This window comes from Oncorhynchus kisutch, linkage group LG4, assembly GCF_002021735.2.
Source record: "Oncorhynchus kisutch isolate 150728-3 linkage group LG4, Okis_V2, whole genome shotgun sequence".
Lineage (NCBI taxonomy): Eukaryota > Metazoa > Chordata > Actinopteri > Salmoniformes > Salmonidae > Oncorhynchus > Oncorhynchus kisutch.
Window position 1 is genome coordinate 66,816,069 of NC_034177.2, and position 72,089 is coordinate 66,888,157.

General features: G+C 42.9%; 2 protein-coding genes across 2 annotated transcripts in view; both read left to right on the top strand.

Moving 5' to 3' along the window:
- Positions 1-9,064: 9,064 nt before the first annotated feature.
- On the top strand, positions 9,065-17,441 carry LOC109888777 (uncharacterized). The gene is made up of 5 exons (XM_020479951.2): positions 9,065-9,285; positions 13,762-14,040; positions 14,172-14,266; positions 14,861-15,068; positions 15,161-17,441. The coding sequence occupies exons 2-5, from the start codon at positions 13,763-13,765 to the stop codon at positions 15,309-15,311; spliced, it is 732 nt and encodes a 243-aa protein (XP_020335540.1). The 5' UTR covers positions 9,065-9,285; position 13,762; the 3' UTR covers positions 15,312-17,441.
- Positions 17,442-43,435: 25,994 nt separating this feature from the next.
- The window catches only part of LOC109889886 (uncharacterized), a 30,213-nt gene continuing 1,559 nt past the window's right edge, over positions 43,436-72,089 (top strand). The window contains exons 1-8 of the mRNA XM_020481668.2: positions 43,436-43,818; positions 52,963-53,798; positions 62,061-62,222; positions 66,363-66,528; positions 67,400-67,533; positions 67,722-67,843; positions 71,445-71,549; positions 71,741-72,089. The exon at positions 71,741-72,089 is cut by the window's right edge and continues 1,559 nt beyond it. Coding sequence (XP_020337257.1) covers positions 43,743-43,818; positions 52,963-53,798; positions 62,061-62,222; positions 66,363-66,528; positions 67,400-67,533; positions 67,722-67,843; positions 71,445-71,511 — 1,563 coding nt within the window. The 5' untranslated portion in view covers positions 43,436-43,742 and the 3' untranslated portion in view covers positions 71,512-71,549; positions 71,741-72,089. The remainder of the gene's footprint in view (positions 43,819-52,962; positions 53,799-62,060; positions 62,223-66,362; positions 66,529-67,399; positions 67,534-67,721; positions 67,844-71,444; positions 71,550-71,740) is intronic.

A 72,089-nucleotide genomic window follows, 5' to 3' on the forward strand; every position in this document is an offset into this window, starting at 1 on the left:
ATGACATAAGTATTTGATACATCAGAAAAGCAGAACCTAATATTTGGTACAGAAACCTTTGTTTGCAACTACAGAGATCATACGTTTCCTGTAGTTCTTGACCAAGTTTGCACACACTGCAGCAGGGATTTTGGCCCACTCCGCCATACAGACCTTCTCCAGATCCTTCAGGTTTCGGGGCTGTCGCTGGGCAATACGGACTTTCAGCTCCCTCCAAAGATTTTCTATTGGGTTCAGGTCTGGAGACTGGCTAGGCCACTCCAGGACCTTGAGATGCTTCTTACGGAGCCACTCCTTAGTTGCCCTGGCTGTGCGTTTCAGGTCGTTGTCATGCTGGCAGACCCAGCCACGATCCATCGTCATTGCTCTTACTGAGGGAAGGAGGTTGTTGGCCAAGATCTCGCAATACATGGCCACATCCATCCTCCCCTCAATATGGTGCAGTCGTCCTGTCCCCTTTGCAGAAAAGCATCCCCAAAGAATTATGTTTCCACCTCCATGCTTCATGGTTGGGATGGTGTTTTGGGGGTTGTACTCATCCTTCTTCTTCCAAGAAGCTATATTTTTGTCTCATCAGACCACATGACCTTCTCCCATTCCTCCTCTGGATCATCCAGATGGTCATCGGCAAACTTCCGACGGGCCTGGACATGCGCTGGCTGGAGCAGGGGGATCTTGCGTGCGCTGCAGGATTTTAATCCATGATGGCGTAGAGTGTTACTAATGGTTTTCTGTGGGACTGTGGTCCCAGCTCTCTTCAGGTCATTGACCAGGTCCTGCCGTGTAGTTCTGGGCTGATCCCTCACCTTTCTCATGATCATTGATGCCCCACGAGGTGAGATCTTGCATGGAGCCCCAGACCGAGGGTGATTGACCATCATCTTGAACTTCTTCCATTTTCTAATAATTGCGCCAACAGTGGTGGCCTTCTCACCAAGCTGCTTGCCTATTGTCCTGTAGCCCATCCGAGCCTTGTGCAGGTCAACAATTTATCCCTGATGTCCTTACACAGCTCTCTGGTCTTGGCCATTGTGGAGAGGTTGGAGTCTGTTTGATTGAGTGTGTGGACAGGTGTCTTTTATACAGGTAACGATTTCAAACAGGTGCATTTAATACAGGTAATGAGTGGAGAACAGGAGGGCTTCTTAAAGAAAAACTAACAGGTCTGTGAGAGCCGGAATTCTTACTGGTTGGTAGGTGATCAAATACTTATATCATGCAATAAAATGCAAATTAATTACTTAAAAATCATACAATGTGATTTTCTGGATTTTTGTTTTAGATTCCATCTCTCACAGTTGAAGTGTACCTATGATAAAAATTACAGACCTCTACATGCTTTGTAAGTAGGAAAACCTGGAAAATCGGCAGTGTATCAAATACTTGTTCTCCCCACTGGATATACTGTATTCTATAATATTCTACTGTATCTTAGTCTATGCCGCTCTGACATTGCTCATCCATATATTTATATATTCTTAATTCCATTCCTTACTTAGATTTGTGTGTATTGGGTATATGTTGTGAAATTGTTAGATATTACATGTGCTCCTTGACTATGGGCCACACTGCTGACAGGCGGTCTCTCATCAGGGTAACGTGTTCTATTGTGGATCGAAAGGGGCATGGTTGGGTCTCCCAGGTCTCCTTGGCTAAGTCGAAGATTCCTCGCCAGGGTCTGCCATAGAGCAATTCAAACGGAGAGAATCCAGTGGATGCCTGGGGTACTTCTCGCAGGGCAAACATTAAGTGTGGGAGAAGCATGTCCCAGTTTTTCCCGTCTCGGGACACCACTCTTCTCAACATGCTTTTAATCGTTTTGTTCAAGCGTTAACACAACCCGTCTGTTTGAGGGTGGAATATGCTTGTACGTATCTGTTGAACCTGATATAACCGACACAAGTCCTTCATCAACAGGGACATGAACGGGGTTCCTTGATCGGTTAAGATAGTCTTGGGGAGGCCCACACGAGAGAACATCAGGAATAACTCCTTGGCAATTCCCTTTGACGACATGTTACGCAGGGGTATGGCCTCCGGGAACTTGGTAGCGTAATCTATAACCACTAGGATGTACTCGTGTCCTCTGGCGGATTTTGGGAGGGGTCCTACGAGGTCCATAGCTATGCGTTCAAAGGGAGTCTCTATGATGGGGAGAGGAATCAAAGGGTTACGTAGGTGTGGCCGTGGGGCTGTACGTTGACATTGATCACATGTCCTACAATACCTGGCCACATCCCGGGTGACCCGGGGCCAATAGAATCTCTGCATGATTCTGTCAATAGTCTTGTCTCGTGCCAGGTGTCCTCCTAGGATGTGGGAATGGGCAAACTGTAGAACTGTATCCCTGTATGACCTAGGCACCATTAGTAATTCCTGGTTTTCCACCCTTCGTCATACGACCCAGTATAAGAGACCCCGCCTGATTGCATAGTAAGGAAGAGGGGGCTCACCTGATCCATCGACGTTCCTCCCGTCGATCACCTTCACCTTCCTCATGGCCTCCCTTAGGTCTGGGTCTCTATGCTGCGAGGTGCCGAACTGTCCCTTTAATTCCTGGGGCAGGTCGACCTCGGTAGAGGGATGTGGAGGTTGTTCCACAACCCCATCAGGGGTGACCGAGGAGAATCCCTTCCAGGTTCCCTCCTCGGATGGAGCTTCAAATATATCCCTTAGCGCCTGGTTGCTCCTTCCTTCCTGCGTTGTGTATAACCCTTCACATGTGTCTTCATCGGTGGTTTCCTGGAATATCTGTCGTAAACGTTGGTACGCTATTTCTTCCTCTGCTGCAGAGGACGAGGACGCGGCTACGTCTCCTTGTAGGACTACTACCTCGGGCTTGGACTTTCTCTTCTTTCCTGTCCCCCTTCTTCCCATGCATAACGTCATCTGCCGAAGCTCCTTATATAGGGGACAGTCTCTCCCGATCAATAATGGCACCTTCAGCTGGGGCACTTTCCCTGCCCTAACTGTACACCTTCCTTTTGGAGTGAGAATAGGCAGATTCACAGTGGGGTAATAGTGGGTGTCTCTATGGATACAGGATACGGCTACTTTGTCTGGTAGCAGTGTTACGGAGGTCACCATCCGCTCTTCTACTAACGTAACCATACTTCCCGAGTCGAGAATAGCTACCACATCTTGTCCTTCGACTCGCACCGGAATCTCTGAGGCTGGGGCTATCTCTGCTAACCAACAGTGTTGATCCTGCCCCCTCAAAACGGGATGTGTGGGGGTAGGCAGTGATGACTCTGTGACCATGGGCTCATCCTTGCTAGGACATTGTGGGGCATAATGGTCGGGAGACTGACATTTATAACACCGACCCTGCTGTGTGGTGGCTGACTTCTCCCACCTCCAGGGGGGGGCTTGGACGTTTCGGTGGCGGGCGCGCCGGGGTGAGTCGTGGTACGGGATTGGAAGACTCCTTCCATTCCTCCTTGTCACTTTTTAACAACTCCCCTGTAGACCGATATGTTTCCACCGCCTGGGCTATGTCGTCGGCTGACAACGGGTTGGCTTGCCCCACAACCCTTTTAAGTCATTGGGTAATTCTCTCAATATCTTGTCCACTACGAGAGTCTCTATCACATGTCCTACTCCCTTTCCAGGTTCTAGTTTCGTCAGTCGTATTAATGCGAAGATCTGGGCACGGATGGGTTGATCAGCTGTATAGGTCCATTGATGGAACTTTACAGCCCTATCTCTGGCAGTCAGCTGGTACCGGGACAGGATCTCGGTTTTTAGTCGCCCATAGAATCCAGGTCAAAATAGGCTTCCTGAGCCACCCTGGTCAAAAGAGGGGCTAATGCGCTCGCCCATTCTGTGGGCGGCCACTCTTCCAAGGTGGCTGTCCTTTCGAAGGTCATGAGGAAGGCCTCAATATCATCCTCCTTGGAGAGACGAGGTAAGATGGCGTGAGCAGCCGCTCTTGGCTTAACTCTAGGTTCTTCTTGTCGGCTCAGCTGTTGTTGCAGGAGTTCTATGGTTGTCTGCTGTGCCGTGATCAATTGTTGTAGTAGGGTGTTATCCATCGTTCTTGAATGGTTCCTCCGGGTCTACTGGAAGAAACTTGATTTACTCACTTATCCTTGTGTCACTCGTCCACCTAATGGCCGCATTCTCCACCAATGTGAGCGGACCAAGTAATTGGGCGTCACTCTAAAGCGGGAAGGTGGAATAAACGAGTCAGGAGTAGGTTTTCTTGATTGAACACAGTTCTCTATTGAGGGCATTTGGTCAACACAAACACTCCAACATAATCAATGAAAATCTTCCAAGGAAAAAAACATAAATCTTCTTCTCCAGATGAAACAGGAACACAATAGGATTATCTTTAAACTACAACAAGTCACGGGATTGTCACCGTCTCAGTGGTTCTTCCTGGATAGCTCTCTCTCGGTGGCCCTCTTCCAGAGATAGTTCCCCCCCCCCCCCCCCTCTGCTGGTTCCATTCTCTCTCTTATAGGGGAAGGAGAGTATGTCATTAGTACCGTCAGCTGTGCTTAAATGCCTCTGGTTACCTTGTCTCCCATGCCTTGTTGGGCTACTATCCATGAGCCCAGCCTGCCCTCTGGTGGTCCTTCCACATACATGTTAGATATTGCTTCACTGTCAGTACTAGAAGCACAAGCATTTCGCTACACCCGAAATAACATCTGCTAAACACATGTATGTGACCAATAAAATTGTATTTGATTTGACAGAGCCACCTAACCCTCTTCCTGGAGATCTACCATCCTGTGGGTATTCAGTCCAACCCTAACCTAACATACCTGATTCAGCTAGTTGAGGGTCATGTTCCAGGCCCTGACCAAATTGCAGATCATGCATTGCATCAACCAATAGTTGCATAGTACGTAATTTGCATGCCACATCATTGACTGCGCTGTCAGGCATTAGACTGCTATACTGCTATATCATATGAGTGGCATTCCTGCCTGACTACATTGCAGGTGCCTGCCAGATTTCGCAACACTTGGATAGGTGTTTAACATATCAGCTTACCACATCATATGATATAGCAATGTAATGTCCGAGAGCCAGTGACGTGGCGCACAACCATTGGTTGATGCAATGCAACTTCTTCAACATAATCAGGCAGGAACACCACCAATATGTGGTTAGCTGATATGTTCAACACTAGCCTTGTGTGGCCATCCTTCCAAATCTTGTCTCATTGTGTCACGCCCTGACCTTAGATATCTCTGTTTTCTATATATTTTGGTTAGGTCATGGTGTGACTAGGGTGGGTATTCTAGTGTTGTATGTCTAGGGTTTTGTATGTCTAGGGTTGTTGTAGGTCTAGGGGGTTTTGTATTTCTATGTTGACCTGATCTGCTTCCCAATTAGAGACAGCTGTTTATCGTTGTCTCTGATTTGGGATCATATTTAGGCAGCCCTGTTTCCCACTTTCTGGTGTGGGATCTTGTCTATTGGTAGTTGCCTGTCACTATTTTGTATAGCTTCACATTTTGTTTTATTGTTGGTTTATTCTGTGTTCATTCAGTTAATAAAAAGAATGTACGTATACCACGCTGCGCCTTGGTTTGATCCTTATAACGAACAGAAGATCAGACCACAAAAAGACCAAGCAGCGTGGTCAGGAGGAATGGACCTGGGAGGAGATTCTGGATGGAGCAGGACCCTGGACGCAGGCTGGGGAGTATCGCCGTCCTAAGGAAGAGATAGAGGCATCGAAAGCGGAACGGCGATATTACGAGGAGTTGTACCAACGAGAGGCAGCCCCCAAAAAGTTTTGGGGGGGGCACACGGAGTGGTCGGCGGAGCCGGGGGCTGAACCATAGCCAGTCAGTGAGTCAAGTGAGGAGCTCGACGCAAGATTCAGTGATGCGCACGGTGTCTCCAGTTCGCATTCATAGCCCGGTGCGCTCTATTCCAGCTCCCCGCATTGGCCGGGCTAGAATGGGCATCCAGCCAGGAAGGATGGGGCCGGCTCAGCGCTCCTGGTCTACAGTACACCTTCTTGGACCAGCATATCCTGTGCCGGTTCTGTGCACTGTGTCTCCGGTGCGTCTACACAGTCCAGGGCGTCCTGTGTAAACATCCAGCCAGGACGGGTTGTGCCAGCTCTACGCTCCAGACCTCCAGTGCGCCTCCACGGTCCAGTACGTCCTGTGCCCCCTCCCCGCACTAGCCCTGAGGTGCGTGTCATCAGCCCGGTGCCACCTGTACCAGTCCCACGCATTAGACCTCCAGTATGTCTCCACAGTCCAGTAAGTCCTGTGCCTTCTCCTCGCACTCGCTCTGAGGTGCGTGTAATCAGCCCGTACCACCAGTGCCGGCACCACGCATCAGACCTCCAGGGCACCTCCACAATCCAGTACGTCCTGTTCCTGCTCCTCTCACTCGCCCTGGGGTGCGTGTCCCCAGCCCGGTACCAACAGTGCCGGCACAACGCATCCGATCTCCAGTGCGTCTCCACAGTCCAGTACGTCCTGTGCCTCTTCCCTGCAATCGTCCTGAGGTGTGTGTCATCAGTCCGGTGCCACCTGTACCGGTCCCACGCACCAGGCCTCCAGTGCTCCTCCCTTAGTCCAGTACGTCCTGTGCCTGCTCCCCGCACTCGCCCTGAGGTGCATGTCACCAGCCCGGTACCACCAGTGCTGGCACCACGCATCAGGCCTCCAGTCCGCCTCCTCAGTCCAGAGCTTCCGGCGACAGTTTTCTATATACTTTGGTTAGGTCATGGTGTGACTAGGGTGAGTAATCTAGTGTTGTATGTCTACGGTTTTGTATGTCTACGGTTGTTGTAGGTCTAGGGGTTTTTGTATTTCTATGTTGGCCTGATATATTTCCCAATCAGAGACAGTTGTTTATCGTTGTCTCTGATTGGGGATCATATTTAGACAGCCCTGTTTCCCACTTTCTGGTGTGGGATCTTGTCTATGTGTAGTTGCCTGTCAGCACTATTTTGTATAGCTTCACGTTTTGTTATTTTGTTGGTTTATTCGGTGTTCATTCAGTTAATAAAAAGAATGTACGCATACCACGCTGCGCCTTGGTCCGATCCTTATAATGAACGTGACACATTGAATCGTGTTGGAAATCTGGAGAAATCCAGAATAGGATTCTGGGTTTGAATGGGAGTGTAGGTTTATCTTCAAACCCTTATCTAGCACACCTAACTAACTGGTTGATCAGATGAATCACGTTAGCCTCCTGAGTGGTGCAGTGGTCTAAGGCACTGCATCGCAGTGCTAGCTGTGCCACTAGAGATTCTGGCTTTGAGTCCAGGCTCTGTCGCGGCTGACCAGGAGACCCATGGGGCGGTGCACAATTGGCCCAGCGCTGTCCGGGTTAGGGGAGAGTTTGGCTGGCAGGGATGACCTTGTCCCATCCCGCACTAGTGACTCCTGTGGTGGGCAGGGCACAATGCACGTTGACATGGTGCCAGGTGTATGGAGTTTCCTCTGATGCATTGGTGGGCTGGCTTCCGGGTTAAGTGGGCCACGACCGGGAAACCCATGGAGCTGCACACAAATGGCCCAGCGTTGTCCAGGTTAAGAGAGTTTGAGAGGATTTGGCCGGCAGGGATGTTCTTGCACCTGGCTTCCGGGTTAAGCGGGCATTGTGTCAAGAAGCAGTGCGGCTCGGCTGAGTATTTACGGGAATTGCAGCGATGAGACAAGACTGTATCTACCAATTGGATACCACAAAATTGGGGAGAGAAACAGGGTACGCATTTTTTTAAATAAAGATGAATCACGTTACTTACTACTGGCTTTGGAGTGGAAAAACCTACAGGATGGTAGCACTCCAGGAACAGAGGTGGTCAGCCCTCCAATAATGATTTGGGATTTGTAAAAATAAAAATTAATAAAAGTAGAGGCCAATAAATCATCAAATAATCTGAACCAATTATCCTAATCGGTTATGTTAATTATCCAAACATTGTAAGAAACCCATAAATTAAGAAGCAAAAAAGTTCACCTGGAACTAGGGCTAGCAATGTAAATCAAGCTAGCCATCAGCCAGCTGGGCCACGAGTTGCTGGAGGTCGCAGTCAAGCTAGCAAGCAGCCAGCTGGGCCAGGAGTTGCTGGAGCTCGTTCAGAGTTTACTCTTAAAACTGTTTGAAATGTTTTTATTAATTACGGAGCTTTAAATGCAATGCTCACTTATTATTTATTAATGCACGTTACCATTTTGCTTCCTGTGGCGGGCACGAGAGGTCTGGTTGTCGCCCATGCTGTAAATGTGATCTCGTTATGTCATTGTCAATACAGTACATCAACACTGTTAGAATTTCGTAAATTCGAATCTGGTATCAGGATAAATATAACAATGAGTTACCGATTGTATACTATGTATTTTTTATTAGCTAAGTAATAAATGGCAAATGCAACTTTCGTATATACGGGCTCACTGTAATACCACGCAGGGCAGAACAGAGAACTGACAAGATGTATGTAAACAGTGTTCTTATACTGTGATAGACATTGTCCCAACCCGTCTGTTGGCCTATCACAGTAGAGGCTGGGCGTGGTTTAAACTTGCCCAGCCTATCGCAGGCGCTCAGGCGGGTCCCCGCCTCTTGGCGCTTCTTGGAGTCCTCCCTCCGTCGATGTATAGATTCCTACTGTTCTGGTATCACCCCCTAGTTATAACAGTTGCTCAGTTCCTGCTATTGTGTGGTTCAGTATTTTTCCATCTCAGTTAAACCTCGTGATGACCACACCTCCCTATCACAACTTTGTAAGATACAGGAAGTCACATCATGTGCTCAATATTGTTACATACAAACACAAGGACAAAGCATCTCCTGGGCTGATATCTACAGTTTTGCAACATGCAGGTCACACCATGTTACTCAGTTCTTGTCACACACAAACAGGCAAGTAGCAAGCAGTTGTTTAATCTCATAATGATGCTCCAGTGCACAAATGCAGACACCTCACACAACCAACATCAGATAATATTTAATCATATATATATGGTAAGGACTATAATGTAAAATACAGAATCCCAAAACACCACGATATGAAACACTGATTTGAACCTTCTGATCAACTAGTGGAACAGGCGGCGCCCCACTGTCTGATTCATATCGCTTGATTTCGCTTGATATCGCTTGATTTCTTGATTGCTGTTATTGTACAGGGTACACCATTCTACTCATGAGCACGGAAAAAAAACGAGCAGGCTATTTCTGGTTAGGCTACGTTTCAAAGATAATGAAAGTGAAAGGGTGTTGTCTAACATAGGCTAGATAGGTTAACCTACACGACATATTGTTCTGCAGACCCTATACGTTTTCTTCAAGGTAAGACCCCCTAACATTTCTCCAATAGGCCAACATCTAATCCAATATAGCATAATACATTTCTCGGCAGTGTTGTAGTACTCCTTGAGTCCGGTCTTACATTTTTACTTGGCTTTAGTGAGGATTTGTAATTTCTCCCAGAGACCAGCAGAGTAAAAAAGGCTATAGGCTATACTCCGTTCTTGAAACATTTAGGGATTATCCTCTATTGAGACATGGGATTCCAACTTTAGTCATAACATTATTGTCCTTTATTTTCATTGAAAAATATCCTTAAACTTTCTCCCAGTTTCATTGACTTGCTGGCAGGGAAGAGTGGGGGAAATTGTTGGAAAGTTGCATGCTCACTATTAGTAAAGGGGAGACAGGGAAATTGTAACAGTCTTTATATCTGTTGTAGACATGTTTGCGCAGTGGCGAACCTATTGTACCTAGGCCTTCAGTATGTGACAGGCTCGTGATGCTCAAAGGACAGCGACTGTAATAACAGTGCACTCATTCATGTAGGAGAGTTTTGTGAAACACAAAGGGCCGGTGGTGTAGTGGAAGCTATATGCCCTATGCCCACTTTTTCTTCAGTGGGCATTCCCTATACTCACTTCTTAATAATCCCTTCTGTTGTGTATCAAGTGCAGTGGAGGTATACGACATGTTAATTGTGTAGTACAACAGAGAAATCATGCACAAAGTAGCCTACACAATTGCAAAGCATGTGAAATGTATTCACATGCAAGCAGGATACAGCCTAGTTTCAGTGGAATATCATCTGCAGGCAGCAAGAGCGCACAGCTCTCAACTGGTTGTTTTTTTACCCCTATCTACATGCAGGGTTGGGAAGGTTACTTTCTAGATGTAATCCGTTAAAGTTAATAGTTACCTGTCCAAAATTGTAATTAGTAACGTAAATTTTGGATTACCCAAATTCAGTAATCTGATTACATTAATTTACTTTCCTCTTAAGAGGCATTGGAAGAAGACAAACATGTATGTTACCAATTGAACGACATCTATTGCAGGATAAATCAATGTTAAAGTTTACATTGCTGGTCATATATGGATGTTACTTTATGGGTTGGCTTCTTCTAATCCTTCACTTTCTACTACCTATAATAATACGATTAAATTGTATCTTTACATTAAAAACCAAAGTCTATCAGAATTCCAGTCATTCCAGATCTTCAAGAATAGGACTTGGAAATATGGAAGTATAGATTAGCTAAATTGTTGACCCCAAAACAAGGATTTATTAGCCATGTTGGATAATCTCTGTTGTTTATGATTTTTTTTACATTCTTACCCATTTTTCAATTTCATGGTATCCAATTTTTTTTTTAGTAGCTACATCGCTGCAACTCCCATACGGAGAGACAAAGGTTGAAAGTCATGCGTCCTCCAATACACAACCCAAACAAGCCGCACTGTCCTAACCTGGACGACGCTGGGCCATTTGTGTGCCGCTCCATGGGTTTCCCGGTCTCGTCCGTCTGCGACAGAGCCGAGACTCGAACCAGGATCTCTAATGGCGCAGCTAGCACTGCGATGCAGTGCCTTAGACCACCGCACCACTCTAGGCCTGTGAAATGCTTACTTACAAGCCCTTAACCAACAGTGCAGTTCAAGAAAGAGTTAAGAAAATATTTACCAAATAAACGAAAGTAAAAAATTATAAAAAGTAACAAAATAAAATAACAATAATGAGGCTATATACAAGGGGTACCAGTACCGAGTCAATGTGTGGGGGTACAGGTTTGTTGAGGTAAATTGTACATTAGGTAGGGGTGAAGTGACTATGCATAGATAATAAACAGCGAGTAGCAGCAGTCTACAAAACAAATGGATGAGGGGTGTCTCCTTTGGCGTTTTTCCTATTTTGTTGCATTACAATCTTTAATTTAAATAGATTTTTATTTGGATTTCATGTAATGGACAGACTCCAAATTGGTGAAGTGAAATGAAAAAAACAATTGGCGCAAACAATTACCTTCAGAAGTCACATAATTAGTTAAATAAAGTCCACCTGTGTGCAATCTAAGTGTCACATGATCTGTCACATGATCTCAGTATGCATACACCTGTTCTGAAAGCTGTCCACCAAAACTCACGGACCAGGCAAGGAGGGCATTAATCAGAGATACAACAAAAAGACCAAAGATAACCCTGAAGGAGCTGCAAAGCTCCACAGCAGAGATTGGAGTATCTGTCCATAGGACACTCCACAGAGCTGGGCTTAACGGGAAGAGTGGCCAGAAAAAATCCATTGCTTTCAGAGAAAAATAAGAAAACACGTTTGGTGTTCGCCAAAGGGCATGTGGGAGACTCCCCAAACATATGGAAGAAGGTACTCTGGTTAGATGAGACAAAAATGTAGCTTTTTGGCCATCAAGGAAAACGCTATGTCTGGCGCAAACCCAACACCTTTCATCACCCCGAGAACACTACACCGACAGTGAAGCATGGTGGTGACAGCATTAGGCTAAGCGTTTCCCAATCAAAATGTACAACTACATTTCACATTTAGCACACAAAGTAACCGGTGATTTAAAGTTTAAATGCAACTTTGTTTCACACACAAGTTATTTTCGAAGAGATGGCTAACAACTGCGCGTGAGTTGTAATAAAAAATCAAATACAATCACATTTTATTTGTCACATGCGCCGAATACAACAGGTCCACCTTACAGTAGAATGCTTACTTACAAGCCCTTAGCCAACAATGCTTTAAGAAGTTACGGAAAAAAAAGTTTTAAAAGTGTTAAGTAAAAAATAGATAAGTAGAAAGTAAAAGTAACAAATAATTCAACAGTAGCAGTAAAATAACAAGCAAAGCTATATACAGGGGGTACCGGTACAGAGACTGTGCAGGGGCACAGGTAGAGTTAAAGTGACTATGCATAGATTATAAACAGAGAGAAGCAGCAGCGTAAAAAAGGGGTCTGATTAGCCCTTTGATTAGCTGTTCAGGAGTCTTATGGCTTGGGGGGTAGAAGCTGTTAAGAAGCCTTTTGGACCTCGACTTGGCGCTCCGGTACTGCTTGCCGTGCGGTAGCAGAGAGAACAGTCTATGATTTGGGTGGCTGTAGTCTTCAACAATTTGTAGGGCATTCCTCTGCCCCCGCCTGATATAGAGGTCCTGGATGGCAGGAAGCTTGGCCCCAGTGATGTACTGGGCCAGACGCACTACCCTCTGTAGTGCCATGCGGTTGGAGGCCGAGCAGTTGCCATACCAGGCAGTGATGCAACCAGTCAAGATGCTCTCGATGGTGCAGCTGTAGAACCTTTTAAGTATCTGAGGACCCATGCCAAATCTTTTCAGTCTCCTGAGGGGGAATAGGCTTTGTTGTGCCCTCTTCATGACTGTCTTGTCTTAGTGTGCTTGGACCATGATAGTTTGTTGATGATGTTGACACCAAGGAACTTGAGCCCTGTCGATGAGAATGGGGACATGCTCGGTCCTCCTTTTTCTGTTGTCCACAATCATCTCCTTTGTCTTGATCACGTTGATGGAGTGGTTGTTGTCCTGGCACCACGACCTGGTCTCTGACCTCCTCCCTATAGGCTGTCTCATTTTTGTTGGTGATCAGACCTACCACTGCTGTCATTGGCAAACTTGATGATGGTGTTGGAGTCGTGGCTGGCCATTTATTTTATTTTGTTTATTTATTTAACCTTTATTTAACTATGCAAGTCAGTTAAGAACAAATTCTTATTTACAATGACGGCTTAGGAACAGTGGGTTAACTGCCCTGTTACCTTGTCAGCTTGGGATTCAATCTAGCAACCTTTCGGTTACTGGCCTAACGCTCTAACAACTAGGCTACCTGCCGGCCATGCTTGGGGTACAGGAGGGGACTGACCACGCACACTTGAGGGGCCCCCTTGTTGAGGATTAGCGTGGCGGATATGTTGTTCCCTACCCTTACCACCTGGTGACAGCCCGTCAGGAAGTCCAGGATCCAGTTGCAGAGGGAGGTGTTTAGTCCCAGGGTCCTTAGCTTAGTGATGAGCTTTGAGAGCACTATGGTGTTGAACACTGAGCTGTAGTCAAAGAATAGCATTCTCACATAGGTGTTCCTTTTGTCCAGGTGGGAAAGGGAAGTGTGGAGTGCAATAGAGATTGCATAATCTGTGGATCTGTTTGGGCGGTATGCAAATTGGGTTTCTTGGATAATGGTGTTGTGAACCATGACCATCATTTCAAAACACTTCATGGCTACAGACGTGAGTGCTACGGGTCAGTAGTCATTTAGGCAGGTTACCTTAGGGTTCTTGGGCACAGGGACTATGGTGGTCTGCTTGAAACATGTTGGTATTGCAGACTCAGTCAGGGACAGATTCCAATCATATAGCAAATGTTGGTTTTATTAAGTAACATTTTTCAATTTAGTTTCTTCCCATTTCATTGACTAAACAGGAGATTCTAAAACAAACTCTCTCTCTCTCTCTCTCTCTCTCTCTCTCTCTCTCTCTCTCGTCCAGCATGGATAAATTGAGAAAAATAAGGATAGTTCTGACAGAAATCTTGTCAGCGGAAGCCAGTTACATCCTTCAGCATGTACACCAGGAGGACCTGGTGACTCCTCGCGAATACAGGAGCCTGCGCAATGTCAGTAAATTAGATCCAGAAGATTCTATTGTCGGTCTGCTGGATTCACTCCTAATGAAAGGAGGAGATGAGAAATGCACTAGATTCCTGACCCTGTTGCAGGAGCCAGTCATCAGATCAACCTACCCCAAACTGGAAGAAATCAAACACATGTATTATGCACAATATTATGCACTATTAAGCACATTTTTATATAATGTAGCCCTGTTTTTGGTATGTACGATGATTGGGATCTCCTAATTAAAGCATAATAACGTTTGCTAATCTAATCTAATGACAACAGCGACATAGCTCCGGCACCCAGTAGCCCAGCACCCCCAAACGCTGTCCGAACCTCTGCCTCCTCCACAGTCCACACCCGTCGCCCAACCACATCAGGTAGAACCATTTTAAAGCATACATTTCCATTATTTTTGCACAGATCGATTGAATCATGGTGTATGTATTCTCTGAATAAATCCTATCTAATGATCTATCTATTCGCTCGTATTCCTGGTCCAACCCCACCACCATTAGTGGAATTGTAGTTCAAATGTCTGACACCAATATTCTGCGCTTGGAAGCCCCAAGATGGATACACACACCTCTGGCTTCTCATTTTAATTTGTAAAGGGTTACAGATCACGTCATTTCAGACAACCAAAACTATAAATATCATGTAAATGCATCAGATGCTTGATTAAGTTCTATTCAGTACCAGAACAAAGATGCTTGTTAGTTGTCGCATCCCAGTCTGTCAACCTTTTATGTTATGGGCATCTGTCCACCAGAAGAGAATACACAACAAGTAAAGAATAGCCTAATGTAAACTAGAGGACTCAATGTCCCATTTAAAGTGAACCTAATATGCAGAACAGCAACAAAACCTTTGAAGAAAAACCTGCATTTTAAAACTGCTATGAGTGGAATGGAGCTAAATCATAAACCGATATGGCATCTGGGAAAAATGACATGTGTTGTTGTTTTTATTAGGTTCAAAGATTCCAACTACTCCTGTGAAAAAGAATAACCGGAGAAGTACCACTGCGTGTGGAACCATCACAGACGTTTCTGAAGTGAAGATGGGGAAGGCGGGGGGGAAATACTACCAAGCTGTTCTAAACCAAGAGGATGGGCCCATGGTCATTCTCATTTTGGATCTAGAGAAACGAAATATCTTTCTAGGAGCAGAGAAGAGAAGGTAAGTCAAACAAAGTATGCTAAGCTTGATAAGATCTGGTTTATAGTGCAGGTGTAATATTGAGTATCTCTTTGTGTGTTTTTTTTTTCCAGGTCTTCTGTAAAGTTGAAGAGAATCTCATTCGAGAAACTTGGAATTAACAAGTACCAAGAGGGGATAAAGTTCACAAACAAATCCGAATTGACTTACACAAGAGTCAAAAACACTATAAAGATGGAACCCACTGCTGATGAAAAAGAATAAACACTTTTTTTTTAAACTAGAATGAAATTTTAAGGGTGACCTACTGACCAGACCAGAGGCAATTCATTAACTACCTAGCCTACATTATGTAAATACAGTGCCTTCAGAAAGTATTCACATCGCTTAACTTTTTCCACATTTAGTTGTATTACAAGGTAGGATTCAAATTGATTTGTCATTTTTTGTCAGTGACCTACACACAATCCTCTGTAGTGTCAAAGTAGAAGAAAATTTTCGAACTTTTATAAAAAAAAAACATGAAAAATACAACATTAATATATCTTGATTGCATAAATATTCAACCCCCTGAATCAATACATGTTAATAACTTCTGGCAACAATTACAGCTGTGAGTTTCTGGGTAAATCTCTTAAGAGCTTTGCACACCTGGATTATACAATATTTGCACGTTATTCTTATTTGAATTCTTTAAGCTCTGTCAAGTTGGTTGTTGATCGTTGCTAGACAGCCATTTTCATGTCTGCCATAGGTTTTAAGCCAATTTAAGTCAAAACTATAACTAGGCCACTCAGAAACATTCAAGGTCATCTTGGTAAACAACTCCAGTGTATATTTTGCATTGTGTTTTAGGTTAATGTCCTGCTGAAAGGTGAATTTGTCTCTGAGTCTTATGGAAAGCAGATTGAACGAGCTTTTCCTCTAGGATTTTGCCTGTGCTTAGCTCTATTCCGTTTCTTTTTATCCCAAAAAAACCTCCTTAGTCCTTGCCCAATGACAAGCATACCCACAACATGATGCAGCCACCACCATGCTTGAAAATATTAAGACTGGTACTCAATGATGTGTTGTGTTAGATTTGCTGCGAACATAACACTTTATATTTAGGACATAAAGTTAATTTATTTTCCACATTTTTTGCAGTTTTACTTTAGTGCTTTATTGCAAACAGGATGCATGTTTTAGCTTGTACAAAATAAAATATTCTTTCTTCTTTTCACTCTGTAATTTAGGTTATTATTGTGGAGTAACTACAATGTTGTTGATCCATCCTCAGTTTTCGCCTATCACGGTCATTAAACTCTGTAACTGTTTCAAAGTCACCATTGGCCTCATGGTAAAATCCCTGAGTGGTTTCCTTCCTCTCTGGCAACTGAGTTAGGAAGGATGCCTGTATCTTTGTAGTGACTGGGTGTATTGATTCACCATCCAAACTGTAATGAATAACTTTACCATACTCAAAGGTATATTCAATATCTGTCTTTAGGGATATTCAATATCTGTCTTTCACATTTTTACCAATCTACCAATAGGTGCCTTTCTTTGCGAGGCATTGGAAAACCTCCAACTTATTATGTGACTTGTTTACTTCTGAACTTATTTAGGCTTGCCATAACAAATACTTATTGACTCAAGACATTTCAGCTTTTCATTTTTTATTAATTTGCAAAAATGTTGAACATTTTGAGAAAAAAATTATTCCACTTTGACATTATGGGGCATTACGTGTCGACCAATGATACAACATCTCAATTTAATCAATTTTGAAGGCTGTAGCACAACAAAATATAGAAAAAGTCAAGGGGTGTGAATACTTTTTGAAGGCACTGTATATATTTGTGTATTTCAAGTAGCCATTAGAGTTCCACACTTCCCTTAGGGCTTAGAACTCTACAATGATGATACCAATCACCATATCAAACCACTTGCCTAATAATGTGTAGCCCACTGCAGCTCAAAGAAAATTGAGTAGTTACAGGTCAACTGTGTATTAGCATATTGTTTGTGAAATAATTGTAACAACACAGAATAACTATTCCAACACAGTAGTAGCCTACTGTTTTGACAAAATCACTATTGGACTAGTGCTGAATGCTCATAGGCAGTTTTTGAAAATGTAATTTCTTCTCTTTACCACAAGATGGTACCACAAGATGCGTGTTGAAAGTTACATTTAATGGCTGAACCACTTCACCTGCTGTGGACACTGTTCAATATTTGTTTTACTGTAACACCAGTTGGTTCAGCATTCATCTAATTTACCATTCTGAGGTACTATGAGAAGTTCTAAGTTTCTCTTTTTGTTATGGATCCTTTTTTTACGCATTGTATTTTCTCTACGTAATGCACATTTCTGTGAACAACAGACCATAAAGTAATATCTCATCTAAAGAGCTTTGTGGAGTGCATTCTGTATAAAAATTCCTGATCTCCGGAGGTGCAGTATATACAAGCAAAATATATTAGGTTGTTGGTTATTATTGTAAATATTCCATAGTAAATGTTCATCATAGGCTATGTTCATGATACTATAACCTATTAGTAACTGAAGACATCTGAATGTAATTAATGTGTACTTTGCTTGGACAAGACATATGACTCCTTATCATAACACCATCCAAATGATAATAGTGTGGTTGTGGCGATCCTGTTGCCTCGCAGGATGTTGTCATCGTTGGTTGACACAGTGAGCTCACTACTGACTTGTTTGTATTGTGTCAGGTTTTTTCTGGACAGGACAGAGCAGGGCCTAATTAGACTGGCCCAACAAGCACATCCTAGAGATGTCCCTTACTGGGACAGTGGTTAGGACATTTGTCATTGGTGCTGGTGGCCTGGTTTTGAGACCCACTAGCGCAGTCACCATTCTACCACAGTCTTAGCAAAATATGTTAATTTAATTATTTGGCAACAGTTACAACACACCTATCAGATATAATTCAAATCAGTTTCTCATTGAAAGATGGGAATATGAAGGATTTTCCCCTGAGCACGAATTATGACCACATATCCAATACCTACTTAATTATTAATATTATTATTAGTTATTAGTTCTATATAGCTGAGCATCTCAAAGAGAAGTCTATTGTCTTTTTAAAATCTATACCACAGTAGGCCGTCATTGTAAGTGTCACGGCCGTCATGGGAAGAAGTGGACCAAAGCGTACATTTTTCTTTCATTCAAAATGTCGCCAAAAAAACAAACAAGAAACAACAAAAACAACCGTGAAGCTTACAAGGGCTATAGTGCCCCTAACAAAGACATCTACCCACACTGAAAGGAGGGAAAAAGGGCTACCTACAGTGGGGCAAAAAAGTCTTTAGTCAGCCACCAATTGTGCAAGTTCTCCCACTTAAAAAGATGAGAGAGGTCTGTAATTTTCATCATAGGTACACTTCAACTATGACAGACAATGAGAAAAAAAATCCAGAAAATCACATTGTAGGATTTTTAATGAATTTATTAGAAAATTATGGTGGAAAATAAGTATTTGGTCACCTACAAACAAGCAAGATTTCTGGCTCTCACAGACCTGTAACTTCTTCTTTAAGAGGCTCCTCTGTCCTCCACTCGTTACCTGTATTAATGGCACCTGTTTGAACTTGTTATCAGTATAAAAGACACCTGTCCACAACCTCAAACAATCACACTACAAACTCCACTATGGCCAAGACCAAAAAGTTGTCAAAGGACACCAGAAACAAAATTGTAGACCTGCACCAGGCTGGGAAGACTGAATCTGCAATAGGTAAGCAGCTTGGTTTGAAGAAATCATCTGTGGGAGCAATTATTAGGAAATGGAAGACATACAAGGCCATTGATAATCTCCCTCGATCTGGGGCTCCACGCAAGATCTCACCCCGTAGGGTCAAAATGATCACAAGAACGATGAGCAAAAATCCCAGAACCACACGGGGGGACCTAGTGAATGACCTGCAGAGAGCCTACCATCAGTAACACACTACGCCGCCAGGGACTCAAATCCTGCAGTGCCAGACGTGTCCCCCTGCTTAAGCCAGGCCCGTCTGAAGTTTGCTAGAGAGCATTTGGATGATCCAGAAGAAGATTGGGAGAATGTCATATGGTCAGATGAAACCAAAATATAACTTTTTGGTAAAAACTCAACTCGTCGTGTTTGGAGGACAAAGAATGCTGAGTTGCATCCAAAGAACACCATACCTACTGTGAAGCATGGGGGTGGAAACATCATGCTTCGGGGCTGTTTTTCTGCAAAGGGACTAGGACGACTGATCCGTGTAAAGGAAAGAATGAATGGGGCCATGTATCGTGAGATTTTGAGTGAAAACCTCCTTCCATCAGCAAGGGCATTGAAGATTAAACGTGGCTGGGTCTTTCAGCATGACAATGATCCCAAACACACCGCCCGGGCAACGAAGGAGTGGCTTCGTAAGATACATTTCAAGGTCCTGGAGTGGCCTAGCCAGTCACCAGATCTCAACCCCATAGGAAATCTTTGGAGGGAGTTGAATGTCCGTGTTGCCCAGCAACAGCCCCAAAACATCACTGCTCTAGAGGAGATCTGCATGGAGGAATGGGCCAAAATACCAGCAACAGTGTGTGAAAACCTTGTGAAGACTTACAGAAAACGTTTGACCTCTGTCATTGCCAACAAAGGGTATATAACAAAGTATAGAGATAAACTTTTGTTATTGACCAAATACTTATTTTCCACCAATTTTGCTAATAAATTCATAAAAAATCCTACAATGTGATTTTCTGGATTTCTTTTGTCTCATTTTGTCTGTCATAGTTGAAGTGTACCTATGATGGAAATTACAGACCTCTCTCATCTTTTTAAGTGGGAGAACTTACACAATTGGTGGCTGACTAAATACTTTTTGCCCCACTGTAAGTATGATTCCCAATCAGAGACAACGATAGACAGCTGTCCCTGATTGAGAACCATACCCGGCCAAAACATAGAAATAAAGAAACATAGAAAACAATACATAGAATGCCCACCCCACATCACACCGTGACCTAACCAAATAGAAATAAAACGTCTCTCTAAGGTCAGGGCGTGACAGTAAATAAGAATTTGTTCTTAACTGACTTGCCTAGTTAAATTAAGGTTAAATAAACATTTAAAATAAGAACAATACAGCACATACACCATTTACAACAAATGTGTCATTGAGAAATTAATTTAAGTTAGATCAAATTCAATTTCTTTTGTCACATACATGTGTTTAGCAGATGTTATTGCGGGTGTAGCGAATTGCTTGTGTTTCTAGCTCCAACAGTGCAGTGTCTAACAAGTAATATCTAGCAATACACACAATCTAAAGTAAAGGAATGGAATTAAAAATATCTGAATATTTGGACGCGCAATGTCAGAGCGGCATAGACTAAGATACAGTAGAATAGGATAGAATGTAAGATGGCGGCAGAGAAGATGGCAGATATTTTACGGGCACCCAGCCGATAGTTTGTTTGTTTATTTGCATTGTTTGTAACTTATTTTTTAAACTTATTTTGTACATAATGTTGCCGCTATCATCTCTTATGACCGAAAATAACTTCTAGATATCAGCACTGCGATTACCACGGACTAGCAGAATTTTATTTTTCCTTTCATGACTCTGACGAGCCCGACACGAAGGATACGCTGTTTCCTCGAGGACAGGCCCCGACCTCCGTGATTTGCGTGAAGAGTTTTGCGTGAAGAGGGCTGAAGGTCCAGCTGCCTTCTGAGAATTCGTAGGCGATCAAATAAACCCCCACTTCCCTCCATTCTGCTAGCAAACGTGCAATCTTTGGACAATAAAATTGACGAGTTACGCAGAAGATTAAACTACCAACGGGAAATTAAAAACGGTTACATATTATGCTTCACGGAGTCGTGGCTGAACTACGACCACATCAACATACAGCTGGCTGGTTATACGATGTACCGCCAGGATAGAACAGCGGCATCTGATAAGACAAGGGGCGGCGGTCTATGTATTTTTGTAAACAACAGCTGGTGCATGATATCTAAGGAAGTCTCGAGCTATTGCTCGCCTGAGGTAGAGTATCTCATGATAAGCTGTAGACCACACTACCTATCGAGAGAGTTTTCATCTGTATTCTTTGTAGCTGTTACATACCCCCACAGTCAGAGGCTGGCATTAAGACAGCATTGAATGAGCTTTATTCCACCATAAGCAAACAAGAAAACGCTCACCCAGAGGCGGCACTCCTAGTAGCCGGGGACTTGAATGTAGGGAAACTTAAATCCGTTTTACCAATGTTAAATGTGCAACCAGAGGAAATAGAACTCTGAACAACCTATATGCCACACAAAGAGATGCACACAAAGCTCTCCCTCACCCTCCATTTGGCAAATCTGACCATAATTGTATCCTCCTGATTCCTGCTTACAAGCAAAAATTAAAGCAGGAAGCACCAGTGCCTAGATCAGTAAAAAAGTGGTCAGATGAGGCAGATGCTAAGCTACAGCACTATTTTGCTAGCACATACTGGAATATGTTCTGGGATTCCCCCAATGTCATTGAGGAGTTCACCAAATCAGTCATTGGCTTTATCAATAAGTGCATCGACGACGTCGTCTCCACAGTGACCGTACATACAAACCCCAACCAGAAGCCATGGATTACAGGCAGCATCTGGACTGAGCTAAAGGCTAGAGCTGCCGCTTTAAAGGAGTGGGACTCTAACCCAGAAGCGTATAAGAAATCCCGCTATGCCCTCTGATGAACCATCAAACAGGCAAAGCGTCAACACAGGACTAAGATCGAATCGTACTACACCGGCTCTGACGCTCTTTGGATGTGGCTGGGCTTGCAAACCATTACAGACTACAAGGTGAAACACAGACAAGAGCTGCCCGGTGACACGAGCCTACCAGACGAGCTAAGCTACTTCTATGCTCGCTTATGTATTTATTTGTTTTATTTATTTATTTTATTTCACCTTTATTTAACCAGGTAGGCAAGTTCTCATTTACAATTGCGACCTGGCCAAGATAAAGCAAAGCAGTTCAACACATACAACGACACAGAGTTACACATGGAGTAAAACAAACATACAGTCAATAATACAGTATAAACAAGTCTATATACGATGTGAGCAAATGAGGTGAGATAATGGAGGTAAAGGCAAAAAAAACTGGAAGCTTTGAGGCAAATAACACTGAAACATGCATGAAAGCACCAGCTGTTCCGGAAGACTGTGTGATCACGCTCTCCGCAGCCGATGTGAGTAGGAACTTTAAACAGGTCAACATTCACAAGGCCGCAGGGCCAGACAGATTACCAGGACGTGTACTGCGAGCATGCGCTGACCAACTGGCAAGTGTCTTCACTGACATTTTCAAACTGTCCCTGTCCGAGTCTGTAATACTAACATGTATTAAGCAGACCACCATAGTCCCTGTGCCCAAGAACACTAAGGTAACTTGCCTAAACGACTACCGACCCATAGCACTCCCGTCTGTAGCCATGAAGTGCTTTGAAAGGCTAGTCATGGCTCACATCAACACCATCATCCCAGAAATCCTAGACTCACTTCAATTTGCATACCGCCGCAACAGATCCACAGATGACCCAATCTCCATTGCACTCCACATGGCCCTATCCCACCTGGACAAAAGAAACACCTATGTGAGAATGCTATTCATTGACTACAGCTCAGCGTTCAACACCATAGAGCCCTCAAATCACTAAGCTAAGGACCCGGGGACTAAACACCTCCCTCTGCAACTGGATCCTGGACTTCCTGATGGGCCGCCCCTAGGTGGTAAGGATAGGTAAAAACACATCCGCCACGTTGATCCTCAACACAGGGGCCCCTCGGGGGTGCGCACTCAGTCCCCTCCTGTACTCCCTGTTCCCTCATGACTGCACAGCCAGGCATGACTCCAACATCATTATTAAATTTGCTGATGACATAACAGTGGTAGGCCTGATCACCGACAACGACAAGACAGCCTATAGGGAGGAGGTCAGAGACCTGGCCGTGTGGTGCCAGGACAACAACCTCTCCCTCAATGTGATCAAGACAAAGGAGATGATTGTGGACTACAGGAAAAAGGAGGACGAGCACGCCCCCATTCTCATCGACCGGGCTGCAGTAGAGCAGGTTGAGAGTTTCAAGTTCCTTGGTGTCCACATCACCAACAAACTAACATAGTCCAATCACACCAAGACAGTCGTGAAGAGGGCATGACAAACATATTCCCCTCAGGAGACTGAAAAGATTTGGCATGGGTCCTGAGATCCTCAAAAGGTTCTACAGCTGCACCACTGGTTGCATCACTGCCTGGTATGGCAACTGTTCGTCGTCCAATGTCAAGGCACTACACAGGGTAGTGCAAACGGCCCAGTACATCACTGGGGCCAAGTTCCTGCCATCCAGGAACTCAAAACCAGGCAGTGTCAGAGGATGGCCCTAAAAATGGTCAATCTCCAGACACCCTAGTCATAGACTGTTCTCTCTACTATCACACGGTAATCGGTACCGGAGCACCAAGTCGAGGTCCAAGAGGCTTCTAAACAGCTTCTACCCCCAAGCCAAAAGACACCTGAACATCTAGTCAAATGGCTACCCAGACTATTTGCAGTCCCCCCCTTCACCCCCTCTTTACACCACTGCCTCTCTCTGTTGTCATCTATGCATAGTCACTTTAATAACTCTACCTACATGTACATACTACCTCAAATAACCGGTGCCCCTGCACATTGACTCTCTATGTTGTGCCTTCTTCACCACACTGTGGTGTGGGTGGACCATTTCAGTTTGTCAGTGATGTGTACGCCGAGGAACTTGAAACTTTCCACCTTCTCCACTGCGGTTCCGTCGACGTGGATGGGGTGCTCCCTCTGCTGTTTCCTGAAGTCCACAATCAGCTCCTTTGTTTTGTTGACGTTGGGTGAGAGGTTATTTTCCTGGCACAACACTCACAGGGCCCTCACCTCCTCCCTGTAGGCTGTCTTGTCTTTGTTGATAATCTGGCCTAATACTGTTGTGCCATCTGCGAACTTGATGATCGAGTTGGAGGCATGCGTGGCCACGCAGTCAAGGGGGAACAGGGAGTACAGGCGGGGACTGCACACACACTTGTGGGTCCCCAATGTTGAGGATTAGCGAAGTGGAGGTGTTTCCTACCTTCATCACCTGGGGGCGACCCGTCAGGAAGTCCAGGACCCAGTTGCACAGGGTGGGGTTCAGACCCAGGGCCTCAATCTTAATGTTGAGCTTGGAGGGTACTATGGTGTTGAATGCTGAGCTATAGTGAATGAACAGCATTTTGACATACATATTCCTCTAGTCCAGATGGGATTGGGCAGTGTGCGGTGCGATGGCGATTGCATTGTCTGTGGATCTATTTGGGCGGTAAGCAAATTGAAGTGGATCTAGGTGATGATCCTTGACTAGTATGTCAAAGCACTTCATGATGACAGAAGCGAGTGCTACGGGGCAATAGTTATTTAGTTCAGTTACCTTTGCTTTCTTGGGTACAGGAACAATGGTGGACATCTTGAAGCATGTGGGGACAACAGACTGGGATAGGAAGAGATTGAATGCTCTGTGGACGCAGCTAGGGATGCCGTCTGGGCCGGCAGCCTTGTGAGGGTTAACATGCTTAAATGTCTACTCACGTGGCCACGGAGAAGGAGAGCCCACAGTTTTTGGTAGAGGGTCGCATTCGTGGCACTGTGTTATCCTCAAATTGGGCGAAGAAGGTGTTTAGCTGGTCCGGAAGCAAGACGTCGGTGTACGCGATGTGGCTAGTTTTTCCTTTGTAGTCCGTGATTGTCTGTAGACCCTGCCACATATGTCTCATGTCTGAGCCGTTGATGTGCAACTCCAGTTTGTCTCTATACTGATGTTTGCCTGTTTAATTGCCTTACGGAGGGAATAACTACACTGTTTGTATTCAGTAATATTCCCAGTCACATTGCCATGGTTTAATGCGATGGATCATGCTTTCAGTTTTGTGCGAATGCTGCCATCTATCAATGGTTTCTGGTTAGGGTAGGTTTTAATAGTCACAGTGGGTACAACATCTCCTATACACTTCCTTATAAACTCAATCACCGTATCAGTTTATTCGTCTTTGTTGTTCTCGGAGGCTACCTGGAACATATCCCAGTCCGCGTGACCAAAAATATCTTGAAGCGTGGATTCCGATTGATCAGACCAGCGTTGAATAGTCCTTAGCATGGGTACTTCCTGTTTGAGTTTCTGCCTATAGAAAGGGAGGCTAAAAATGGAGTCGTGATCAGATTTACCAAAGGGAGGACCTTGTAGGCATCCCGGAATTTGGAGTAGGAGTGGTCGAGTGTTTTAGCAGTGCGAGTACTACAGTCAATGTGTTGATAGAACTTCGGTAACATTTTCCTCAAATTTGCTTTTGATAGAATCCCCAGCTACAATAAATGCAGCCTCGGGATATGTGGTTTCCAGTTTGCATAAAGTTCTTTGAGGGCCGTCATGGTATCAGTTTGAGGGGGAATATACATGGAAGGGAATTCTCTTGGGAGGTAATACGGTCAGCATTTGTGAGGTATTCTAGTTTGGGTGATCAAAAGGACTTGATATATTATCACAATCACACCATGAGTAGTTAATCATGAAACATACAACACCGCCCTGCTTCTTCACAGAGAGAGATTTGTATTTTTTTTACCCCCTTTTCTCCCCAATTTCGTGGTATCCAAATGTTAGTAGTTACTATCTTGTCCATCGCTACAACTCCCGTACGGGCTTGGGAGAGATGAAGGTCGAAAGCCATGCGTCCTCCGAAACACAACCCAACCAAGCCACACTGCTTCTTAACACAGCGCGCATCCAACCCGGAAGCCAACCGCACCAATGTGTCGGAGGAAACACCGTGCACCTGTTGACCTGGTTAGCGTGCACTGCTAATTCGCAATGAGACAAGGATATCCCAACCTGCAAAAACCTCCCTAACGACACTAGGCCAATTATGCGTCGCCCCATGGACCTCCCGGTCACGGCCGGCTGCAACAGAGCCTGGGCTAGAACCCAGAGTCTCTGGTGGCACAGCTAGCACTGCGATGCAGTGCCCTAGACCACTGCGCCACCCGGGAGCCGGAGGGAGATTTATTCCTGTCTGTGCGATGAACTGAGAACCCAACTGGCTGAACGGACTCAGTAGTATTTCCCGAGAGCCATGTTTTCGTGAAACAGAGTATGTTACAATCCGAGCTCGTCAACTTTATTATCCAGAGCAATAGCAAGTAATATACTCGGAAGCGATGGGTGGTGTGCGCGCCTCCTGAGTCGGACTAGAAGTCCACTCCGAGTACCTCTTTCCGCCGATGTGTTTTGGAACAGCCTTTGGAATCAGTTCAATTGGCCTGGAGGTGTACGAATAAAGTATTAGATTTGGTAAAGTTGTATTCCTGGTCGTAATGCTGGTAATGCTGGTGAGTTACCGCTGCTCTGATATCCAGAATTTCTTCTCGGCTGTATTTCCTGGGCTAATAATGTAAGAAATAACACATAAAAAAATACTGCAAAGTTTCCTAAGAGCTAGAAGCATGGCAGCCCTGTCCGTCTGCGATATTTTCTTCTGTGGTACCATTTTCTTCTGGTGTGTTGTCAGATAGGTATGTTGTAACTGTTGCCAAATAAAGAAATAAACATATATTGCTAAGAATGCAAGTGTATTCTTATTCCACTAGTAGGTCTTGAACCCAGGATACCAACAACAATGACAAACACTCTAACCACTCTCCCAATAAGGGATACCTCTAGGGAGTGTGCTTTTTGGGCCATAAGAAACCCTAACCCCTCCTCCTTAGGCATGTAGATGAAACAACTTGATAGATGTAAGTAAAAGGGTAAATGCACTTTGAAGTAAATCTCACCAATCTTAAAAGTACACTCAAGAAAAACGAATGTATTAACTGACACCTGAGACAGAGATGGTGGCATGGCGGGAAGATTGGAGTACCGTGAACCACGAGGTTGTACAAATCCCAGGTGAGAACATGTGGAACAATGAACATGCTCAATGTAATCATGTGTGTCAAATATGTAATTTTCTTCATTTTTGGAGAACGTTAGACAACGTTGAGTTCCTCTGTCCAGGGTCTGTGTACTTTTGCCCATCTTAATCTTTTCTTTGCATTGGCCAGTCTGAGATATGGATTTTTCTTTGCAACTCTGCCGAGAAGGACAGCATCCCGGAGTCACCTCTTCACTGTTGACGTTGAGACTGGTGTTTTGCAGGTACTATTTAATGAAGCTGTCAGTTGAGGACTTGTGAGGCATCTGTTTCTCAAACTATACACTCTAATGTACTTGTCCTCTTGCTCAGTTGTGCACCGGGGCCTCCCACTCCTCTTTCTATTCTGATTTTAGACAGTTTGTGCTGTTCTGTGAAGGGAGTAGTACACAGCGTTGTAAGAGATCTTCAGTTTCTTGGCAATTTCTCGCATGGAACAGCCTTCATTTCTCAGAACAAGAATAGACTGACGAGTTTCAGAAGAAAGTTCTTTGTTTCTAGCCATTTTGAGCCTGTAATCGATCCCACAAATGTTGATGCTCCAGATACTCAACTAGTCTAAAGAAGGCCAGTTTTATTGCTTATTTAATCAGAACAACAGTTTTCAGCTGTGCTAATATAATTGCAAAAGGCTTTTCTAATGATCAATTAGCCTTTTAAAATGATAAACTCGGATTAGCTAACACAACGTGCCATTGGAACACAGGAGTGATGGTTGCTGATAATGGGCCTCTGTACGCCTATGTAGATACTCCATTAAAAATCAGCCTTTTCCCGCTACAATAGTCATTTACAACATTAACAATGTCTACACTGTATTTCTGATCAATTTTATGTTATTATAATGGACAAAAAATTTGCTTTTCTTTCAAAAACAAGGACATTTCTAAGTGACCCCAAACTTTTGAACGGTAGTGTACATTTGCTCTTTTGCAGGTTTTACTCATTTATTCTATCCTAGCCAAATTTCCCCATCTGCCTGCATGCGCCTCCCATATATCAAGGTGTTTTGGTACATCCCTTGTGAACTACGCTTTTCCACATGCTAACTTTTACTATACCAGAGGTCAGTATAGTCTACCAGTCTAATGGACTATTCTGCCCTGCATCCACCATTCATAGTGACAATAGTGGTAGGTTGATTATTTTTCCAGTTCTGCAATAGGCTAACTAGCAATCATACCAAACATAAAAACATTCAAAGCTGCATCATTTTTTAAAATATGAATCAACAAGAACAAATTGGAATAGCTGATAGGCAGCAGAGAGGCCAGGTGCATCATTGTGCATAAAATAACAGTGAAGACATGAGACATACAACTCAAAAATCTCCCCTATTGATCATGTTATCGTACAATACAATGATCCTACCGAGAATAACCTACAACACCACAATGCAATGAATAATTGCATTATTGTTTTCAAGTGAGTACAACATTCTAGCCTACTAGGCTGCGGTGAAAATGTCATTTGAATAATGACGCAAAAGCCCTGAGATTTGAATGTTTCATTCAATTTTGATCAGTTGTGGGTTTACTCCCAACAGTTTAGAAGGCCTAAAAAGGCTGTATTTTACTTCTGATACTGAATGCACTGTCTGTTGCAGATCAACATTCTCCCAAGTCGTCCTATAATAATGTAGCCACATGTGCTCCAAGCAGGCCCAGTTATTCAGGAAAGCTTAACAGATGCCGAGTTTTCCTTAGATAGTAATTGCCCACATTTGGATGAAAAAAATAAATGAAAAGCCAATAACTAAAATTGCAGCAGGCCAAATTGTCCAAGGAGAGGCTGTCTATCATAACCTACAACCTGAATTCTTGCATCAGCACCATTCTCTCATGCCTTGCGCTCACGTGCGCCTGCTGCTGACAACAGAGAGAGCAACAGAGGAGCCTTGGCCTCGGCTACTGCCGATTGAGAAGATGGAGGCCTTTTTCATTGAAGTAAAACAAAAGTTAGAGGAAAACGAGTATGCCTAAAGTGAACAGCCTACAAGGGGAATTTAATATAAGTTGTAATATTGTAGTGGACTAAGATGAGAAGAATGCAGGCTACTGTGCTACTCCATATTCAGGTAGGATGCAATTTTGGATCTTACATTTATAGTAATTTGTTTTATCATTATTATTATTATTATTTTATATCTTTGTTATTATTGTAAGCCTACTTATTAGTCAAAACCAGTTCTTTAAATATGCAAAACCTGTTTTGTTTAATTCTGTTATTTCCATTGGCAAAATGTATTTGTGTGCTACTTATTTATATACATATATAAGTAGGTCTGTTATAAAATAAAGAACATTATCCTACTTCTGTCATTTGTTTGGAATGGTAGGCAATTTCTGCAATATAGGCTGTTCAAAACCTTTGTGAAGGTTTGAACCAGTTTGCTAGTTGTTTTGTTTAATTCTGTTGAGCCATTTTTCTTTGGCCATGTTAAGTTCCAAATGTAATGTTGCGTTTGCCACAATATAATAGTCTGCTCCTATTTTCACTATAAACAACTTACTTCTGATATTACCCTAATAGAAATTACCCTTTAGAAATCTTTGTGAAGGTTTGGTGTGGCTATTATTAAGCTTTAGCCTATGATATGAAGGCAGTGTGCCCCAGCGCTCCAACTGACTCAGACAGTATAAAAAAACATATTCATGTCTGGATTTGATTAGAGCTTTGAACGGCATGAACATTCAAGTCTGATGCTACCTGAGCCTGATGAGCCATGCATTAAATACTTTTTATGAGCCCTACATCAAAGACATTTTATAAGCCCAAGCCCAAAAAAGCCCAAATGATTGTGAAGTTATTCAATGCCTAGCCTATGATATAGGCTACAGCACATTATGCACAACAGAAAAACATAAAAGCCCATAGATGTTCAAAATGTAGCTATGGTCAAAAATAAGGTAACCCCCGAAACCAGATGGAGATGTGTAAATTAGATGTGCATTCAGTCCTTACATTACTGTAGCATATGCTGCAGCAAATGTAGGGACCAAAAAGTCCCCCGACTGTCACACCCTAATCACCTGCCTTTGTGATTGTCTCTACCCCCCTCCAGGTGTCGCCCATCTTCCCCATTATCACCTGTGTATTCATACCTGTGTTCTCTGTTTGTCTGTTGCCAGTTTGTCTTGTTTGTCAAGTCAACCAGCGTTTTTGTCTCAGCTTCTGCTTTACATCTGGGTCTTACCTTCATACCTGATACCGACTTTATTGTGCAATCCCGTTCACTTAAAAAATTATGCGTGTAGTATTTTCTTAACTGACAAATAAAATAAATCACGCAAAACAGTGCAGAGGCTAATTTGATGAATGGAAAGAGACATCTGTTACAAAACACCAGTTTCATGGCATTCAGAGAATGTCAAGCCAAGCCTTCAATACTGGGTAAGTCTACAAGCTAGGGAGGTATGTATTTTCTGTTTGTCGAGATTGACAGTCTATTTATTGTGGTGTTAAAAACGCAAACCATGTCGGTATGTTTTGTTTATTAGTTGTGTGGTGCATTGGCACAGATACCTGTTGGTGGAAAACTCATTGCATATATTTTATATCATTGTCACGTTCGTTGGAATGAATATCGGACCAATGTTGAGTTCCACATAATTTTAATGAATAAAGTGAAACTATGTGAAGCAATGACCAAAAACAAATAAACAATAAACTAACAACGAACCGTGACTAACAGAGATGCTATGTGCACTAACTCAAAACACATACATTCAAGCAATATCCCATAACCCACAGGTGGAAAAATGCAAGTTAAGTATGATCCCCAATTAGAGACAACGATTACCAGCTGCCTCTAATTGGGAATCATACACAAACACCAACATAGAAAATTAAACCTAGAACCCCACATAGAAATAATAAACCAGAATAAAACCCCTAGTCACGCCCTGACCTACTCTACCATAGAAACTACAGGCTTTCTATGGTCAGGACGTGACAAACATTATAAATATGGCATTAAAATGTTGAAAATCGCATTTCTCCCTAACTGATCATTGTCTGCAACCGGCTTTGATCAGTGAACTAACAAAACAGGCAAGTGGTGGTCAATGAACCCTCAGACTTCTGGCCTATAGCCCTGTGTGGCACCGGCTCTGCCACAAAAGCAAAAGTAAATATTCACGTTTATAAACACTGGGTCGCTACAGTTATTGTTATTTCTGGTCGTAAACCTTATCAGTTGATTGTTCAATCACTGACCATTAGACTTCAGGTGATAGGCTACTTGACAGGGAGAATGTTTGTGGAAACTTGTAAATGGTGTAAACTAGCTGCTGCTGTGTTCCTGGGTGTTGTGCCTAGGGCTTAGTTAACAATGTTGTGAACATCTGTGGTGAAGAGGTCCTCAAGAGCAAAACTGTTTTTGTTTGAGTTTGGTATGCTGATGTTTGTACAATCCCTGATGTTGCTCAATCTAAGAGGATTTTCAAATGTGAAAAAGCATAGATTATCTGATATCCAAGGGAAAGAAAAGTGCATAAGGAAGGGTATATTTAGTAATGTTATACAGGCTCTGCATTATTAACTGTGGTCACATTGGCCACCCCATTCAACCACAAATAGACATTTGGTAAGATATCAGAAATGGGGTGAGTTATGCCAGTGTGGGATATGGATAAGAAATCAACTGTGAAACAATACTATAACCCCAGGATGACTTGGCAGCTTTAGACTACAATCCCCGAGCTAAAGAGCAGACCTTGGGTCAGCACGTGTAGGCTTCAGGCCCACACAAATATGCCTGGGTTATCTGTGAGGTTATCAATGAGTCTCTGCTAGCTGTAAACATATGGAAACTACCCATTAACCCATTTCCTCCATTTCATCTCCCCATCTGCTAGTTTAGCAAAAGGCTCCTCAACTATGTTTTCTTTTTGATCCTTAGTGTGGGAAGTTTTCTGCTTTATAAAGAAAAAACCTGTACATGTTCCTATACCCTTTGAGACTTTATAGAGCTACTGTTCCTCCGCTTTACTGTTAAAAATATAACCAAATGTCGTGAACACCAAGTTTCCTACAACCCGCCATGTTGCAATGACTTTCATCAAAGGCTCATTGTGCATTCATTTTGACATTGTTTTTCTCGCTGTACACTCAACCAAGAGAGCAACACGCAAGAAACGACTTGTCTGGGTCTTTGTTGTGGACACATCAAGGCCACCCCTCCTCATCATAAATCTAGAGGCTAAGAAGCAAGCCTCCTCCATCACGTCAACCACACTAAGTATAGACTTACACACTGTCTGAGAGTCGAGCAGGCTCAAATTACAGGGGAGAGTGTTCATGTGGCGATGTGGTATTCAAGGTGTGAGGAGTAAATACGCTGTAATCTATACATGGCAGTATTACATAGGACTCCTTGCCAGTGTCTCACTGTGTGAATCATGGGGGTTGACCTTGGTGTACCCTGGCGAATTATTACAATTGCTTCCTCAGCCACTGTTTGTTTCTCGGATGGGATATCTCCTGACATATGTCATGTTGAAGGATTTCTCAGGTCATATCGTTAATGTCTCACAAAATCTGAATAAAACAATAGATGTATCGAAGACCGTGCTAGCTGTTAAAGCATTAAAAGCATCAAATTATTTATGCTTATAAAGACTTTAAAACCTCTTAGATGTTATGTTCCCTGTTTGGGAGACATTGAGCGGTTCTGGACCGGTTCCCGACTGACGTTCTGGTACAAAGCGCTCTGTGAACATCGTAGGGTCCCGTGTCTTATAGCACAAGAAAGCCCCATCTCGCTGCTCTCCACTCCCACTCTCCCAGCTGGGCTGACTTGAAGTGTCAAGTTTCAGACCCTACATTTGCATAGGGAATGACAGGTCACATTTTCTGGCTTATCTAGACAAAGAAACAATTTCCTGTGTCTGTGAAACTCATGAAATGGCAGTATGTAACGGATGCAGCGATACTAGTTTCATCTTGCTGTCATATTCTAGAGCATGACAAAATACTAATACTACATTTCATAGAATTGAACTAAGACCACGTTCTCTTGGTCACAGACGGCCAGAGATCGAACTGTTGCCCTATCATTCATTGATAAAGCTGAGGACTTTCGTTTTTTTGAGTGTCAGACCACCAATTATTTCCCAGTGATAATGATAATGGTAGTGACAATGATGAATTCCAACTGTCCACATACTACATGTGGAAAACACTGCACTCTAAGTACTTTGAAAGACACAGCACAAGTCACACACTCCTTAACAAGTACAGCCATTTTTTTGTTGACATTTGTCATCTTTATCATGTGTGCATAACCTAATCTCATAAAGGCCACATGCAGTTCAAAATGCAGTGTAAAGTTCAAGACAAAACAGGGCTGGATCAGAACTTGAACTGGTATTTGGGCGGAAGTGTCTATAATTCCAAATCAACACACTTTTTCAGGGGGTATTAAATACAAAACTGTGTCCAATTCCAAGTGTGCTGTCAAAAAGAGAGACCTATTTCATTTCCACTAAAGAATATGTGGGCGCTATTATGACCATTTCACATTTTGTTCACATAAAATCATGAATCAAACAACACACAGTATATTATCTGATTAAGGTTGTTGCCTTGATTGACATATGAGTCATACCACTTTAGTGATGATTTACCAATACCATTGCCCTCACAATGAATTGTCACATATTAGACTATCCTATTGCTTCAGGTTAAAGGTGCGTCATTGTCCAACAATGCACCCCAGTGCTTTTAGCCTCTGACTTTACTAGAGTTCAGGCACACCTAATACGTTTGTTTAGCTGCAAAGCCATTGCAGGCACGCAGTCAGAGTTATTAAAAGTAGTTGGAATGCCTTATGATAACAGAGACAATAATCAGATTACTGAGGTCATCCCCCCTACTCAAGAGAGCGTGATCTGGAATAAAACCAACCCTCCCTCTCCCCCAAACCCCCCCTCTTTGACCCAGTTCCGGTAAGTTTCTGCCAAACATAGTAAATTAAGTCAACACCCCAAAAAAAGGACATCCAAGAAGGTAATCAGGGATTGACAGTAAATTCAAATAAACAGAGTTTATGTGGAAATGTTGATGGGGTGGGGGCTCGTTAAAACAACTCAATGGCCCTTCTCTTTGATCCTCTGACCACCAGAAGCAAATTACCCTAAAATGGGTCATTCTTAGGTTAGTCAGCATTCAGATCCTTTTATGTCCATCCAGTAATTGTCCAAAAGCTCTCCCAAGAAAATCAGTCTGACTCTAACAAGCAGATATGATCACAGATGATGTCTCTCCCTCGTCCTCCAAACACGAGGGTGGGAAAAACTAAATGTTAGTGACAAAGCGAAAGGCTTAGATGTGTGTGGTAAAGGCCATGTCATTGGCATACTGCAGGAGTGGAGGTGGATGAGTGTGCCCTTATGCTTTCACTTGGTGTCTGTCCCATTGATGTCTTTGTCAAAGTCTCTCAATCAAAGGAAATATAGACAAAAGCTGTGGATCAGGTGGGAGGACGGCTCTCTGCTCGTGATGAAAAGGGCAGCCGGGGGTCTGGAACAGTGAACGTGCTGTCCACCATACGTTTCCGCAGTAGCTGTCGCTCTGACCTCATGTAGGAAAGATCAGAGGAAGAAGGGAAATTATACAATAAGAGCAACACAGTGAAACAATGGAAGGGTCTTGTGGGACTAAATGTGTACACGTTTCAACCATGCCACCTGTGAATACTCTGTATCCTCTTCATGGTGTGTGCTTTAGAGTCCTACACCAAACTCAGGGATAACACAGAAACAGAAAGATTGGAAAAAAAGGTGGAGACAGGTCTAATTGAATAAATCATCCTTTTTGATCCGACCCAGATGGGCCTGTATTATTTCATCAGCTAAAGAAGTATTAATTCAAAAGAACAGGGCACATTTAGAGACCCATGTGGTTTTATTTATCCAAGAATCTTCTCCGACTGTAATCATTTTATAGAAACGCCAAGATATACAGCTTCCAAGTCATTTCTAAACCTTAGTGTCTCTAGTGTTTTCTCAGAAGTAGGATTCTCAGAAGTACGGATGAACTTATATTACAGAACTTGTACTACCGATATTACAGAACCTTTGCCCTGTCGTCCTCTGACGCCAACCTTAATGAAAACTATTTATTTGTGGGCTAGTGTTACCAGAGGACAGACTGTTAAAGCTGACTAGTTGGAGGAAAATAGCAAAATAGAGATAGACAGTTTAGAGATGTCACCATTTTTGGTGGCTCATTATGAAGATCAGCACAATGGCAACATTTCTGAGAATGTAATTCGTCAAAACCCTACATTTTGGGGCTGCGCTCTTCTCCTCTTTCATTTAGATCCTCTTTCCTGGAATCACATCTCTGTTGGAACCCCTCAGATATCTGGCATCCATTTCACATCCCCTCAGACATCTTCAGTTCCCGGGGATCAACACCTAATTATAGAATACCTGGCCAGACAAGCTCATGCAATTCGAAAGTAGAATGTTGTCTTCACCTTTGTACCTTCTTGCCCATCAATTCCCTGTGCCAATATAGTGAAGGAACAGATTTTCTCCTGTAAAGTCAACTCCCTTATAGCAGGTCTTTCTTCAATAGACTCTCAGTATCTACAATGTTACTCCAACTTCCATTGACCATCAGTGTAGTTTATCAGTGGCTCACATTGTAGCTCTGACAAGCCCTTCAGATAAGTCATGTCTGGAGAGTGGCGTGCTCAATGGCTCCAACTGAGTCTGCCCAATACGGGAAACATGTGTTTGTATTCTAATTGTATATTATTCTTCCTTACTTTCTCATGTTATTGTTTTAAAAACAGCACCAGGAATAATTTGGAAGTGTGAATCTGACAATTCTTCCCCCTTACATTTGTTAAGCAGGCCATTTCATACCGTAAAGCAAGTGTCTTGAACTTTACATAACAGTAACGGTGATAACCAAACCCACATGGTACAACATTTTGCCAAAAGTAACAGAGAGACCTGTCTGAGCTCTTCGGGATAGAACAGTCTGAGGGAATGGAGTGAGTTATATGTTTTAATGCTTGAGTCAACCTGATCCGTGTGATGTCATGGTTGGAATGAAACTGGCAGGAAGAAACAACAGTTGAATGTGTCACTGCTGAAACCTGAATATTATTAACCTCTGCTTTGGAGAATTAGTCTTCATTTCCTTTACCATGTGCCATCCGAATTCGACACGTGACTAATATAGTAACTGTAGGTTATCAAAACAATAACATGCCATGTGATTGCCAACAGATGGAAAATCTTAATTTGAGCCGGTTTGCTACAGCAGAAAAATTATCCCGCAGCATCAGGAAGTTATTATGTGTATTATAATTGATTAACATTTTTGTAGGGGTTGATACATTTTTCGTAAGGGGAAATTAAGTCTGAAATGTCAAAGTGGAAATTACAAACTTCAGAAACCTTTTGAAATCTCAAATACACTACACGTTCTCCTGCAACAGGGTGATCAAATTAAGATCCTACATCTGTAGTAGCACACGTATCAACAGTGGTGAAATTAAAAAAACAATGTATAATCTACTGTAGGTGGACTGAACATGGCCCTTGGTCTGTACTTGGCTCTGAGGTGTTAATGAGGCCCCAGATTGATGTTGTTTGTATTTTTCTTCATCTGCTGACTGAAAAGGAACCCCTGTTATGATATTTCAAAATAATGCATGAGATTGTCCAAACAGCATGCGGTGAGCCTGTGCAAATTCTTAAAAGTCTATATTATATAAGACATGGAAAGGATCAGTATCAAGCCTGCAGAGAAAGTTCCCATTCAGATCCAAGACCAACAAGACCGTTCGCAAAAGCCCAGTCGAAAAAAATCCCAAGCAAACATTTTTTTTGCTAACTCCGCATCAGTATGCATAAATAGTTTTATCTTGTGGACACCATGAACAAAATCTTATTTGTATTGGCTCCAACACTCGCTTGTACATCTCATTATCTCACTTGTGACAATGTCCCCAACAGTGAGTGGAGCGCTTTTGTTTTTCCACGTGTTAAAAAATATCACAGAGGATAGATGAGGACATGGGAAAGATGGGTATTTCCCATCACAATAATGTATGTGGGAAAGTATTCCTGTTTAGGCGCTACCAATTACACGATTACCCTGTTGCTAACAAAAAACACACAAATACAACTAAATTGCACAAATCCTATATCACACAAATACACAAATAGAATAACACACTTGTAAAGAAGAGAACCTAATTATTACATTATTGCACTTCAAACAAGAAACACACAAACTAAATTGCACAACTGCCATCTAAACCCTGACCTTTCTGCCTTCCTTGATGCAAAGTCATCAATTACATCATCATAAGAAATCTGCCCAGCAATTACATGGTTTATACTGATGACAGTGTGACTTCATAAGTTATGTAGAAGACCCCAGTGTGTAAATGCTATAAGGTCAATGAGTACTTAGCCTACTATAGGATATAGATTGCATTGCATCCCCTTCCTTAAAATCGGATGCAAATCACAGCTTCTGAGAAGGTATGGTAAAAGGTGGAAAAGGATGGGCTATCCTTATCCAGTAATACAAGCTTTATCAGTACTCACCCACTCATTTCCATCCACACCCTGGAGGGATTTCACCCCTGTGTTGTCTCTCCTCTAACCTCTCCACCTGTCCCTTACCAAAACACTGTTAATGGCCAGCACTGGAGCAAAAATGTCAAAACACAAAGGCCTAATCTGTCTCAAAAAGGAATTTGGTATATTTAGAATCTACTCAACATTTCCCTCCCAACAATCACTCAAACGCTTGGCTTATTTATCCCAACAACTACAAGGCTTTAGTTTGTTCAAACCAGAACAAAGAAAAGCTTCATGGTAAGTATCATTAGTGTCTCAACAGACAAAAAGCTAATCCACCCCCTCATCCCTCTGCAGAGAGTGAAAGAGAGAGAAAAGTTTAAAGGATAAGTCTTGTATTGTGTCCTAGCTGACTGCAGCAAGTGTATGGGTGTGTCTGAATTCCATCACCTTGTTTTGTTTTCCCGATAGAAGAAAAACAGGATAAGACTTGTTTTAATAAGGGGAGACTGGATGGTATCCAATTATGTGTCAATAATATTTCTAAGTAATATGATCATCTAATAACATCAGGAAAGGAGCAACAAACAACAAGACTGGAAATCCATCCATATATTTCTGGAATGTTTTGGAATGTCTCACTTCGGCTATCATTGATTTAACAATAGTACAGTAGCAGGCCTGAAGTGTAGTAAAATATTTACAGATCCATTGTTTTGTTGAGATGTTATATGTTAGGGGATGTTAATACAGTCTGGCTTTAACATTAACCAGCTTTCCATTCAACCTTCTTATGTGAGTAAAGTACATGTTGGATAAAAAATGTCATGACAGGCCTGGTGGAAGCAGAAAACTTGTCGGTAAACCTTCCAAATGTTGATGAAACAAAATAGGATAGACAAAGTGTGTGTGGGGGGGGGGGGGTCTTTTTGTGTCTGTAAAATTAATTATGCAATAAATGTCAGTGGAAATCCTTTTATGCGCAAATATTGATAGAATAACCATCATATCAAAGTAAACTTGGAGTCACATGATGAGATGCTGTGTGGTCCTCCCACTATGACTCGTCGGGAAAGCATGCAGTTTCCCATTGGGCACACACTGCTTGAATCAACGTTGTTTCCACGTAATTTCAACGAAAGTACATCGAACCAACGTGGGATAGACATTGGGTTATTAGGCTACAGATGAAATAAATTATGATGAACTTCACAGGGAGGTGAACGTGCAAGGTGATGCTCCTTTCAAGAATGGCTGCCATTTTGCTATTTTGGGTGTTTTTTCAAATTGTTTCTAACTTCTTTTGTACATAATGTTGATGCTACAGTCTCTTATGACCAAAAAGAGCTTCTGGATAACAGAACAGTGATTATTCATCTTGAACTGGATGAAGATTTTTTCTTTAATGAGTCTGACGCGAAGGATATAATGTTGCTCCCGGACAAGGACCAAATCCCCGTCATTCGCATGAAGAAAAGAAGGAACTACAGGGGCCAAAGTTCAGATTGCCTTGTGAGAAATTTTCAGCGAGTTGGTAACCCACCTCTACCATCCGTTCTATTGGTCAACGAGCAATCACTGGACAATAATCTGGATGAGCTACGTTCGAGACTATCCTACCAACCGGACATTAAAAACTGGAATATCTTGTTTCACCGAGTCGTGGCTGAACTACGACACAGATAATATACAGTTGGCTGGGTTTTTCGTGCATTGAGAAGACAGAATAGCTACGTCCGATAAGATGAGGGGTGGGGGTGTGTTCCTATTTGTCAATAACAGCTAGTGTGCAATGTCTAATATTAAGGTAGTCTTGAGGACGGTGAGCAATACGTTATGATAAGTTGTAGACCACACTATCTACCAAGATCCTTTTTATAGCCCTCTATTTACCACCACAAACTGACGCTTTAAAGGCCACCTTTACTCCACACACAGAAACACGTACAAAGCTCTCACTCACCCTCCATTTGAAATATCTGACCATAATTCTATCCTCCTGATTCCTACTTACAAGCAAAAACTAAAGCAGGAAGTACCCGTGACTCGCTCAATACAGAAGTGGTCGGATGACGCTGATGCTACGCTACAGGACTGTTTTGCTGGCACAGCCTGGAATATGTTCCGTAATTCATCCAATGGCACCTCAGTCACCTGCTTCATCAATAAGTGCATCAGTGACATCGTCCACATAGTTACCATACGTACATATCCCAAACAGAAGCCATAGGTTACAGGCAACATCCGCACCGAGCTAAAGCTTACAGCTGCCGCTTTCAAGGAGCAGGACACTAATCCCAATGCCTATACGAAATCCTGCTTTGCTCTCAGATGAACCATCAAACAGGCAAAGCATCAATACAGGACTAAGATCGAATCCTACTTCACCGGCTTTGAAGCTCGTCGGATGTGGCAGGGCTTGCTATTATGGACTACAAAGGGAAACAAAGCTGTGAGCTGCCCAGTGACGCAAGCCTACCAGACGGGCTAAATGCCTTTTATGCTCGCATCAACGCAAGCAACACTGAAGCATGCATGAGAGCACCAGTTGTTCCAGACGACTGTGTGATCACGCTCTTCTCTGATGTGAGCAAGACCTTTAAACAGGTCAACATTCACAAGACCTTTCCCTGACCGAGTCTGTAATACCTAGATGTTTCAAGCAGACCACCATAGTCCATGTGCCCAAGAAAGTGAAGGTAACCTGCCTAAATGACTACCGCCCCGTACCGCTCACGTCGGTAGCCATGAAGTGCTTTGAAAGGCTGGTCATGGCTCACATCAACACCATTATCCCGGAAACCCTAGACCCACTCCAATTCGCATACCACCCCAACAGATCCACAGATGACGCAATCTCAATTGCACTCAACACTGCCTGGACAAAAGGAACATGAGACAAAAGGAACATGAGAATGCTGTTCATTGACTACAGCTCAGTGTTCAACACCATAGTGCCCACAAAGCTTATCACTAAACCTAGGACCCTGGGACTAAACACTTCCCTCTGCAACTGGATCCTGGATTTCCTGACATGCCGCCCCAGGTGGTAATGATAGGTAGCAACACATCTGCCACGCTGATCCTCAACACGGGGGCTCATCGGGGGTGCATGCTTACTTGCCTCCTGTACTCCCTGTTCACCCACGATTGTGTGGCCAAGCACAACTCCAACACCATCATTAAGTTTGCTGGCGACACAACGGTGGTAGGCCGGATCACCAACAACGATGAGACAGGGAGTCTACAGTCTACAGGGAGGAGGTCAGAGACCTCTCAGTATGGTGCCATGACAAGAACCTCTCCCTCAACGTGAGCAAGACAAAGGAGATGATCGTGGACTACAGGAAAAGGAGGGCCGAACATGCCCCCATTCACATCAATGGGGCTGTAGTGGAGCGTGTCAATAGTTTCAAGTTCCTTGGTGTCCACATCTCCAACAAATTATCATGTTCCAAACACACCAATAAAGTAGTGAAAAGGGCACAACAACGCCTTCTCCCCCTCAGGAGACTGAAAAGATTTGGCATGGGTCCCCAGATCCTCAAAAACTTCTACAGCTGCACAATTGAGAGCATCCTGGTTGCATCCACGCAGGTTGCATCCACGCAGGTATGGCAACTTCTCTCCATCTGACCGTAAGGCGCTACAGAGGGTAGTGCTACAGAGGGTAGTGCGTACAGCCCAGTACATAACTAGGACGAAGGTTCCTGCCATCCAGGACTTATATACTAGGCAGTGTCAGAGAAAGGCCCAAAGAATTGTCAAAGACTCCATACACCCAAGTCATAGACTGTTCTCTCAGCTACTGCACAGCAAGCGGTACCGGACTGTCAAGTCTAGGTCCAACAGGCCCCTTAACAGCTTCTACCCCCAAGCCATAAGACTGCTGAACAATTAATCAAATGGCCACCTGGACTATTTGTAGTGACCCCCCCCCCCTCCCCTTTGTTTTTACACTGCTGCTAGTCACTTTACCCATACCTACAGTTCATACAGTCCCCCGCCCATTGACTCGGTACCGGTACCTCCTGTATATAGCCTCATTATTGTTATTTTATTGTGTTAACTGTTATATTTTTTATATTTATTACTTCAGTTTACTTAGTAAACATTTTCTTAACTCTATTTTCTTAAAACTGCATTGCTGGTTAAGGGCTTGTAAGTAAGCATTTCTATGAGGAATCAAGGTAAGACCCAGATGCAGACATGTCAAATTGACAATGGTTTAATACTCCAACAGGGGCAAGCAATAAACAGAACAAGGCAGGCAGGGGTCTATAAACCAGAGGTGGGGGTATTGGTACCAGACGGTTGGCAGGCTCAAGGTCAGGGTAGGCAGAGGTCAACATTCCAGAGGTGGGGCAAAGGTGCAGGTCGGCAGGCAGGCTCAGGGTCAGGGTCAGGCAGAGTAGTCAGGCAGGTGTGATCAGAGTCAGGACAGGCAAGGGTCAAAACCAGGAGGGAGAGAAAAAAAAGAGACTGGGAAAAGCAGGAGCTGAGACACAAAAACGCTGGTTGAGAAGACAAGCAAGACGGACAAACAGAGAACACAGGTATAAATACACAAGGGATAATGGGGAAGATGGGCGACACCTGGAGGGGGGTGGATACAATCACAAGGACAGGTGAAACAGATCAGGATGTGACAATTTCATGGTAAGGTCTACACCTGTGGTATTCGGCGCATGTGACAAATACAATTGGATTTTATTTTATTTCCAATAATTATCGAGGGTCTTTTTCTGGTGACATGATCATCGATGCTTGGCTGCCATTTGACAAATAAAAATGAGCTTGTTCTTTTGTCCATACTAATCTCATCAGGTAGGCTATATCTGCACTGTATCCGCGAGCTGTTGTCTAAAGCACACATGCCAATACCAGAGTGGGCACACTCTCTATATAATGCAAACATTTTTGTGAGAAAACCATCAGTAAAGTTGAAAATGTGATGGAAACCCACTTAACTTGTGTTGTTCATTCGGTACATGGGAATTTAAACGCAAAATGTACTTTTATCTGCACTATGTCATCACGCACAGCCTTTTATCCGCAACAAGTCTGTCGCCAATTGGATGGAAACTTAGCTTGTGGGATAAAATGAAGAATCTTTTAGCAGATATTATTTTGCTGTCAAAGAAGATTAGGAACTCTACTGTGAGGCAGACTGGATCATCCAATCCATATTAATTTGCTTTGGTATTTCCTGGACCATATGAGAGTTAATAATGAAAGACAGAAAAGCACATTCTCCATTCTGTCTCTATACCGAGAGACAAAAGTGAAACAGACCTGTTTTATGATAGCATAATTGACACATGATGCAGATCCCCCCCCTCCTCACTTTTCCTATGACAAAGTGGTGACAATTTTAATTGAAAACAATCACCGTAAGTTACTTAATTGTTACTCAGAAATGATTTGATATTGAGATAAAAATGGCTGCATTGGACATTCAAGAAAATCTCCATCCTTCTATATATTTCAGTGAATAATACTACATCTGCCAATCGATCCCCTCTATCCCCTCACCCTCAGGATGAATTGGAGTCCCTGGCTTCTCCATAGTCTTTTCCCATCCTCTTCCTTCTCCCATCTTCCCTCCCTTCCCCCATCCTCCTCTCTTTCTTCCCCCCTCCTCCCTCTCTTCTCTCCATCCTCTCTCTCTCCCCCCTCCTCCTACCACTCTTTCCTCCCTCCTCCCTCTCTTCCCTCCCTCCCTCCTCCCTCTGGCTGGCTGCCACTCCTCCCAGCGACTCTGTGCGTGTTGTCTGTTGAGGCCGGCCCCCTCTCTCTCCTCTGATGGACGAGTGAAGCTCACTAACACACACTCACAGACGCAACACGCCACAGGCAGGCTACCAGACAGACTGGCAGACAGGTAGGCAGCAGTCAGGCAACATGACCCAAACAGGGAACAGCCTCAGCTCTGTGACCTGTGACAACAGATGCCAACCACAGAACTGAACACTGAAGTTTACTTTGAGAGCCTCAGGGGAGCTGGAGTAAGCAGAAAATAAGACAAATAACAAGACGGGATGAGGAGTGCTTGACTGCTGTTGTTTAGGCTGATGAGGAGGGAGTATTTTACTAACTTTTTCTGCACTTTCTGAACCTGTGGAATTCCATTCATGAGCCAGAAGACTAAAGCCAGCATGGTATTCAGCTGGCAGAAGTCCTTTGCCATTCTGACCCCCTGGAGGAAAGGTATAGTACACTTCATGTAACCTGTCTCTATCTCTTATGCCATCATGATGTCTCATCCTACCAGCTGTCTATAGCAGCTGGATTTGCTAGCACAAATTGTAATTTGAGTGTCTGCTGGATGTGTTTTTGTGGTTGGAGACAGAGGTGTAATTTCAGCCTGAAGTTAGAGGGTGTCTTTAGTTTACAGCAGTGGGCTTTTATGGTGTCTGGATTTTAGGAGACTAATTGTCTCATCACATGAACAACTCCTCATATCCAAAAGCAAACATATATTGTCTCACATCCACATGGACTTTTCTCAGTAAACTGAGGAGAGTGAAGTGGCCGTGTTACCTCTTTGGTAGTTCTATTAAGGACCAAGGATGCATTTTGTGGTAGACTTAAAAGGTTGCAAGGGCAAGACAACACATTTGCTTTGCTGTGAATCTGCAGGTGCTAAATTCAGAACTTTACTGACGGAAGAGAACTGGACTTGATACAGTATAAATGGTCTCTTGATTAGAATAAGCCAGAGTATGCACTTTTATTACACAGCCTAGCATGGTTCTATTTTGAAGCCCAGACAAAACAATTACTTTGCTTTCCAATGTCAATAAATTTAATTGCTACCATTGGGGAGTGACATAAAAAATAAAATCCTAATTTGTGTACCATCTGTTTGTTATATACGCCCCAAGCTAAAGCGAGGCATCTTGTACAGACGTGCCATGAACAAATAGGTTGACTTTTCAAAACTCGAGCAGTGTCATGACATAACAAAACCTAACGGAAAAGGGACATTAAAAGTCTGTGCTGTGGATCTGTTCTAAACAGAACTGTGAAACACGTTCAAGCCTCATCTTCATGTCTGGAGAATATTAGATTACATATGGTAATCAGCAGACTAAAAGCTTTATGTTGTGTGTTTCAGGAAAAAAAAGTTTCAAAATACCCTGACACAAAAACAAAGTGATGTTGTTTTTAGGACCTGTTGATAGTCACAGAATCTATGGGGCCCTTGTGATACAGTGTAACTCCTAATTTTTCTTCCACTTCTCATTTCTCTGCATTCCAAGAATCTGCCTCTATCAGATAACGATCTCAGCTTATGTACAGTATGTCCTCCACACCTGTTGGGAAGGATTGTCCCCCCCCCCCTCCCCCCAGATCCTCAATTTGTTTTGTCCTGAGACAGAAAATTCCCAGCATTGTTGTAGATGTGAAAGAGCTCAGACCCTCCTTGGCAGGAATCACGTTGTTTGTCATGATCCTTGGATTGGAAGAAAAGGCCCATTGTAAAGATAACGCTCACATTGTGAACAGTACATAAAGACAAGGCATTTATTGGTCTATTCTTGTGATGTCCTATTGTTGTCATTAGTTTACAGCAAGAGGATTGTCTCAGAAACTGATTGTGAATTACAATGACATTGTAATTCTTCTCGGGAAAAAGGAGCTAACATTGAGAAAACGTCCTTGGCTCTATCTTTGTGCATAGTTTCCCTGAGCAAATACTTAGTAATGTTTGACATTTTTTTTTAACATTGTAGCATTCCACAAATGAATTGTCCCTTCTACCTCTCCCCATATGCATCACCCTGACTCAGAGCCAGGCAGAACGGCACGTAGTGGAATTCCCTGCTATATGGAATCATCCTGTTTGGAAAGGGTGACAGGAATGATTCAGATCCTGAGGTATTTGAGAACCTGAAGGGAGTGAGAGAGTACTCTACACATTTTCTTCAACTTTGTATGAACTGTGTCTTGATGCCCTATTTTTTCCAGTGTGATCCTGCCACAATAATGAATGATGATCACAACAATGACAACACACCTATGCCTGTTAGTGGTTGGATGAAATGCCATTTCATAGGGTTATCGGTCATAAAAATCTGCATTTCGTGGATTACTTTTGAGGATGTAATGGTCAGCAAAATCATCCTTTTCTTTTTCAAGAGGTTAAAAAGCCAATGGCTGTGTCAATATAGGATTCATTCATCCAACATCCAACAAAATTGGGAATTACCTATTAAAACATATTCATGTTGATTTGCGTTCAATTAAGAGGTAAACTGAGTTGGTTGGTGAGGGGGATTGTGGGAGGATTCAAACTCCAGACCTCCTGTCGGAGGAAACTGGCCCCAAGGAGACTTTACTTGCGTTAGCTCTCCTGCACATTCTTGTCTTATCCTAAGGGCGTCCGATAGTGGGGAGTGGGGAGCGGGGCCCCTGCACCTCCTAGCTCACGTTGATAAAGGGAGTCTGGGATCCCTCCTCAGGGTCGACGCCACGTCCAAGGAAGAGGTGGAAAGGGAGAAAAGATACCAGGCCTGTGTGTTGAGAGACATGCAGCCGAGAAGAGACCTGGTTGGCTTCCTTGGGTTTAGGATGGTCAAGAGATGGGGGGAAGGAGTTAGATGGAAGTTGTGTGGCGGTATTTCACACCTCACCAGATAGGACACATGGTTTCTGTCACCGGAACTGCGGTGGAAATTATGTTGGAAAATGTTGTTTTCCATGGGTCAATTGAATTATAATTGTGTTGTCCTAGAATTATAAATGTGGCTCTTGAGGATTCACCTCCAGTTACCATTACTTCATAAACAACTTAAGGGTGAAACTTGCAAAAAAAGAAAATGATGATAGTGACTTAATGACTAGTAGTGGGCATGAAGGTCTATCAGCAGGCTTGTGACCACCCAAAGTGCTAACAGAGAATGGACATTCTGCTAAACCCCCCGGCTGTAAAAATTGCAGGCTTGTCACAGCCTGTTTATGACCTTTCCACTTAGAATCCAAGAAACTTACAGAATGAACAGTTTAGCCCAGGGCTTACACATGCCATCGCCCAGAGCCTGACCCACTGGGTTAATTCAACGTCTATTCCACGTTGGTTTAACGTAATTTCATTGAAATGTGGTGGATAAAACGTTGATTCAACCAGTGTGTTGCCAGTGGGGAGCTCATGTGCCCTGCCCTTCCATTATGAAGAGGACACTTGCTTGGGTAGATAAAGTTATTGAGGAATACGCACTTTTCAGTGAGTGGGAAAAAAACTTCAGTTGTAGCTCTTCTTGGCCTAGTTGAAACAATGGGAGACTTTCAGTTCAAATGTATATGCTCAGCCTAACAACAATCTGTCATGCTCTAGTTATAAATCATCTGTTTGTTGGGATTCCAGCTTCTACCCTTGAGGGAGAGAGCAGTAGTGGAATGTTGAGTCTGCACGTACACAGGTCAACACACCTCAGGGAGGAGCTGTGATATCTAATGGAGGAAACAATCACACACGCACACCCACATCACACACACACACACACCCACACCGCAGAGAAGAGGGACGGATGTCACCTCTCCTTACAGCACATATTTTAGCCACTCCCAATCCCACCAGCCTCTGGCAACACACTGGTGCTGGCTGGATGTGTTTTCCCTCTGTGAGGGAGTGACAGCCACCCAGGAGCTTAAACCTTTGTTCTCACGGCAGAGTGGAGGCTCCAGGCATTTGGGAGGGCAGCAGGGCAATCCATCTGCTTTATCGAAACTCTCCTTTAGTGAGATCATTGTAAAGTTGATTTTCAAATGACTTTTTTTGGTTGGCCAACCTGAACGACAACATTATACTACACGTCTGGAATGTTAAATTAATGTTGCGGCAAAACGTCTGACTCTGTCATTTCTGACAGAAAGGAGGCTAAATACGCGTCTAGAGGGGCGGACAGTGTGTAGCCTAATTACATGTGTGGGGTTACTCAGCCTTGCTGGAAACGGGCTGACTCCACTGAGCCTGTTCAATTACAGTGTAGGATTTCAGATCTGTTTTGTCTTTCCTATGATGACACCTGGGAGATGTTGACACCTGCTTGGGTGTAAGACCTGGTGATTTGTGGGATCAAACCAAGCAGATTGTGTCACAATGGCAGTAGTAGGATTAAGTGGTTGAATAAGCAAGGTGACTTCAGTGTGTAATTAAAGTCACTCTGGTCCCATGTTTTTGTCTGCTGCTAATTCAGAGGAACTGGCAATTACTGCATTTATAAAAAATGTATGATAAGAGAGCATAGACCGAGCAGAAAACAGAAAAAAGTTTATTCTCAAAGAAATAATGTTATTCTCATTTCTTGAACAAAATTCTCTATTTATTTTAATCCATTACAGAATGTTTTTTTATTCATCTCCATCTTTTATTAATTTCCACAGTCTTGGTTTTGAAAATAAATTCCTGGTGTGTTCAGTCACAGAAAAATGGATCCGTTTTCTCTTAATGTTGTTGATTGAGAAAAGATGGCTTGGATAAAGGGACTTCACAAATGGTTTACTCTAAGCTTATTCTGTGTAGGCAACCTGAAACATAGCAACCTTTGCATGATTGATGTTACGTTTGAGTCATTTAGCAGACGCCCTTATCCAGAGCGACTTACAGGAGCAATTCAGACCAGCAACCTTTCCGTTACTGGCCCATCGCTCTTAACCACTACACTACCACTTCAGTTGGCTATTGAGTGAAAACCTATAGCCAAAACCAGTTGACCAAAACCTGGTAAACTTCTCCAACTCAGTCATTCCAATACTTCTTCTGAAAGATAAGTTCTTGAATAAAGAGTTTGTGGTCGAGGTTATGGAAGAAAACGGAATGGAATCTAGGGTCTCTACACGACAGTATCCTGTTTGTATTTGACAAAACACATAACTCCACTATGTTCATACTCCTGGTTACTTACAATATATTGCATTATTCACATTCCAAGCTGCCTGGAGCTGGGCGAGGTGCTGTTTGATCTCTCTGAACAGAGAGCCAGGTCTCTAGGTCGTTAATTGAAAATCCAGGGGGTTTTGGATGCAGATTGTTTTCTCCTCAAGGCCAACAGCAAACATGTCCCTTCTTCAGCAAACCCCTGTGCTCAATTACAAGCCCAGCACTGCTTTAAAGACTAGTGGATATCAATACCTGGGTTGTTCCACCAATTAGGTGCCTTTTGAGGTTTTATTTCACCTACATTTAATATACTATCATAAAGAGCATATGTTCACTTAATAAGAAGAAGTTACATTTAAAAATGCTATAATAAGTGCCAAACAAAGTAACAGGGTTGACGACTTTATCTTAAATCAGCCATAAATCCCCTTGTGACAGGGAGAATGATAGCTTGTTGTGTGCAACAGGGAGAGGCAATTGAATGCAAACTTCACAAAAACATTTCTAGCCTGTCGTTCTATTCGTAACAGGGTTAATGTGTTATGCTCGACAAAATAGCAGAAAATGGCCAAAAAGAGTAGAACCAGCTCACCTGCTTTAACTCACAACAAAATACCTAGGGCTTTACAATGGTGGTGAAAACATGGAGACATGTTGGGGGTTAAGTGGGTTAAAATCCTCCTACAATTCACATACAGTAGGATGTACAGAGGGACATATCGAAATGCAGGATTTTGGCACGTTAGCAAGTCTTAATTCATATTCAAAATCTGATTGATTGAATTTTCCATGTGGTCTATATTAAAGGGCACTTCATTTAATATAACAGGCTTTTAAAATGTAATACTTGTGCACAACTTCTACATAAAATATCAGAAGGACGCAAAAGGCACATATTTCGTGGAACGACCCACCTAGGAGGTCAGGGAACTTTTACGTATAGAGTAAATGACTGCTTGTGGGAGTAATATATTAGCTGCTAAACATTAAGGCAATGTGGTTTACCTTTTTATTGCATGTTAAAGCAAGCTCGGATTAGTTATTTTTCTTTTAGGGGGGGGGGGGGGCAGTTGGGGAGCTTTAGTTTACAGTATAGTAAATACAAAAATGTTGTAACTTTCAACCTAAAATACAACAGCCTACATATTGTGCAGTATGTCTGTCTACACTCTTGGAAAAAAGGGTTCCGAAAGGGTTCTATGGCTGTCCCCATAGGAAAACCCTTTTCGGTTCCAGGTAGAACTCTTTTGCTTTTCATATTACATGGAACTCAAGAAGGTTCTACCTGGAACCAAAAAGGGATCTTCAAAGGATTCTCCTACTGGGACAGCCGGAGAACCCTTTAAGGTTTACACAGCACCTTTTTTCTGAGAGTATATAAGATGAAGTGCAGCACAGTAGTCGTTATGCAGGAGATCATTAGTGTTGCTCTTTAACTATCTACTCCTTCTTATCTGTTACCACTGTGTGAGATACACCAGTTCCCATTACACTCCTGTTGATAACACGACTGACTGTAGACTGACTTGATAAAGCCAATTAAGAGATAGTCAGGGCTGTGCTGCTGGAGTTACACATGGACTGCAGTCTCTCGTATCTCCCCCAAGGGACCACCGCCTTATCAAGGCTTAGGGAGCTGCTGTAAACGGGTATACATGTGATATTTCTTAGTTGTTTTACAGTACAGTCATACCTTGAGGACCATCCTAGACAACCATTTACATACTTCTGATCGGACTGCTGAGGTTTCAGGAGTGTCCATGCTGTGTGTTCCTCTGGGAGCGACAGGGCTTGGTTAAATGTGTCTTTCAGTTTGTTTTTAAATTTGTTATTACTTTATTTATTTTATTCAGGGAAGCACCATATGATCCTATATGAGCTTGGTTTGGGTCTTAGTGTACATGCTGGATCAAAGGCTGTATACTCCAGGGACATGTTCAAGAACGACTTACCTCAGAAATAACCCACACTGATACTAGTCTTTTATCTGATGTTGTTTGATCATCTTGGGCACAATAGGGCCTGAACAGTGTCTAAGTAGTTGTACTTTTTCTCCGACCACAGTGGAAAAAGTAATGTGCTACATTTTGCCGCCATTTGACGGAAACAGGAAATACGTTTCCTTGCCTCCTCTGCAAGAATTTGTTTTGGGAATACGATGTCTTGAGTTGAGCTAGTGCAATTCTTTCCACATGTAACAGTAGCACTATGGGAGTGGCATGAAGAAAATACACATCTCATTCTAATCAGGTGAGACATACCAAATGAAGCATGTACAACACATGCAATTATGGGGATTAATAGGAATTCATGATATGTAGCTAAATAAACATTGGGATTTTGACTGAATGTACTTTAGTTGAACACATAAAACTGGGGATTCGAATGAGACGACACATGTAGGCTACGCTTTACTGTATATGCAAGTACTGTCTTCTGATACTAATGTTAAAGTTAATGCCCACCTTGACAGCACTGAGCAACAGTATCATTTATGAATCTTTTCAAGAGGCTAACTTTGATCTGGAAAACCCCACCTAACTTTTCCACAATACCTTGATCCACTAGCTTTGGCCAATTTCGGTACATGTAAAATAATTGGGAAAACAGACATTTTGAATGGGAAGAGACCTGAGCCAGAATCAAGTCTGATAGGACCAAATAAGATTGAAATGCTATCATTGTTTTGGCAGAGCCACTATCCATTCCCAAAACAATATTATCACAACAGATTTTTTTTTCTCATGAAAAACATGGGTGCACTTTGATTTTTGTAGATGTTATTCACAGTGAAATAAAAAAAACTACGGGCTTTGTTTTGTGAGAAAAAGCTGCAAACAAACATGGTAGAGGTATCTCCACCTCATATATCCCTCTGAAATTCAAACTTAATTCCATACTAAAATCATTAAATAAAGCAATAACTCATTCATTTAACTTCAAAAGGAGGGAAACCGTATCACTGTCATGATTTATTACAATGTAATGGACTGGCTGCTTTCAAATCTGACACATCACCGTTTCCAAATAGTTTGGCAGTTGATGTTTTAATAAATCGTGGTGGCTACACCTACTTCCAATCAGTTTTGTGTACTCAGCTCAATGACTCATTTCCTGCCAAATTAGGTTTCGGGTATATAACGCAGCCTGAGCTCCTGTGAATTTCATTATTTATCATCCTACCCATGTCTCTTCCCCTCCAATCACAATGTCCGCCTGCCTCATTTCCTAACAACCAGAGATGCAATTACCCTATTAGTGTTTATACTTAAATGACCCACCACAACTCCTTAAGTAGGCATTATGTTAGAAGGTTTTGTTTTGTTTCTGTGAGCGGTACTGGGATTCAACTTATATTGATACTCAAAATACTTTAGTTTTACTAGTCTTTTAGTTTTCACAAACGTGTCCTCCAACCCCCACACCCTTAATAAAGTTCCCTCTAAAGTGGATGAAATCACTGGATTTATAACATTTTTATCTCAAATTTCTATGGGCCAGATATTCAATTTAAACAGCGGCTATTCCCCAAACCTTCTTTATTGTTGAAGTTTGATCTAACAATCTACTATTATGTTATACCAGAAAGGTTTATGGGTTAGATTTGCAGCACAGGACTAAACCTTTTTAATTGAGTAATACTAATATTTAATTAAAACCTCTTCGCTGCTCAAGGATATGGTGGTATGTACGTTTGTTGTTCTGGAATTCAAGGTAAGTGAAAAAAAAGAACGTTTGATTGACAGCGATGAGTATCAGATTGCACGTGGCGAGAAAGCGGAGATGTCACATACGAGTTCCCCATAATGGTATTAACTGGACCTTAAGATCAAAGCTGGACAGCCCAGTGTGGGGCACTGGCAAATAATGTGCCCTAGGGTATTTGTGTACCTCCGAGTTGAAGAATGCTGGATGGTATAAAACCAGTCCTCAGGTTTCACAGGAAGATCCTCAAAAATCTCTTGGATCTATGTTTTGACATCTGTGTCATTCATGGTCACAAGGAATTGGACATGCAACTGTGAGTCTTTTGGAATAAAAACACCATCATCCCGCATACACAAGAAGAGAGACTTTTTTCAAATGCTTGAGTCTACCCTCTCAACTTCTGTGTCTTACATTTTACTCTTTGACATCCATTCTCCTTAGGAAAGAGATATTGTAATTAGGTGTTAGGGATGTTCACAGATATTCTGTCTGTTGTCAATAAAAGTACTTTTTTTTAAATCTGAAAGAGTTAACTTTGAAAGAGTTAGCATTCTGACAATGGTATTTCCGAAGCCCTTAGGGTACTGCTATGCAACACTTGAAAACTGGCATTCACTCAAAAATGTATTTAGCATTTTATTTCATTTCATTGGGGATAACGGAGTGAAATTCAAGTGACTTGTGGGAACATTCGAAATAGGCAACTCTGCTAATGCACAAAAAAAGGCTGTTTTACTAATAATGCTTCTCATTATTCACAGGAAAGGGGGACAATGTGCTGGAAAATGAGGTTATCCTGACCAAGATGAAGCTCTTCAACAACTTCCATGAGAAGCTCCTCAACAACGCTGTTGATTCATCATCCACTATCGCCATGTCAGTTTCTGAGCAGGACATCTCAGAGCCTGTCAAAGGCTTGGAGGGGAATGCTGACTTGGATAACATGCCTGGACAGTCCCTGATGGAGTCAAGCTCAGACTACCTGTCAAACATTTTCTCAAACTCTCAGCTTTCCAGGCTGTACAAGTTTGAGTCAGAGGACTCTGGGGTGGAACTGCCCAGTGGAACCAACTCTCCCTCCACACCCACCGGCTCGGAGCAGAGCTTTGTGGTCCACAGCCGGGAACCCTCCTATGACTCCTGTAACCTCAACACTCCTGTCCCTACCCCAGAACCACTCCTCACATTTGACCAGTGCTCTGACACCAAACAAACAGAGGATATGAGAGACACACCATGTATGACTGCAGACAGTGCTGTGCAGGAGTGTGATATGGTGGAGTCGGGGGCTGAACTCAACACAGAAGTTGAGAGGGTAGACCTTCATATAACTGAGAAGGACATAGACATGGAGAGGGCCCAGCACACAGCCTTGAGGGACCACACTGAGGACGGTAAAGGGGGTTCAGAGCAGCTGGGTGAAAACAAGGCTGTAACTGAGGGGGTCAACTCAGAGAACACAAAGCCCAGGAGACAGTGCTCTACAGGGGCCTGTGACGATATGACAGGGGTTGACTTTGAGCAGCGGCCTCTGAGGAAAGGCACGACAAGTGACAGCCTGGAGGAGTATATGGAGGAATGCTGCAGACTGAGTGAGGTAAAGATATTTCCTGCCCACTTGTTATTTACTCACAACCTCTTGGCTTCTCCCAGGGCTGCATGTAAGCCCACAGATATTTCTAATGTTTTATATTCTGTTTTATGTAGTAACCATAAAGTGTTATTTATGGGGAAACTATTCCTGACACAGAGCGATGCCTTAGTGCTGTTGTAGCTATGCCATCTGTGTACTTTCATCTGCAACATTAAGTCTGTTGAACAGAAGCAGGTACCTTGTGCTTCCTTTTATTTATATTTAACACATTTCCTGCTGTCTTTGTGCTTACAAAGCCAGTGAGCGACAGCAATTAGCGGGGCTTGTTTTGACTTCCTCCAAATCGGCAGGGACTTGAGGAAAGGCCCCTTTTGGGTGGTGGACAACAAACATCTTTACACTCCCTGTCATTATCCCTAATTACCAACCCTTCCTAGCCTCTATGTCACCAGCTAATCACAGAACCTCTAACGACAACAAGTCTCCAGGAAGCTCTCTCTATGGGCAGGAAATTAGGGGAAATTGTGTGTATTTTGAGAGAAATTATCAACATTGTCTTTGAGATTTCAAGAGCGTGCTAGATTAAAACTAAGGTGAATCAAACCTCTAACAGACACTAAATTAGGCAATAAAGGTGTAGACCACATCACATTATTGCAATATGAGAATGTCATACTGTTATAAGATTAAAAGGGAACAGTAGCTCATCTTAAACCCCTCTTTATGGGTAAAAAAAAAGAAACACAGTATTCTCATACTGAACCTCCATGGGGCTATGACCTCCTTAGTGAGATAGCTGAGCAACAACACACTACTTGACCCATTCACAATGGCCAGTAGAGGCACGTTCCCATAACGAAAGCTTGCCAATGAGAGCGGTGTTTTCATTCATGTCTGGAAAAAATATATATATAATTTTTCATGTTCCAAATGAGAAAACAGTGTCCTCTTGCAGTGCTGCACCCGACAGCTGTGGAGCTTTGCCAACCAATACTAACCTGTGTGATGTGCTGCTCCACTCATCACTATCAGCTATCAGCACCATCTTCCATACGGCGTCAACATGCACCTTCATCTGAATGTCTTGTTGATTTTGGTTTAGAGTGGAAATGAGAATCATGATAGTGAAACGGTTCATCTGACTGAAACACAGATGTTGTTCCAAAAAAAAGGGTTATTCATTTTTGAATGTTTGCATAACATTTATATTACTGTAAGAAGGCCAGTCATGGATTTAATGAGGCAATAAGTGATACTATGTGCAACAAAGGTTAACATTTTTGTTGGCTTGAGTAAGCCTGGGACAGTTTGGTGTGCCGTCTCAAGCAAGCAAAGGTGAAAGTGATGCCCATGACATCTATGACCTTTTGACAATTTCCCAGGACATAGATGGCTCTCTCTTCAGATCATATCTTGGATGACACCAGAGCTGGTAGTTGATCTCAAATCCTTTACATGAAACATACCATTTTCAACAATCCAATATTAATTAATGAGCCAACTAATCAGTTACACAATTTGAGGTGGCCAAACTAGAAAAACTAGGCCCGACTTCAAACCCCACATCTCTTAACAGATACTTCCCCATCTCTCCCTCAAAGACCTTTCACAACAATGTCACGTTCAAAAGACCCAGTCAAGACAAGGTTGTATTATGGCATACAGTAGGGGAATCTAAACACAGGGCCCGGTTGCATACAGGCTGAAAGGAAAAGGTGGAGAGAGCATGTGTTACAGTGCGGGGGCTTTATTCATACTGCCGCATGTCACACAGCACCTGTTCATCTGGCTGTGGGGATATTGTCCTGGATAACCAGCCAGCTCCCCCCCTTTCTCTCTCATCTGGTTCCTGCCGCTCCCTGGAACCAGGGCCGGACGTCCTACCTAGACGCATCACACAGGTGTCAAATTGCTCCAATTACTCACATATTTACCCAGATAAAACCCTTTGATAGCCATCAGGGCCCCTTTAACGGACCAGTCGACTGGCTCGCGGGTGGCGATTATTTTGGGGGGCCCCTCCGTGCTCTACTTTAGGGGTGTATTGCTGACAGGCAGTCCGGTGGTTAAACTATTCATCATCATGGAATTTGTTAAACGCCATTGGCACTTGGATTGGAACCAGTGCTATGGTCAGATTATATGAAAGTATAACTCTTTGGCCATGCACACCAGAGGTGGGTTTCGCTTCGAAGGAGGAAGGCATATGAGGAAATAACTCCGTGCCTACTGTAAAATATGATGATGGATCTTTGATGTTATGGGGCTATTTTACGTCCACTGGTCCTGGAGCCCTTGTTAAGGTCAACAGCATCATGAACCTTAGCAAGTACCAGGGGATTTTAGCCAAAAGCCTGGTTGCCTCTGACAGGAGGCTGAAACTTGGCCGCAAGTGGATCTTCCAGCAAGACAATAACTCCAAGCACACATCAACATCCACAAAGAAATGGTTTATTGACCATAAAATCAACAGTCTCTGGACTTGAACCTTATTGAAAACCTGTCATTCAAATTGAGAGGGCCGTCCATAAGTGCAGACAAAGGATATCAAGGATCTCTAAAGATTCTGTGGAATGGTCTAAGATTCCTCCCTATATGCTCTCCAATCTCATAAAACGTCTTATAGAAAGGCTCAGTGCCGTTATCCTTGCAAGGTGAGGTATTGAATTGTATTGAACAAAATCTTTCTCTGAACAACTGTATTAGTATAACACAATATAATACTTTTTTTGTACATAGAATATAGGGCAGTATTTGTAATATTTACAACTTCATCAACGGTGCCAATCATTTTGGAACTGACTGTATTTCACCATAAAGAGAAAACGTTTATCATATGGATGTGTTTAGCTATCCGTCTGATCTCATGCGTGCAGGCCTCTATCCTTAGGGGGAACCACATGACATTCAAAGCATATTTCCCCTTGCTTGGCTACCCAGACTCCTTCCTTCGTCCAAACTCTATGCCACACCCATGGACGTTTGTTTATTCTCAATTTCTTCTCCGCACTGAGTTGCTTGGCTACCCAGACTCCTCCCTCCGGCCAAACTCTATGCCACGCCCATGGACGTTAGTTTATTCTCCATTTCTTCTCCGCACTGAGTCTGGAACGGAGTACCTCTCTGACCCTTCACTGAATGCGAACACATTCAGGGCTGTCTGATTGGTCCAGAAACCGATGGGTTGGGCCAGAGCCAGAACACGGAGGTTTTGAAATTCATTATTGGCTTTAATACTCTGATTGGTTAGAGACGATCCACAGCTGATGACTTTATTTTGTACAACCCCCCTAGTGCCCCTCGTCACCACAAATTACTTCAATGATGGCAGTCTCAGACCAGGGCCGGCTTGCCCAGTAGGCAGGATTAGGCAGCCGTCTATGGCGGCAGATTGACAGGGGGGCATTTTCCGAGCTAAACTGACCTTCAACAACACATAAAACCTCACATAATTCTGCCCCAAAACAATGACAATTTACGTCTTTTTTTAATGTGCGTTCAGGACCAGCCTCGAACCAATTATAGACTTCCATGTTTGGTTCAGATTTGATGTGGTCAGACCAGACTTGACTTAAACATCCACGGACTGTGATTTTTGTACCGGTCTGGACCAAATCATAACCAATCATAGACATCGATGTTTGGCTCAGATTTGGTCCGGTCTGGACAGGCCTTGATTTGGTCCAAAAATAGACATCTATAAATGATGTCCTTCAACTTTCATTCAGAACTGAAAATGAACCTGATTTCAACATCCGGAAAATTCATATTTTAAATGTCCGGAAAATATGTATTTTCACCTTTAATTCAGAACCTAAATGTCTGGAAAATACTTGTTTCAGACGTCTCTTCAAAAACATTTTGCTTACTGTGAATATTCTAGATATGTGGGGAATACGAGGGCAGAAAATTATTTCTCCCTCTCCCCTAGGGGTGGCAGAACAGCCAGGCATTATGTTGCGAACAACAGAGCAGCGGAAATCATTTTGTTTGATTCCCCCCCCCCCCCCCCCCCCCCCTCTGTTGAAGGATGTGTGGAACACTGTGAAATATGTCATAAAAGAATGAAGACGAGAGGAAAGATGGCAAGCCCTGCTAATTGAAATGGTGGTCCTGTCGAATTCCACAGCTACAGCCCATAAGCATGCACATGATATACAGTACTAAACACACGTTCTAGGGGTTTCATATTCATTCCACTGATTAATCTATTTATGATGAACTGACCTGTGTTGATCGTGGTGCTCATCAAGACCTCTGTAGAGTATGTGATAGGTGCTGTAAATAATATTTAAGTCCAATGTCAGGGATTGCAATGGGCCATACATGACTAATGTAGCTGCTGAATTTATGATAGACACCCAAGTACTTCCATGGGTTATTGTTGGCAGGTAGTAAGATAAACTTAGGTAGACCAGAGCCTTAGTGAGTTGTTGTTGGTGGCTAACAGAGAGAGGTAGCTAGCATCATTGGGGTAGTTAATCTCACCACTGACCCATAATGGCACTATGCCATACATTTTGTCTCTGTAAATCCTCAAGACCCCCTTTTCCTGTCAGCACAGACACACAGTGTGTTCCCCATAGAGTGCCAATGGAGATATACAACTCTCTCCCTAGATTGTGTGTGCTGAAAACAAATGGGTCTTCTGGACAGAAAAGCAGTATACGTGTACAGCACGTATCTTTCTCCCTATCTCTGTGTGCACCTCACATCTGGCACCACATTCCTTTCCAACACGGTCATGTTTAGGAAAGTATTTTTTGATGCGGCAGACACAGTGGAAATCTCCAGAACCAAGGCCTGAGGAGAGCCTCAGTTCTTCACCACAGTCTTTGATATCAGCATATCATGCTCACATTTTCTATGTTTAGCTAGAATAATATTCAAATCCTCAAACTCAACTTTTTGTCATTGTCAAGGCAACGGTTGGTCTTGTGTATTGGCTTTGGAAAAGACCTCCCCATAGGTCTCATTTTAACAAATGCACCTCTCCTATACCTCTATTTCACAACTTTGAAGGAAAGAGCCAAGTGAGAACTCATTCTCTAACTAGGCCAAAGCCTGGCATTTTATCTGCTAGCCAGCGATTCCCACGTTTGAAACATTGTTACCCCCTCACAACCTATGGGGCCAGAAGAAGCTCTGAAAAAGGGTGGGGGCATTCTCGGGACCTCGAGCGGTGATAAAATCAGTCCCACCCTGCGTCCATCACCGCCGTAGCCGATCTGAGTAAGACCTTTAAAAAAGGCTACGGGGCCAGATGGAATACCAGGACGCTTACTCAAGAGCATGCGTTGACCAGCTGGCAAGTGTCTTCACTGACATTTTCAAACTATCCCTGACCCGGTCTGTAATACCAACTTGTTTCAAGCAGATCATCATATTACCCGTGCCCAAGAATGCCAAGGTAACCTGCCTAAATGACTATCGCCCGTAGCACTCATATCTATAGCCATGAAATGCTTTGAAAGGCTCACATTTACACCATCATCCCAGACAGCCTGGACCCACTCCAATTCACATACCACCCCAACAGATCCACAGATGACGCAATCCCTATTGCACTCCACACTGCCCTCATCCACCTGGACGGAATATGTTGGAATGCTGTTCATTGACTACAGCTCAGCATTCAACACCATAGTCCCCTCCAAGCTCATTACCAAGCTGGGGAACCTGGGAATTAATATCTCCATCTGCAACTGGATCCTGGGCTTCCTGACGGTCCGCCCCCAGGCGGAGCATAGACAACAATCCATCTGCCATGCTGACCATCAACACCGGGGCCCCTCAGGGGTGTGTGCTCATGTCCACATCACTAAGGAATTAACATGGTCCACACACACCCACACAGTTGTAAAGAGGGCACGACAGCACCTCCTCCCCTCAGGAGGCTGAAAAGATTTAGCATGGGCCCTCAGATCCTTCAAAAGTTCTACAGCTGCACCATTGAGAGAATCTTGACTGGCTGCATCGCTGCTTGGTACGGCAACTGCTTGGCATCAGACGGCAAGGCACTATAGAGGGTAGTGAGTACAGCTCCCTGCCATCCAGGACTTCTACCAGGCAGTGTCAGAGGAAGGCCCACAAAATTGGACCAGGTCTGGAACCAACAGGACCCTGAACAGATTCTACCACCAAGCCATAAGACTGCTAAACAAGACTCCTAAATAGCTAATCAAATCTCTACCCGCTGGTGCTACTGTCTATTATCTATCCTGTTGCCTAGTCACTTTAACCCTACCTATATATACACATAGCTACCTCAATTACCTCGTAACCCTGCACATCGACCTGGTACTGGTACTCCCTGTATATAGCCATGTTATTTTTACTCATCATTCTTTTTCATTATTCACTGTGTATTTATTCCTCACGCCACTATTTCAATTATTTATTTTTAATCTTTAACTCTGCATTGTTAAAAAAGGACCTGTAAGTAAGCAATTCACTGTTATTCTACACCTATTGTTTACAAAGCATGTGAGAAATAAAAATGGATTTGAAGACTGCTACCGGTCTCATATCCTTGGCCCATGACTTACTGTGTGTGAGGAGGAATCTCCTCCTTATCTTAATGAGCCCCCGTAAAACAGAGCTGGGATGGCCAGGCTACAGGCTAGACTAAAGGAACAGGCACCTGATCACTGTCCACCCGACTGATCATCGCTGAGGCCCTGGTCAGACACCTGCATGTCTGGGGAGATAAGGGGAGAGCCAGGACAGTACTGGACTTCTCCATGAGTCATTGACAAATGTTTCAAAACCACTGTCTGGGAAATGAGTAGCCGGTCAAGACTGTGTGTAATGGGCAGAATGTTCCTTTTTCTGTCAGTGGAAAGGAGTGATTTCAGTTCTCCTGACTGTTATGAATTTGTGTCCCATTATTTGGCCTGTGTTTCCATTAGTGGACAGGTTCCTTACTGGAGTTTCACAGAAGTTGCACGGAAAAGCCTTCTGGGGGGAGAAAGGCTTCGAACTGAGCTTACTTCCTGCTTTTGTTGGGACACTGTGTGAAATGTGGACGATTGTATAAATATTTGCTCAAAATGTCCTTTTCATATTTCTGCAAATGTGAACATCTGCGCCTCTCGGGCTAACGGTCACACCATAAAACAAACATACAAACAATGGCACACAGCCATGTCTTTGTGTTCCCACACCAGTGCGGTCATAAGTTTGAACAAAATCGGCAATCACTGAACTTCTGCTCCAACCCTCTTAAAAAGGCACTACGTCTGTTTTTCCCAGACCTTTGACATCACCATGTCTAAGATGAACATCCAGCCACCACTGCCATCAATCAAACGACTACAAACGTATGCAGTGCCACTATGGTATGACGAGAGATTATGCAATACAGTCAGGATGAGGCTAGACCCTAACATAAATTCACATGAGTCACATAATCCCTTCCAGAGTCGACTCCTCCTGGTCAATGTTGACATGAAGCTAGGAAAAGACTCCGTGGCCCACGGCAGCAGGGGAATGCATTTAGTAGTAAAACAAACTCAACCGATAAGGTTAACATGTAACAGGTCGTAAAATATCCCACAGGAACATTCCTGTTTAGATAAAAATGTAATGAAATAAAATGTGTTGAATACCAGAGAGGATGGATACCCTCCCCAGCAGGTTACATCATCTAACATCACCCTCTTGTTAAATCCACTGATCCTTTTAGGCATGTGATGAGGCACTTTTAAGGTGATGTTATGACTGGACCCAAGAATTTCAGAGGACCTAATGTTTTTTTTAAAATCACACATGAACTTTTTGGTGGATTAGGGACCAGTCAATGGTTTAGACTTTTATTAGGCATGACAAAGGAAAGACAGAACGATATAAACCACTGAAATCATTTGACCGTTGACCTCAACAATAGATTACATATAGATTACATATAGATCTCTCTCTCTCTCTCTCTCTCTCTCTCTCTCTCTCTCTCTCTCTCTCTCTCTCTCTCTCTCTCTCTCTCTCTCTCTCTCTCTCTCTCTCTCTCTCTCTCATAAAAACACTCAGTTGAATTACCTACAAGCAGTAGCCCAGTAAATCCCATTGCTTACTGGTTACCCATTGTAAAGATAAGGAACTATACAAACACATTCTTACAACCTTTCCTCAGAGAACATGTGGTGGTGTCTTGAAACACAATCTGTACATTTCACATCTAGTTCTCAACCGCAAAAGTTAAATTAGCAGCCCTACAGAGACCTATGACCTCACTAAGCTCACCAAACCCTCCTCTCTTTGATTCCTCAGGTCCACCAGGCCAGCTCCAACCCCCTGGGCTCCGGACTGGGCTACCTGGAGCACATCTGCCAGCTCATCGAGAAGATTGGTCAGCTCCAGGAGCACAACCTCAGGCTGCAGAAGCAGATCTGTGGTCTGCAGAAGGATGGAAAGATGGCCAAGAACAAAGAAGTGAGTCACATACTGTACAGACAGTACTATAAACTATCATCATCAGCATACTCACACAGTCCTGTCTTTGGAGTCGAATCTCCATTAGGTTAAAGCATCTGGATTGGGTGTATTGCTTCTTATCAAAAATAGGCTTCCGCCATATTGCTTTTACATAACATATCCAGTCTTGTCAGATCAGGGAGGGCGAAGAGAGGAAGCACTGAGATAAAGCTGGTTTATGGCCAAACCATCGCTCTCAATGAGTTAACAACGTGAATGTTCTTAACGTAATGGTATTATGATTTATCTCATTTACGAAGCTCCTAAAACTGTTGTAAAAACGTTGTAAAAGGCCGCTGTAGGTAGTGTAGGACAGACCCAAGAACATTGATCTTTGATTTGCAGTTGACTGCTGTCCAGGTGGTGTAGAGATAGCTATACATGCTTTGAAGTGAGCGATTATGACCCACAGGGACGGACTGGCCAAATTTGGTCCGTCTTTCGCCCAGCGGGCCTGTTTAAATTGGGATTTTAGTGCAGAATGATAATTATTGGGCCTATAATGGGGGCATCAAGGAAAATTAATTGGCCGATGTGGGGGCCTCGAGACAAAAATAATGGTCCGGTATGGGGGCCTCAAGGGAAAACAAATTGCGGTGTGTTAGACATGACACGGACGATTTCTGGTCTCAGTACGTCCTTGCTCACTCATGCTGTCCCAGTGTACATTTAGCGGTTTCCAGAATGGCAGTAGGATGAACGTGTATTTAATAAATAGAACAGCTTGGTCCAGCAGTCTTTAAACATGAGGCACACATTTAGGAAAGTCCTTATAGCATGGCAAAGAGACACCTTTATGTTTATATCAAAGTAATTAATAACAAGCACCAGGGGCTTTTCCTGACACCTGTTTAGAGAGAGCAGAGGAGTTAGGGTCTGTGGCTGGGACAATGGTGCATCATTCCTGATGATAACTAGACTACCTGAAAAATCAACATCCGAACCCCAGCAACATCATACAAACAAGATGATTTACCGGAATTGAAAAATAAACAAGAATAATCCGTTTATATCTGAAGTTATGTCCATGTTAGCTAATCATATTATGTAGCTGTAATATCACTGTCTCACAGCTATTCAAAATTAGATATAGGTAAAGGTTCAAACAAATGTGGCTATGAAAATGCACAAAGGCAAGGCCAACGTCAGCATTAAAATAGGGCAATTTACGTTTTTTTGTTTCTCTGTCGCAAGCACCAGTTAGAGTAGCATTCCAGTAAACTCTCATAAAATAGCTAAAAATCTTCTCAGTTAACAATGTATAACCTATAAAATCCCAAGGCCAGCTCTCCTCACTCTTGCTTTCCGTTCCCAAACAAGATGAATAAATTGGCTCTGAATGTAATCTTACCAACGCCAGAGAGAGAAAATACCATTGGTTATTTATGGATTTAAAAAAAAAGTTGTGCCGTTGTTTAAAAAAATCTGTATGGTAATAACATGGGAACATGGGTGAAAATGAATAAAACATTAATTGAATAGAAAATTAGGAATGCATAGTTTAGAGTCCTAACACTACCTCAAGTTTATGTTTCAGTATCGGTTGAACCCAACTCAACAAGTGTTCATAGTTAGTCTTTTGGAAACAGCTCAACACAAGAAAAAAAACCTCTACTTGGATTTGAAAAACAACAACCCAGGCACTAGATTTGGGTGACACCTTATTGCATTGTATTCAACTTTGCCCCCTCTCTTGTGACATTTGCCTGTGCTTCTAAAGAAAAGTACTTTGGCATTGTGTGGATGTCTCGCTTTCCTTTTGAGACTTTGGCACAATACCGGAGCGGCTATGTTCAGGGGGTTTCAGAGAGCTTGTTCCAAACTAGCTCTGTCAGTTTGGGCCTGGGGGCCGGAAAAGCTTTCCACTGAAGCAAAGGGTGAGCCCAGCAGGAGCCTACACTTCAAAGTCTTCAAAGAGAGAGAGACAGTGAGAGAGGGACAGTGAGAGGGACAGTGAGAAAGGGTCATTGAGAGAGGGACAGTGAGAGAGATCCCAAAAAGTGCTCTTTCAAAAACAACCACATGCTCTCTAACTAAAAACCCTCTTCAACAATCTTAGCAGGACTTACAATTCTTTAAGGTCACCAAATTCGGATATGATTTTACCTCGATAATTCTAACTTTCCATTAAAATGTAAGATACACGGACATAATGTGGGTGTCATTCTCTCTGGGCCCAATCCGGTCTTGAAAGATGTGCACACGATTTTCAGATGGTTTTGAGGACCACACCAGCTGTCCTCCCAAGCGTTTAGTAATAATTTCCCCTGCTGTGAGTGTTTCTATGTTTAGGCCACAACCTGAAACATGTAGATGACACATCAAAAGGATGAGCAAGTCAGCTGGGGCACATCTAAGCCCCATGAATGGTGGTGCTGACACTTATGGTTCCCTGTGCCTAGGCCCATCTACCCAACCTTTCACATCAGCACCAGGGTCACTGCTGGGCTCATTATAAACACAGAGACCCAGACAATTGCATTAGAGCCAACCTACCACGACCAGGGTGGTTTGGGGTTTCTTACGATCAGTCAGATGAACTGAGACGCACAAAAATATCTAGAATCAATACTAGAATGGAAGAAAACTTTAATCAAGTTTCTAATGTGAGCTCACTTGTCAGCCCTCAAGCTCCCCTTTTCCTTATTCTAAAATAAGTACTACCTCAGACAAAGGAGCCGTCCGAAGGCTGTCCCTGGGTTATTGAGAAACGGGATGTGATGAAGGGAACATTCCAGAGCCGGAGTGTTCTGGACCTTCCCTTTTCCCCTGAGTGCACAGAGACATAATGCCTCCAACAGTTTAATCCTCTTCTTTTGGTCAGAGGTCAAATGCCTGGTGTGGGCGGCCCTCTGAGTCCCCAAAGGTGGGAGCTGCCTCCTTCTAAGGGCTAAGTACACACAGATGGGGTGGTCCTTGGAGAGGGCAAAGACCACCCCTTCTCAGTAGAGAGGGTGTCTTCACAGAGGGGAGAGTGTGGTTGTGGGTCCAGCGGGGATGTCAGACTGTGGTCAAAGTTCAGTAAAAACGAAAACAAAGCAGTGGAGCAGGACTTCAGTGGTCATTCATCGTGCCATGCTTACCCATGTTTCGGTATAAACGTCTAGTGGTTGCATAACAGGCCATTCAGAGTTCAAATAAGTATTTCCGGGAGAGAGCACTGTCCAGAGATGGTTATTTTAGTGTAGAGTTTGCACCATGTGTCCAGGATAGAGTTAACTTGAGTGTGGAGAATGAAATTATTTTGCACAAGATTAGGAAATGACTTCACCTAAATGAGTCACTTGGGTTACAGCTCTGGGTTCTGAAGTTGTGCAGGTGGCGAGTGTGTAACATTCACGTGATGAAAAATCCCCCTACTGTAAAAGTGACACTGCAAGTTTGATTGTTAACAATGAAGCAGGAAAAAACAACTCTCGTCTCCAGGCTTTCATCTTATTCCATTTATGCTACTGCTGGGCATCTGCGTGGTTTGAACTTCAACAGGATTTTACGTTAGCGTGGATGTGACGTCCAGAGTTTCCTCAGCTGGGATAAACAGATGGGAACTTTTTCCAACTCTAAACAATGACTCGGAAAGTCTCTCTGATTTTTCTATGAACTACAGCACATGTAACTGCATAGCGCATATGTTGTAGGCTTGTGAGAAGAAAATAGCTAGGCCTACTATGGATAAGTGGATGTAGAGTTTTGAAGTACATTTAGTTTAGGTTAGGTTGTCATAAATCCAACTCAATTGAAAAGAAATAGGAAAATACACACTCTATGCATGAAAACAACAAATCAGGTTATTACATTAAAGTAAGTTTAAAATAGTCAAACAAACTCAGATATCACGTAACATTCTGGCAGCAGAGAAGGCCTAAAAATGCAAGATTGTGATGGCTAAAGCACATTTTCACTCTTTGTAACAGGTGGTTGCTGTCTGAGTCAAGTAAGTCCTGTCAGAGGACGCTTGACCCCACGAGCGAGAAAAACAGTCAAACTAGATTCTGATTGCAAATACATTTAATATGCAGTGTTTTCTCATTGTTTTGATGTGGTGGTTTGTCCCTCCTACTCACAGTCCTGTACCCTCTCTTCCTGTCTGTCCCCCAGGACTTCTTCCTGCAGCACTGTAGCTGTGGAACGGCCGGCCTGGCCTTTCAGGAACAGAAAAGACACTCCAGGAGTGAGTTCCTGACCACATCCATGAGTGGCACCCTCTCTGACCTCTCCACCATCCCTGAGGTCACACGTCACACAGGACTCACAGCCATGAGAGGTCAGTTAACTGCTTAATAACATGATAACAACCCAGAATCAACATCCAGTCAACTCTCCTCACTCAAAATCCAATGAATATGCCATACATTCTCAAAAAGTGTTTTTGGCACAGTTTGACAGTCATTTCATCAGATGTTTTCTACGCAACCTTTTCGTTTCCCTCAGAAAACCAGTGTATTATTTAATTGGCAGGTAGATTAGCAGTTAATAACCTGCTCCTGCGGGCCTCATTCAGTCGCACACAACGACATAAGACCGAATTAAAATACATGTTTCCCCAACGTTTTCCTGAAGCAAATCTAATGGGTTTATTAAAACATTATGAGTGAATCTTAGGTTTCAAAACGTGACCGGGTGACACCTAAGGTGTGTTTTCGCCTCATCATCTCACATAACATTCCAAGGAATGCTAGTCACCCAGCAACAGAGTCATTTCGCCAAATGTTTTTACCCTCCTGTTTTTGTGCAGGTCACATTCCCGCAGGTGGGCGGGTGACAGTAACGTGGTCCAGAGGAGATCGCTAAATTATTACTTGAGCAGGAGAGGGAAATTCCTGGCATTCTGCATATGGAAGGAACATATAACGTACCATGGATTTAGGAATTTCTTGCTCCTCAATTAGGCAGGATTCTGGAAACTGGAGCTGGGAAGTAGGGGGATGGCAAATGGTCCTCCCTGTACTGCGATAACAGATTGAGGGGGTGGGGAGGTTGAGTGGGAAGTGGTGGCAGGGCGAAAACAGGGAGTCCTCTGGGACAGCTGATTCACATCACCATGTGTCATAATAGTTTTCCCCCACTATGAGTAGTGAGTGGTTCCAGCCCTCATGCCACTAATTCATATCATATCTCTCTCCTTCTCTTTATAGAGAGTGACCAAGGTAATGACCAGCCCCTGGGGCCCCTTTGTAGGAGGGGCCTGAATCGGAGGAGCTACACAGAGGGAGAGACACGCTCCTATCTCTTTGACAGTACAGAGGGTCTCTCTGCCCCACACAGACGGGTGAGTCACAAACATTCCTCCTCTGACTCACTGGGCTGTGCACAACAGCCTCAACCCATGTTTGCTGTCTAAATATGTACATCTGCACAACACAATGTTACAGTAGATTCAAAAACACACTGTCCTGATCAAACAGTGGGGAAAGAACCTATTTGTTCATGCTGAGATGTGTGTGTTTGGTTGTGTAGGTGAGTGAGAACTACACATGGGGCAGAGTGAAGGATCTGGTGAAGAAGACCAAGCTGAGAAACCAGAGCAGACTGGGACAGACATCCACCTCCCTGAAGAGATCCTGTCCACAGCTCTACTGGTGAGGACCTCTCAAGAAACTCTATACTCTAAAGTATTTTCTAAAAAATACTGTATTTCTTACTACAGTATTTACAGTGCAGTATTTCTTAATAAACACACAAAGAAACATTATGAATACCACATTGGAAATGTCCACAAAACATAACAATCAGGACTTGGCTGTTGTCTCAACTTGTCAGCCATTTGAGATTGTCTGTTCTAGCTGAAGAAACTAAAAAAAGGTCACTAATGATAACAGTTGGAGCTTGTTGGTCCTTCAAAGTTGTGTGAACATCTTGAACTGATCATGATACAAGAACAGAGAGGTCAAGTTGTAATTAATCACAGCTCTCTTTAGTTTCATCATCATTTGTGGGTGTGTGCACCTACTAACTTTTAAATCCTTTAGTCTTTGTAGAAAGAGGAGTTCAGACTGTCATTGGCATTAGGTCATAGGTTGTGTTTATAGAATGACTCAACTCCTGCTTTCTAGAAAGAAAAACACTGAAAATACTGAAAATGTCCGACCAACTGATATCATCTTACCATTTAGAGATAATGACTTAAAGCTACAATATGGGCAAAATTCACATCGAACGTGAGGTATACAGTACCAGTCAAAAGTTTAGACACACCTACTCATTCCAGGGTTTCTTTATTTTTACTATTTTTTTGTAGAATAATAGTGAAGACATCAAAACTATGAAATACATAACCAAAATAAGTGCTAAACAAATCAAAATATATTTTATATTTGAGATTCTTCTAAGTAGCCACCCTTTGCCTTGATGACAGCTTTGCACACTCTTGGCATTCTCTCAACCAACTTCATGAGGTAGTCACCTGAAATGCATTTTAACTAACAGGTGTGCCTTGTTAAAAGTAAACATGTGGAATTTCTTTCCTTTTTAATCCGTTTGAGCCAATCAGTTGTGTTGTGACAAGGTACGACGGTTGGTATACAGGAGATAGCCCTATTTGGTAAAAGACCAAGTCCATATTATGGCAATAACAGCTCAAATAAGCAAAGAGAAATGACAGTCCATCGTTACTTTAAGACATGAAGGTCAGTCAATACGGAAAATTTATAGGAGTTTGAAAGTTTATTCAAGTGCCGTCGCAAAAAACATCAAGCACTGTGATGAAACTGGCTCTCATGAGGACCGCCACAGGAAAGGAAGACCAAGAGTTACCTGCAGAGGATAAGTTCATTAGAGTTACCAGCCTCAGAAATTGCAGCCCAAATAAATGCTTCACAGAGTTCAAGTAACAGACACATCTCAACATCAACTGTTCAGAGGAGACTGTGTGAATCAGGCCTTCATGGTCGAAGAAAAGCATTCCAGGTGAAGCTGGTTGAGAGAATGCCAAGCGTGTGGAAAGCTGTCATCAAGGCAGAGGGTGGATACTCAAATTAAAAATATATTTTGATTTGTTTAACACTTTTTTGGTTACTATATGATTCCATATGTGTTATTTCATAGTTTTGATGTCTTCACTATTATTCTACAATGTAGAAAATAGTACAAATAAAGAAAAACCCTGGAATGAGTAGGCATGCCCAAACTTTTGACTGGTACTGTATATCCATCATTCTCATTGAAAGCAAGTCTATGAAGTTGTATATCTGTTCTGTGTGTGCTATTTCTATGCTGCCCGTTTTTAAGTTTCGTTTTTCTGTCTTTTACTTTCGTTTTTGTACAAAATACAATATTTTTGCTTATGGAAAATATATTTCACCACGGTTTCGATGGTACAACAATTATCTAAACTATAATTGCTTGTTTTGTCACATAAATGGAAATTAGGCAAACTATTAGAATTTTAGCAACCAGGAAATGCAACCTGGTCTCAGAGCATTTCGTATTATTCTGTAAGTAAATCCATGTTTGGGATGGTTACATAAGACAGATGGTTACTTAAGGCAATGAATGAAAGGAGGGTGGTTTTACGGGGTGGATAGGTTGTCGTATAATTTGAATGTCTTGCAACTCAAAGATCGTGAGTTCAAATCTCATCTCAGACAACTTTAGCATTTTAGCTAATTTGAAACTTTTCAACTACTTACTACTTTTCAGCTACTTTGCAACTACTTAGCATGCTAGTTATATCTTCCCGTAACCCTAACCCTTTAAAATAATTCTGACCCCTAGCCTAGCTAATGTTAGACTCCTACCCACCTAGGTAGATTTCGTAACATATCAAAAGTTTAGCAAATTCGTAACCTATTGTACATTTTGCAAAACTAACAGAAATTGTAATTCGCAATATTTCATACGAAATGGGTGATGGACAGCCACAAATTAATACATACTATACGAAACGTAGCATATCGTACTAAATGGAGTGTCTCGGATTTAAGTAGAGAATAATGCGAAATGCTCTGAGACCAGGTTGGGAAATGGAGCGATTTCAGCATAGAGCATCTTTAAATACAATTACTTTAATATGGCTATTTAAATCAGATAAATACCAATGTGGCTCCAACCTACCTCATTTGTTGAACAAAACACAATGTACTACAACACTAATGAGTTCTACATAATGTCATCATGTAGTCCTATTAAAATAATAATGTGGCGCAGTGGTCTACTCTGGGTTTGAGCCCAGGCTCTGTCGCAGCCGGCCGCAAACCGAGAGGTCCATGGGGCGAAGCACAATTGGCCTATCGTCATCCGTGTTAGGGAGGGTTTGGCCGGTAGGGATATCCTTGTATCATCGCGCACTAGCGACTCCTGTGGCGGGCGCAGTGCACGCTGACCAGGTCGCTAGGTGTACGGTGTTTCCTAAGACACATTGGTGCGGCTGGCTTCCGGGTTGGATGCGCACCTTGTTAAGAAGCAGTGCGGCTTGGTTGGGTTGTGTTTCGGAGGACGCATGACTTTCGACCTTCGTATCTCCCGAGCCCGTACGGGAGTTGTAGCGATGAGACAAGACAGTAACTACGAACAATTGGATACCATGAAATTGGGGAGAAAAAGGGGGTAAAAAATTTAATTAAAATAATATTGTACTCATTCTCTAACTGTATCATACTGAATTCATGTGTCAGCTTTTTTTTTTTAAACACACAGGAATCTACGTCAACATAATGGGAGTAGATATTTAAAAAAAGATGTGGATATTTTGGGTTAGAAAATGTTGGAAGCACCAAAACTATATGACAGGTTCTTGGAAAATCATTCCAGATATCTTTTTTATTAATGCGAGTCAGTGGAAGAATTGTGGTATTCTGTTGTTTGAAGGTTGTAGAACATAGGAATTTGGTGGGAGTTGCAGGGCTTGAGGAAAGAACAGCTATTTCTTTGGCCCTTCAACCTATTCCACATGCTGGATGGGGCACTCCTCAGACAGAGGGTGGGAGCTTGGCACGGACACAGACGATTAGCGGAGGGGTTGCCGTGTCAGGTTTGAGGTATGCTGGGAGGAGTTGGAGAATTCCCAATGTATTTCACAGTGGTCCAATGAGATAGAGAGATGCTATGCATAATTTATCTAAAGGGAGACCCTCTCTTGGAAATAAATGCATGTGGAAAAAAACATCCTGGTCTCAAGCATTGTGCATAGCTCATTGTAACAGCATTGGCGCACACCAATAACAATGCCCAATTTCCATACAGCCCTGACCTGGGACAAGTGGAACTGCCAGGAAGAAACAGGAACTCCATGGTCGCCTTGGGCCATTAGAACAAACTGGACTTCCAGTGGCCCCAATAACAAAGAAGGTACACAAAGTTCTGAAACAATCCAAATATAGCTAACGTGTAGTGAAACATGTTGGAAGCATGCTGTGAACGTACAAGCACAACTAATTTAGCAGCTATCATATGATTAATGGCCAGCGTATCTTAAAGCTATCCATAGAGGTGAAGAGGCAACACTTTTTAAACACTGAACGTCTTTGTTTTCTACCTAGATACGAAACAGATGGCCCAAAGTGGGAAGAGACAGCCCTGAAGAGGAGGACAAAGTGAAGTTGAACAGATTCTTGACTGGACTGGGATATGATGAGTGTGAAAGGAGGGATGAGAGAAAGAACACTTGTGATGGATGACAACATTTGAGTGAGGAGTGAAAAGAAAACAAAAAGATGGATGGTCATAGACATCTCTCTCTCTCTTGCGATACAATTCTAAAATAAGGGATTTTATTGTTTCAAATAAGGGAACATTGGTATGTATATGAGAATAGAGATGCATTTACTCCACAACGTACATGAAAACGATATAAATGATTTAATCTTGTACTATACTCGTTTTCTATAC

Bases quoted from the DNA above. Each gene is read 5' to 3' on its own strand.
- LOC109888777 (XM_020479951.2), top strand. From the start codon at position 13,763: ATGGATAAATTGAGAAAAATAAGGATAGTTCTGACAGAAATCTTGTCA. The intron at 14,041-14,171 runs GTATTATGCACA...TAATGACAACAG, and splicing joins CTGGAAGAAATCAAACACAT to CGACATAGCTCCGGCACCCA. The intron at 15,069-15,160 runs GTAAGTCAAACA...TTTTTTTTCCAG, and splicing joins CTAGGAGCAGAGAAGAGAAG to GTCTTCTGTAAAGTTGAAGA.